At 35.5% G+C, this 62,911-nt stretch overlaps 9 protein-coding genes across 9 annotated transcripts; 3 read left to right on the top strand and 6 right to left on the bottom strand.

Moving 5' to 3' along the window:
* The first annotated feature begins 2,024 nt into the window (after positions 1-2,024).
* Positions 2,025-5,212, top strand: LOC108195918 (uncharacterized). Its single transcript, XM_017362938.2, has 5 exons — positions 2,025-2,716; positions 2,982-3,541; positions 3,630-3,812; positions 3,911-4,112; positions 4,236-5,212. Exons 1-5 carry the CDS (start codon positions 2,182-2,184, stop codon positions 4,952-4,954), a joined length of 2,199 nt encoding a protein of 732 aa, XP_017218427.1. The 5' UTR covers positions 2,025-2,181; the 3' UTR covers positions 4,955-5,212.
* A 187-nt stretch (positions 5,213-5,399) lies between these two features.
* On the bottom strand, positions 5,400-7,594 carry LOC108223348 (probable disease resistance protein RF9). The gene is made up of 2 exons (XM_017397552.2): positions 6,707-7,594; positions 5,400-5,927 (listed from the first exon to the last, which is right to left on the bottom strand). The coding sequence occupies exons 1-2, from the start codon at positions 7,592-7,594 to the stop codon at positions 5,400-5,402; spliced, it is 1,416 nt and encodes a 471-aa protein (XP_017253041.2).
* Positions 7,595-7,968: 374 nt separating this feature from the next.
* LOC135150458 (putative disease resistance RPP13-like protein 3) lies at positions 7,969-9,777 on the bottom strand. Its single transcript, XM_064086769.1, has one exon. It carries the CDS (start codon positions 9,775-9,777, stop codon positions 7,969-7,971), a length of 1,809 nt encoding a protein of 602 aa, XP_063942839.1.
* A 16,105-nt stretch (positions 9,778-25,882) lies between these two features.
* LOC108227980 (disease resistance protein RPP13) lies at positions 25,883-28,939 on the bottom strand. Its single transcript, XM_017403448.2, has 2 exons — positions 28,835-28,939; positions 25,883-28,735 (listed from the first exon to the last, which is right to left on the bottom strand). The coding sequence occupies exon 2, from the start codon at positions 28,711-28,713 to the stop codon at positions 25,993-25,995; it is 2,721 nt and encodes a 906-aa protein (XP_017258937.1). The 5' UTR covers positions 28,714-28,735; positions 28,835-28,939; the 3' UTR covers positions 25,883-25,992.
* An 875-nt stretch (positions 28,940-29,814) lies between these two features.
* On the bottom strand, positions 29,815-31,984 carry LOC108195736 (E3 ubiquitin-protein ligase WAVH1). Its single transcript, XM_017362701.2, has 4 exons — positions 31,812-31,984; positions 31,149-31,720; positions 30,706-31,046; positions 29,815-30,606 (listed from the first exon to the last, which is right to left on the bottom strand). Exons 1-4 carry the CDS (start codon positions 31,861-31,863, stop codon positions 29,991-29,993), a joined length of 1,581 nt encoding a protein of 526 aa, XP_017218190.1. The 5' UTR covers positions 31,864-31,984; the 3' UTR covers positions 29,815-29,990.
* A 1,555-nt stretch (positions 31,985-33,539) lies between these two features.
* On the top strand, positions 33,540-36,618 carry LOC108193065 (uncharacterized). Its single transcript, XM_017359639.2, has 5 exons — positions 33,540-34,198; positions 34,451-35,010; positions 35,113-35,295; positions 35,378-35,579; positions 35,744-36,618. Exons 1-5 carry the CDS (start codon positions 33,673-33,675, stop codon positions 36,466-36,468), a joined length of 2,196 nt encoding a protein of 731 aa, XP_017215128.1. The 5' UTR covers positions 33,540-33,672; the 3' UTR covers positions 36,469-36,618.
* A 564-nt stretch (positions 36,619-37,182) lies between these two features.
* LOC108212736 (codeine O-demethylase) lies at positions 37,183-38,820 on the top strand. The gene is made up of 4 exons (XM_017384456.2): positions 37,183-37,474; positions 37,568-37,815; positions 37,959-38,286; positions 38,366-38,820. Exons 1-4 carry the CDS (start codon positions 37,244-37,246, stop codon positions 38,600-38,602), a joined length of 1,044 nt encoding a protein of 347 aa, XP_017239945.1. The 5' UTR covers positions 37,183-37,243; the 3' UTR covers positions 38,603-38,820.
* A 2,115-nt stretch (positions 38,821-40,935) lies between these two features.
* On the bottom strand, positions 40,936-49,472 carry LOC108204394 (NAD kinase 2, chloroplastic). The gene is made up of 8 exons (XM_017373798.2): positions 49,068-49,472; positions 46,078-48,006; positions 45,162-45,283; positions 44,926-45,067; positions 44,621-44,845; positions 44,443-44,517; positions 41,796-41,897; positions 40,936-41,477 (listed from the first exon to the last, which is right to left on the bottom strand). Exons 1-8 carry the CDS (start codon positions 49,296-49,298, stop codon positions 41,274-41,276), a joined length of 3,030 nt encoding a protein of 1,009 aa, XP_017229287.1. The 5' UTR covers positions 49,299-49,472; the 3' UTR covers positions 40,936-41,273.
* A 1,124-nt stretch (positions 49,473-50,596) lies between these two features.
* On the bottom strand, positions 50,597-60,276 carry LOC108214466 (uncharacterized). Its single transcript, XM_017386476.2, has 17 exons — positions 59,859-60,276; positions 59,708-59,750; positions 59,066-59,187; positions 57,896-58,003; positions 57,128-57,272; positions 56,928-57,019; positions 56,347-56,440; positions 55,733-56,222; positions 55,415-55,557; positions 54,391-54,725; positions 53,391-53,561; positions 52,479-52,769; positions 51,966-52,379; positions 51,843-51,887; positions 51,669-51,754; positions 51,368-51,449; positions 50,597-51,190 (listed from the first exon to the last, which is right to left on the bottom strand). Exons 1-17 carry the CDS (start codon positions 60,033-60,035, stop codon positions 51,116-51,118), a joined length of 2,913 nt encoding a protein of 970 aa, XP_017241965.2. The 5' UTR covers positions 60,036-60,276; the 3' UTR covers positions 50,597-51,115.
* Between the last annotated feature and the right edge of the window lie 2,635 nt (positions 60,277-62,911).

A 62,911-nucleotide genomic window follows, 5' to 3' on the forward strand; every position in this document is an offset into this window, starting at 1 on the left:
TTACGGGAAAAGCGAGTTAGGTAATATTAAATGATCATGGATATAGTATATAACGTAATTTATCATCCGAACCATTATTTTAGTTGAATGATAAGAACTATTGTAATTGACATGGTTGACATTATAAACAAAGCACGACAACTTTTCTTCCATAATGTTTAAAATTTGTACAGTTTTGACTAAAAAGGATTTGTCAATGGTTGGTAGTTTAGCTAATTCTTGATGAAAAAAGATAAATAAAATGTTAGGTACATATATTATTCAAATATATGTGATTTATAAAAGAAAAGGTGACCGAGGAAGAGGATTACTAATTAAAATTATAATCATTTAGATTTCACGTCATTAACTCGGTTATAACAATGTCTCATCTATATGACTCATGAGCAAATGGGAAAAACGTCGATCTCATATAGTGCCGTTTACATAAAAACAATGGACGATGACAGATAAAGCACCCATGGAACAAATTGACACATTCCGGATTTACCATATTCAAAGAATCAAAGAAATTGACAAAACTTGAGTTGTTAGATTGATAAGGGTTTTCCGCCCATGACTTTCTAAAAGCCTAAAATTACATGACATATATGGGAGTAATTTCAATTTTAATGCTTGATTACTTTTATGGGCGACAAATGGAATTTTATAAACAAAGATCTGCTGAATAAATCTGATATTAAAAAAATAATGTGTATATTACATTTGGAGTATATTACAACAGATGCATCTTCTTACGACATAAATGTAGATTTTAATCTGTTTCAAGTTGACGAAATTCCGTCATTTTTACTCAACTAGTAAGTTAAAAATTACGACATAAAACGTCCTAAAATGCTTATTTTAGACTTCTGTTGTATATTTTACGTATCTTAGTTTTATATTTTTTATATTAGTAATAATATATTTTTATAACTAACAACGGAATGTGATATAAATCTCCGTCACAAGTATCTGTTGTACATTGAATTTATATTTTATAGGGACCTGCTATATTTTTTATATTACTGCCAATTTATTATTGTTTATAACTAGCCTGATATAAATTGTTAGTCATTGTGCCTTTTGAGAGTACGAAGAAGTAGCATTTCTCGACATTTGCCAGTACATTGACGAGAGAGTTGACAAATTAATTATGCATCTCATCACTCTCTTCATTAGCGACCTAACATGTGTTATAGTTGGGTATTCAACTTCATAAATCAGATAATATTCAATTTCCTGGTATACAAATTTACCTACCTTCTGTTTTGACATTCATTATGTACTGTTTCATCTACTATACTCTTTCACACTATATACACTAGGACATCATTCAAGAAGTTACACAGAGACTGACGAAACCTATCACTGAGAAAGGTCAATGAAATGAATTAACCCTTTAATGAGATGTTTTAAAACAAAACAAACCAGTCATGTTCGAATTTTAATGGTACTCAGTCGAATTCAAGACCAAAAATACCGACATTGGACTTCAACGTTGTCGGATGGTTTTCATCTGCAAGTCATAAGTTCGTCATTTTTGGTTGTGGGAGCTTCCCTGACAGTATACGAAATTTTAGTTCCTAGTTCCTCTCGCAGAAAACGAGTCTGCATGTCATATAGATTTCGTATAATAAGAGAAGTGGATAGAGAATAAAAGATCAGGTAGAAATCACCTAAGAAAGGATCAGGTTCATACATTATCAAGGGCTGGTAGCGCATTTTATCCGATTATTAGACTAATAAGATCAAAATTTTAATTCATCAGATTTGTATTATGTAAAGAATTAGAAGCTTTAAGAATAGCCTGTTATCTGTTATGTTGGGTGACGACGTTTTGCAAAATTTAGTTTCTAATTATGCTGAGTCAACTTCCAGGCTACGTGCAGCTAGTCGTTTGTGCTAAATGAAAATTAATATAAAGATTGAAAGCCTAACAAAACTAAAAGAAGGAAGCTTCTTCTGAATATCCTGTATAAATCCAAATTGTTGGTTGTTAGGCCTATAATTCACACGATTTCATCAATGGAATGGCATTGTTGACATTGACAAACTATTATAACTGACTTGCCTAAATTTAACTTTAACTTCGGGTTTTCTTACTAGAACTGATCATAAGTTCGATTTCATAGTTAATTTCAGTGCAGCTGAACACTTGAGAATTAGTCTTAGTCGAAGCTAAAAATTAACAGAAAAAAAATGGGAGAGAAGAGAGGTAGCATCGCGTTCTTCACAACCTATCGCCCACCCGTGGCTCTGGACATCTACTCCTGTCCATTGCGGCCCAAGTCACCAAGCGAGGAACTTAAAATGACAGATGGAAAATCCTACAACTACGACGGCCATTACATTCCACCCGCAGCTCTGAAATTTATTATCAACCGTCCTGAATTGATTCCCGAAGGAATCAAGGATGCTGATGTTGAGAGCGGCAATGTTTCAGGAATGGTTTTCGTGTCTGAACGAGACGACCTGGAAACACTGCAAATTGCTATTCAGACAAAATCGTCATCTCATACTGATACAGTCTCTACCAAAGTTTTCAGTGTCGAGGATGTTTATCCTCGATCTGATGGTGTGCGCATGGAGGATAGCCCTTGCATTGCCGGAGTTAAACAAGATACTCTTGTCTATATCTCCACGAAGGAACCAGCTCCCAGACGCCGTCAGCCCTGGACTGCTGTTTACAAAACTAATCTCAAGACCGGGAAAACCGACCGCCTCACTCCATCATGTAAGAATAAACTAATTATGTATACTAATTCTCTTCCATTATTTTCAGTTTGTGCTATAGGTCTAGTGTTACATGTACATAGTTCGATTGTTGCTTTGGTCATATTCAGTGAGAATCAAACAAGTACTTCTCAAAAAAAAGTGTTATCCAGGTTCCAAATTATCAGTTATGTGATAGAAGTAGTTGATTAAGGTATTTTTGTCATAAAAAAGAAATTATCCGAATGGGTAAAGGTTTAAATCTGTTTTAACTCATTAATCTGCAGTGCAAGCTGATCTAAGCCCGTCAGTGTCGCCGTCTGGAAAGAGGATAGCAGTGGCATCGTATCAGAGGAAGGCCGGTTGGGCTGGAGAAATCCAAGATTTGCAAACCTCAATTTTTGTGATGAATGTAGAGAAGCCATTCAACCGCAGATTGGTTGTGGAGAATGGCGGCTGGCCGACTTGGGGAAGTGAAGGTGTCTTATTTTTCCACCGCAAGGTTGATAAATTTTGGGCAGTTTTCCGTGTTGAATTCACTGACACTTTCGTTTCAGAACCCACTCGTATAACCCCAGATAAATCAAATGCCGTGACCCCTGTAGCCATTGATGCCACCACTGTGGCAGTGGCCACTATTCGTAAATTAGCAGATTTTGGTATCGGCCGCAAGAAAGAACACTATCGTCACATTGTAGTGTTTGATTCAGTTATTAAGAAACCGATCATGAATGTCACTCAAGTAACAAAACCTCTGGCTGACCATTTCAACCCCTTTGTGATAATGGATGTTGGGACCAACACGAAGCGCATTGGATATCATCGTGTCAACACTGACCTTATTAAGGTAACTGATTTCACTTTCAAGTTACTTAATTTTACAAGCCACTTGTAATATGGTATAAGAATATAATTTACTTTGATCTTGCTAATAGGTTGGAGAAAATATAGAAAGACAGTTCTGTAAGATCAAGTCTCCGGTTCCAGATATAGGACTGTTTAGGTTGTCTGGAGCATTTCCAACGTTTTCTAGTGATGGCAAGAAGGTTGCATTTGTTGACAATGAGTTCAAGTCTGTCTGGATAGCTGATAGCACAGGCTTGAAGATGGTTTTCGAGGTATAACTCATAGAAGTCCACATATATAGTATGATCATAAGTAGTTATACTTGACATTGATTTAGTTTTAAGATCAATCTATCTGTATGTTAACATAGACGGAAGGCCCCAACAGGATCTTCTCCCCCGTATGGAACCAAAATCCAGGTAAGGATATCCTGTACGTGTGTATGGGGCCGTCTTTTGCAGCTGACAAACCAGTGGATATAGCTCTAATCCCAAATGCTTCGGAAGGAAGACAACATGTTCAACAGCTCACAGATGGTTTCAATAATGCCTTCCCTTCTACTAATCCTGAGGGTACCACTCTACTTGTTCTTTCCGTTTCCTTAACTATATTATTGGATTTTGCTTGCGTCCATCTTGATATATGAAATAAATGCACAGTATTTATGTGGATGGACGGATTGTAAATGGTTTCAGGTACAAAATTAGTTTTTCGATCTACAAGAGATCACCCCGAGGACCCTGAAGCTAAGGTCAAGGACGGATTCAAGAATTTATACATAATGGAGGATGCAGAAGAAGGTGATTTTGGCGAAGGCAGGATAACAAGGCTCACCGAAGGAGATTGGGTCGACACACACTGCCAATGGTCTCCGAGTGGAGAGTGGATCCTATTTTCCTCCAGTCGTGACAAGCCCACGGGTGCACCCCGAAAGGACAATGATCTTGATGCAGGATTTTTTGCACTATACCTTGTGAGCCCAAAGCATCCGGACGTGATTGTAAGAGTTTTCGGAAGTGGAGATGATCTCTCGGGGCATGTAAACCATCCATTCTTCAGTCCAGATGGAAGGACTATAGTTGTTACAGCAGACCTTGCTGGTGTATCTGTTGATCCCATCTCTTTGCCTCTGGTGGAGCAGTCAGGCAGGGCTTATGGAGATATTTTTAGCGTGGAAATCGACAAGGACGACATTAAAAAGAACGAGAATGTGAAGGAATTTAAACGAATCACCCATAGTAGATATGAAAATGCTCTTGCTTCTTGGACCATGTTTTCATCAGACGACCCAAATTCAGCATGGAATCTACAGTTTAAGGGAGAATACGCTCCATCATGCCCTTACGCACCTCCTAACGGAGCTGAAAGTTGGCATATGAGTGGCCATATCTGCATCGCACAACGCAAATGTTAATTAGATTCGTAACTTTCTCAGTTGGGTTTTAACGTATGAGCGCAGTTGAAGCAATGATGAAGGAGAAATAGAGCAGTTCCAGACCATTGTTTGGTCGTTTTAAATTGGAGAGTAAATGTTTTACTCTTGGAAGTAACACTAAAATTAGAGCTTAGTGAAGAAATCGAAATCAAAGTAATTGTAACGTACCAATACTAGCTGAACAATTTGAACCAGAATCAACAAACTGTAATAGAGAAATCGAAGAATTCAACTACAGTAATGATCGGTTCCTGTTTCGAACTCAGAAAATAATTTATTCATATTTCCTAGTGTTCTGTTTGTTATAACGATGTTTGATTATGAGATTTGTTCCAAAGTAGCTGACATTTTACATGTATTGCAAACCAATAATTTATCATATGATCGATTATTTACTTCATATATATAAAGACATACATCTTTACTAATGCTCGTCTGTCATTGCAAGAATCTCTACGAAGCAGCCTGGAACAAATAAACAGCCCGCATAACTTGAGCCTGTGCCTGAATCTTTCGCCCTAGAAGCTCTTTTTCCTTTTTTTTCCTTTATAGAGATCAGCTTAGTAAAATCGGGTGTAGGAGGAACACAATTTAGTCGTTCGGGAATCATCAAATTATCACAATCATCTATATAAATACCTTTGAGACAAGACATTGCTTCGTCCTCAACGTGCCACTCTTTCATATCAGGATGCCCTATTAGTTTCAAAAACTGAAGACATGGAAACGTATTATTACTGCAGACCATTTTCTCCCCTGTGTACATCCCCTCGCCTAAGTCAAGGGCAGTAAGATTTGACAAACTTGCCAAAGTGGGCATCGGGTCTTGTGTGAGCTTGGTCTCTGATAGTGATAAATTTGTGACAGACTCCGGTAAAAATCTCAACTCTGTGGATCTTTTATCAGACCTGCCAAGCAGAGACTCTGGAGATTTTCGCAATATGAAAGTGGTCTAATATGATAGTGAATAAACTTTAGATCATTTTCCAATCCTGACATCTTCAATTATCGATCAACTTCAGATAATGATGAATCAGCGAGTCCTGATCATTTTCCAGATCCTGACAAGTGCATGTAGAATACTGATAACGTCATTAAGCCAGGTCCTGATCAACTTCCTCAAATCCTGATTATCATTGAATCAGTATTTGTAAGAGGTATATGCATTTAGTATAATACAGTGTAAATGAGGAAATACCAATATTTTCCTCAAGAATATTTATTTATTACAGTTTGGTATGTACTATCTTTAAATCCGTTAGTCATTTTAACGTCCAACCACTAAAATATCGTTTGAAATGAAAGAATAGTCATCGATATGTAAAATGAGAAATGTGGCCACTTTTTTATTAAACAGACGTAAGTATGGCCAACGAAATGCAATTAGCTCTATTATTTATCATCTTGATTCTCTGTAGCGAGTTGATGATACTACTATATAAAAAAAAAAAATAGCGAAAGTAAGCAAGTTAGATTAAAGTATCAATGCAAAAAGAGAGAGAAAGTAAACAAATTAGATTAAAGTATCAATGCTGAGAGCATCTCGCTTGTCACTCATTATCTATAAGTACACACTCCCAAATATTGAGAGTTAAAAAGGGCATTTAGCCTCTTATGAAATATAAGTGAATTTTTAGAACACAAAACATATAATGTTTACTAATGCTTCTCTGTCATCGCAAGACTAACTCGAAAACACGGTCTAATAGATCATTGTATCGAGTAAATGACTTCTCCGGTGGGAGAACGCATCAAATATCCCTCGAGCAGCTCTCGAGCATGTTGAGCCACAATCTCTCTTTTCTTCTTTTCGTAGATCAGCTCAGTGAAATCGGGTGTAGGAGGAACACAATTTAGTCGTTCGGGAATCATCATATTATCACAATCATCTATATAAAGACCTCTGAGAGAAGGCATAGCTCCATCTTCGACATGCCACTCTTTCAGATTAGGATGCCCTACTAGTTTCAAAAATTGAAGACATGGAAATGTATTATCACTGCAGACCATTTTCTCCCCTGTGTACGTCCCCTCGCCTAAGTCAAGGGCGGTAATATTTGACAAACTTGCCAAAGTGGGCATCGGGTCTTGTGTGAACTTGGTCTTTGATAATGATAAATTTGTGACAGACTCCGGTAAAAATCTCAACTCTGATGGATCTTTTATTGGACCTGACAAGCAGACACTCTGTAGATTTTCGCAATATGACAGCGGTCTAATTGATGGAATCATTAAATAGTGAGAAAAGTAGAAATTGAAAGTTTCTAGACTTGTTAACTTGGCTATGGACTCCCAACTGTAAGCAGTTCCTTCTTCCGATACTTCTTCCCCTTCTACTGATGTTATAGACAGAGCACGGAGGTCCAACAAATTGACGGTATCAATCTGGATCCAATCCGAATATTTTATAGTATCTACAGTCTGGAGCTTTGTTTGGTTGCTTTGAATCTTGAAACCCCCTTTATGAAATCTTATATGTCTCAAATCTTCTAGCTCACAAATTTCTCTAGGAAATTTGTACCTAGAAAAGTCTGCACCCCACAAAGTTTGTAGCTTTTTCAGCTTTTTTATACTTGCTGGAATTGCTACAGGTTCTTCGTGGTAGAACCCACCGCCCATCAAGCCCAAGAACATTAGGCGAACTAAGAGCATCTCCAAGAGCCTCCTTGTTGGCTCCTAAATATAATATAAAAAATGTGGCTCTTAGCAATTTAGGATAAAGTTAAGAGTGTAAACTCCAACAATACACTCTACATCCCTTCTCTATTTCATATTTTATTCATATATTGGGCTCCACTATAACAAAAGAGATGGAAAGATAGAGGTGAATTGGATGGAAGGATTTTTTTATCGTGAAAAAATAAGTTAGGAGCAATGTAGTAGCTCTTAACTTTGAGGAGAGAGGAGAGAGAAACAAGAGGCTCTTAGTGATTTAAGAGCCACTTAAGAGTCTCTTGGAGCAGCAATTTTCTTCTCCCTCCTCAAATCTCAAGTTAGGAGCCTAAATGAAGAGGCTCTTGGAGATGCTCTAAATCCCCTATATTTTCTGGAATCCTTTCTGAATGTTCTACACCGGCCAAGTCAAGCACAATGAGATTCTCAAATCTGGTGTAAATCAACTTCACTTCTTCTATTGTAAGTTCTTCACTTTCGTTCATTACTGATAGTGAACAAACCTTTAGATCATCAGAACAAGACCCGGGTAGTTCTAAATAATCACCGGTTCCATTGTAAATTGCCTGCCTTCTGTGTCCACGAATGGGATTTGGATGCTTTTTACTAGAGTCAAAAACTCCCAAAAACTTGTCCGCAGAGGCCTTTTGTATAGCAAGATCACGTACAACATCATGTACCTGGCACTTGGCAACTTGTCCATCAAATTTAAATGTTGCTATGAGAATCATATTGCGATTAATTAATTCATTCACATATTCCTCAGCCACATCCTCCATCACCAGCCCATCTCCTTTGTCAGTTATGAATTCCTCTGCAATCCATAACAGTTTTAACTTTTCAACACCAAAAGTATAGTCTTCTGGGAACCTTGCAAGGTACAAAAAACAATCTCTCATCTGTGGAGACAACTCATTGTAGCTCAAGCTTAGTATCTCATCAATCTCCGCTGACTCGCCCTTCAACTGTCTCCAAAGATCATTCTTCACCTTTGACCAATCCTGGTAGCTCTTCTTGTGGAATAACAGCCCACCAAGTGCCACGATTGCCAGTGGTAAACCTCGACATCTACTCACCATTTCCCTTCCTAATTTGTCCAGATTTGGTGTTTGTTTCGCCGTCTTGCATAACAACTGCCAGCTCTCTTCTTCATTCAGAAAACGGAGTTTGTGGACAACACATCTGTCATCTACTCTCTCAGCAACTTTCTTATATCGCGTGGTTATAATAACACCACTGCCGTCCCTTTTGTCCGGAAACGCACTTTTAATCTTTTTCCAGACTTTGATATCCCATATATCATCAATCACGGCCAAAAACCCATCTCTCTCTTGCAGCAAATTTAGCAGGTGCTGCAACAAGTCTGCTTCATCCATTTTATCCAAATAAGCCAATTCACCGTCCAGTTTCTGCTTCATGAAAGACTTTATTATCTTCCTCAGAACATCTTCAGTTTTATAATCCTCCGAAACACAAACCCAAGCACGACTCTTAAGATGGCTCAACTCACTACTGTGATACAATTTACCGGCAAGTGTGGTCTTGCCCAAACCCCCCATTCCATGAATGGAAACATACTTCAGCGCAGGATCCTCAGTAAGTTCAGCCAACAAAATCCGAACATCATCCTCAAAACCAACCACATCAACCTTGTTTTCAACAGCAGTTGCTCTCAGCAAAGCTCTCTTTCTTTGTTGCACATTCGCAGTGTCTAAGATATTCCCAATACCATACTCTGCTCGCCTGTTCTTGATCTCATTCACTCTTCCCTTGACCGACTCGATCTCCTTGCCGATATCATAAAGCTCTACTTCTTTCGTGCATATGCAAATAGAGCTCCGCAGACAATCCAGAACACCTTGCCTAGGAGCTGAATGCTTCTTTTGGTGGTCGCTAAACCTCTCCAGGATGATCACAGCCTCCTGCGCAACTTCATTGACGTTATTTATCCAGATGCGGATCAGTTCCTCGTGTTGCCTTGATTCTGCATATCTTGCGGAAGATTGGAGGTAGACTAATTCATCTTTTAGCCAGTGCACACCATCTTTTACTCCTATCCTGATGTTGATTTCTTGGGTAAGAAAATCACTAAGCTTTTCAATTGCCGTGGATACAATTGCATCAACCATTCTTGGATCTGAGGGTATTTGCTAGAAAAATCAACACACCTCGTCTTTCAATTCAAAGAAATTATACAGGTATTACAAGTACAATTGTTATTTTTTTTTCTCTTTTTCAAGCGAGGTTCGTTTTGGTCAACTGAAGGCTTCACATCTGGAATCTCTTCTGACAACAGGATACTCCCTCCATCCCGCGTTTATGTACAACTCTAGTAAAATATAGTTTTATAATGTATTTTTAATTTTTTTTTTCTTAATAAAAATTTAAATTTCAAATTTTTTTTCAGGATTTTATATATATATATATATATATATATATATATATATATATATATATAATGTAAGTATATTTTATAAGAGTGCGTGTCAAAAGATTACTTAAAGAATCTGGTTATTTATGTGCCCTCCATCCCCATATAGTTGACATTGGGGCCGGCATACGTCACAAACTTTAAAGTTCCTGTAAAATTTATATAATTATGTAATTTATTTTTAAAATTTTATATGTTTTATTTTTATTCCAAAAAAAACTAAAAATAAGTAACGGAAGTATGTTTTATAGGAGCATTAAATTATGTGTCGACCAGTTAAAAATAAACATATAGAATTAAAGTAGGAGGTGACGTAACCGGTGTTACGGAAATCCTTTGTTTAATTTAATCAATTAATTTTAATAATAAGATTCATCATTTTGAACTTTGAAATCTGATTAATTCTTATATGTTTTTCTTAATCAAATTATATATAATAATTTTATAAAATTAAAATCTTATATTACTTTATTTGTGAACAATTAAAAAATTTGTGATATAATACATATATATTTGTTAACAAAAAGTTAATATAATAATAACTAAATATTAAATAATATTAAGTATTAACTAATATTAATATTACACTACATCTGATTTCATTCATATTAATTCTTGTGATTAATCTCTGATTTTCAATTAATCATGAATCGAAAATTCAAATGATTTTCAATTTGTGTAACATTGGATGAAACCAGTGTTCTAAAAGTCGGCGATTAATCGGGATTAATCGCCGATTAATCGCTGTTCGGTCGGCCACCGTCTCGATTAAGCGTTAATCGGTGAAAAAATCGTTTTTTCTGAAAATCAGGATTAATCGGTCAAAAGTCGGGATTAATCGGAAAAAGTCGGTCAAAAATCGGTGAATTTAAAAAAATTAAAAATAAAAAGTAAAAAAATCTTAAAATTCTAAAATTTAATTTTAAATAAAACAAAAGGCACGGAAATGACAAAACACATAAATTAAAGTTGTTTTATTACCTTTTACTCTTTCAATATTAACTTTAAACTCTAATTACATAAATTTGCAATATCTTCCCTCGCAGATTCAATCAAATTCAAATTTATACATGAGATGACTGGACTTGTATATGCATATAAAGGCATGTTTTGTGTTATAAAAAATCATTAATCTTTTGATTTTATATGACTATAAATTTATACTATATATAATTATATTAATATATATTATTTAAAAAATAATATTAAATTGATTACGATTAATGATCCGATTAATCACTCCGATTAATCTCCGATTATCCGATTAATCGCTAGACGGTGCTTTCACCGACTAAGTCCGATTCCCGCTTTTTACAACACTGGATGAAACACATAAATAAGTTGGACTCACTTTAGGAATAGGTGTTTAAAAAAATTACTTCATTATTATCTTTTCTCTTATATTTTAAATCAGAATTATTTTAGTATATAACTGTTTAGATTTAAAATTTAACAATAATAATTTTCTTGTTATATAATATATAAATGAATTTTATATAGTGGTCGTAATGTTAATTATCTAATAATCTATAATATCTATAACAAGCTGTATGGTATGATTTGGTTATATTTTTTTATGTCACGTTTTTGGTATCAACTCTAATTTACCTTTACTTAATAAGAAAAAGAAAAAAAATCAATATTAGAAAACTCTCCTTAAAAAAATTAATTATAAATATATGTATAACTTATGAAGACAAACTGAAAATCGAATAAAGAAATTTATATGTGTGTGTCACCTTAACACTAATATTGTATACTTCAAAACAAACACAGATATATTGTAACTAATAAACACATATTATTCTTTTTATTAATTAAAAAATAAAAAATCTGAAAATTTTAATATATAATTACTTAAAATATAAAACTATTATCGACAACATATATTAACAATATAAAAAATACTTATAAATATATATATATACTATTTTTACAATCCATTAAAATATATAATTATATATTAAAAAGGTTAAATCGTAAAGAAAACATTATCAATTTGTCAATAATATTTTATCAAATGTTAATACATTATCATTTGAAAAAGAATATAATTACATTAAAATAAAATTTTGAATATAAAATTTATATCATTTTAAAAATAAATATAAACGATGAAAGATAGACCATGTCTCTTTTCTCCTAAAAACAAACACCAGCCATGTATCCTACTTCATACAAACACCTATCAACTCCATAAAGAAAACAATATATATTTTTTCTTACAAACGAAGATATAATGAATATGAAAAATTTTAAAAATATTAAACCACAAACTCATTACGAAATATTATTATTATAAAAACATATACAAATAAATAATAAAAATATTTATTATTTACTACCGATTTTTGAAATGAAAACTGTTGTAGAAGTTAAATTTTTAAGAAAACATATAATCAACCGATCAATAAAATTTAATCTAAATTTAATTCATTAATTTCTAAAACATTACATGCACTAATAAAATGATGTTAAACTTTAGATTATAAAAAAATAAATTTTAAATTATATACTCCGTGCAAAGTATGAGCGTAAAACTAGTATTCATAACTTTCCTAAAAAAAGAAGAAAAACTAGTATCAATAATTTATTAACATTAATAAATAATATCATTGATAATGGTTCAAATTTACATTACCTACTTGATATTTTTGACCATATAATAAAAATAAGTTTTAATAATGAGATAAAATAATTTCTCCGATCATTATCCATATCTAATCATTATCCATATTTTATAGAAAAAATAAAGTCTGAATTTGACTATTTGCTTAAAAATCATTTTTAAATTCGATTACTCACGAACTCCATATGAAAGAACTATGATCTGATGGGCTGAGAAATTGGATCCAGCCGAGTTCTCGGCGAGTTATAAGATTTAGATCAAGTCCAACGCCGGCACTATTTAGTGTCCTAAGTCATAATATAGGGTATTTAGTGAAAAAAACTTGATCTAACAATGTGATGCCCTATATCACTAGGACAACCCATTCAAGCTCTATTTTTGAGACACTCTCTCTCCTTACCCTATCCCATATTTTATAATAAATTCTTATCAATACTCTTTTCTCTCTCTATTTTATATTATGTTTTAATGATGAAAGTGAACTTTTAATAATCTATTAAACATATAGTGAAAATAAGGCATCCCATATTTTATAATAAATTCTTACCAATACTCTCTTTCTCTCTCTATTTTATATTATGTTTTAATTAGGGCTGTAAATGAGTTGATACGCTCGATAACGGCTCGGTGTTCGGTTCGAAAAAAGCTCGGTTCGATTCATAAACGAGTCGATCTTGAGCATAATTTTAAGGTTCGTTTTATAAATAAGCTGAACTTGAGCACAGTAGAGTTCGACTCGATAGTTCGCGAGCAAGTTCAAATTATGAGTTCGTGAACATGGTTCGTGAACTTGGCTCGTGAGTGTAGTTCGTGAACATGGTTCGTGTACTTGGCTCGTGGATGTGGAAATTTTATTAATGAATGATTTATTATGAATTTAAGATTCCCTAGAGCATAAATTAAAATATAGTTAGAATTTTAATTTATTTTTTTTAATTAAACTAAATAACAAACAAACTCGTAAATAAATTTATGAGTATAAGCTAGCTCGTTAGCAAAGTTTATTAAACAAGTTCGTGAACAAAATTAATGAGCAGTTGGTGAGCAAAAATTCATGAGACATGTTCATGAGCGTGAGTTAATGAGCAGTTCGTGAGCAAAAGCTCGTGAGACATGTTCATGAGCTGTTCGTGAACAGAGTTATTCCTTAATGAGTCGATCCTCAAACAATATTTTTGGCTCGATCCAATCTCGAGCTCGAGTTCGAGTTCACTAATTTTTTAACAAACGATACACGAGCGCTCTAGAGTTCGGCTCGGATCGACTCATTTTGTAATATCCGTATTTATTTATTATTAGTAATAAAATCTGAATTAGAATAGAATTAATAATATTAGTTTAGTAAATAGATTAGAAAAAGAATTAGTAAGTGGAGTTAATAACAATAATAAAAAGGGATTAATTGTTTAATTAGGATTAGGTTATTTATTAAAAGTCTATATAAACATATAGAATCAGTGGCTAACCCTACACCTAATATTTAAGACGCGGTGAGGAGCTTATAGAACAGAGGCGAAGGGTTGCAGAACAGAGGAGGCGCGGTACCGATATTCTCACCACTTCGAGTCAGATCATTAAAGTAAGGTACATGTATGGTTAAATAGATTTATGTGGTTAATGGTTAGGTGTGGTAATGGTAAAGCAAGCATGATCCAAGTTCACGTGTTAGTATTCATCTAAGTTGCATGTGTCGTATCTGGGGTGTGTGCCATGTGATTGGTTTTTGTATAATCTGGTTAATATATAGCACTTACAAATCATGTTGGTGACTGTCGCAACTAAACCAGACGCGATCATTGAGTATATAATCCAGTAGGTTAATGGATACACCTTCGAGGTTATAGTTTATATTAATAAATTGTTAGCGTTAATAAATATATAAATAAGTATATATTTTAATAAATTATAATCTTATATTTAGGTTCGGAGTCGGGAGTTTAGCGGATTATTTACGGCTTCTCGTGAGTGTTTGGTGTGCTAGTTTCGAGGTACGGATTTCGTTCTCTTTTATTCAGCACTACTTCTATTAGTGTTAAGTAAATTTGATTACTCTGTTTTGATCCTTTCTGTTCGGTGTGTTTGTACGGATTCTATTCTTTTTATTCAGCGTTACTCCCTTCGATATTAAATGATTTTGATCTGTCCTATTTTAATCAGTCCGATTTGATAAGTTTCTTTTGTGCTATTCATTGACTGTTTTGATTTCCGAAAAATATTTTAAAAATCTGTTTTGAAAGATTGAAATATTTGTTATGCGGTTTTCAAAGATTTTACAAAATATGATATGTTCAGTTTATTTGAAATATATGTACCATGTGATTTTAAAGTTGTGAAAATTGTTTTGTTTGAACCCTTAGAGAGATATAGGGTATACCGAGTTTCCCAGCTGTAGGGGTACTACAGCCATGTCTTTGCGGCACCATTGACATGACACTTCCGTGACAGTGTGATTGGTCACGGCGTATCCTTCTGTTAGCTCTTGGGAGGAGCTTTGGCCATTTTGATTATTTGTTCAGGATACGTGGGTGCACCCAGAGTTCAGTTTTGATATGATTTGTGATTTGACGGTGACGTTGTATATGCCGTACACGTTATCCGATTTGTTGCACACATTAGGTACCCTATGATGTGTGTATCTGTATATGTTCTGATATGATCTCGGTATGAAATATCCTAACCCCTTGTTGCTTCAGCCTGTTATTTTCAAATAACTGATTTATTTTACCGTCAAAAATATTTTAAATGTTTCTTGTTTTGTAAATGCTTCCAATCCGTACTGGGCATTTGGCTCATGCCGTATTCTTCTTCTGGCAGGTACTTAGGGGGATTCGGGACTGTGTGATGGAGAGCAGCCCTTTCTTTTCATTGATTAGGATTTATGGACTTCTAGCATTTATTCGGATTTTATTGTTTAGAGATTCTATTTATTCGCATTATTCGGATTAAATTATTTTCGAGGATTTATATCATTCGAGTACTTATTAGAACTGTTTATCATCGTTTGGAATATATAGTAGTGCTCTGTTCGCAGGTTTTGGATTTGTAGGTAACCTCTCGTCTTAATTTAAGATGGGGGTGTTACAAAGTTGGCATCAGAGCTAGGTTCTTTCCTGTAGAAAACCTATTTAGGTTGACCTGTGAGAATGGGTAGACGTTAGGATGGGTATTATGTTTAAATTCATTTCAACTGCTCACTTCATCTGTGCAATTCATTTGATATCTGCTTGTACTATTTTCTTATCCAATCGCGTTTTCTTATTCGCTTCGTTTCTTATATTGTAGATGCCTCCTAGACGTGAGAATCCTAGGCGCGATAACGTTAACATTGGTGCAGCTGAGTTAGCTCAGTTGATAGCTCAAGCAGTGACTCAGGCTTTGCAACAAGCTGGGCAAAATCAGGGAAACCCAGGAAATAATGAGGAGCAACAAAATCAGCCTGATGCACTAGCTTGGTTCGATAGGTTTGTTAAGCAGAAACCGGATTCTTTTCATTCAGCACCACAGCCTATTGATGCTGAAAATTGGATTGTTCATCTTGAGAAGATTTTTGATGCATTGGGATGTGATGACGCTACAAAGGTGAGGTTGGCTGTGTATAAGTTAGAGGGGGATGCTCAGAGGTGGTGGAGAGGAGTGAAGACCATTAGGGGTGATGCATTTGTTGAGGCATTGACTTGGCAGGGGTTCACAGATTTGTTTTATGAGCAGTACTTCTCAAAGGCAGAGAAGGATGGTTATATGAGAGAGTTTAATTCTATTGAGCAGAAGCACGATGAGAGTATAACTGAGTATCTTGCGAGATTTATCAGGTTGGCGGGATTTGCTGGGACTTCTGCAGGGACTGCAGCACAGCAGGCAGAGAAATTTAAATGGGGGCTGAAGTCGTCTCTTAGGATGTCTATCATTTCTTCCAGATTTCAGAATGTAGCAGAGGTGGCTGATGCAGCCAAGGATGTTGAGAAGGAGCGTATAGACTTCCGGACTAACAGATCTGACAGTGGTCGTAAGAGGGGTAGAGATGATCAGCTAGTCACAGCACAGGGTAGACAGGGGTATGGTGGTCAGAACAGTCGGTATGGACAGTGGCGTGGACAGAACCAGAATAGGGGAGGTCATACAGCTCATGGTCAGAGACAGAATCAGTATAGTGGTCAGGGGCAGGCTCAGCAGGGGCAGACTCAGCAGTTTCAGCAGCAGCCTAGACAGTGGCAGAATCGTCAAAGGGGACAGGGACGTTATCCAGCGTATGGGGGTAACCCCAATATGATTCCGGTGGCTCCTTGTGCTACATGTGGTAGACACCATCCGGGCAGAGCTTGTTATAAACAGACTGGGGCATGTTTCTCGTGTGGTTCGATGGATCATAGGTTAAAGGACTGTCCACGTAATAATGGTGATGGAGGTAGTGGCAGTGGAGGTCAGCCGAATCAGCAGAATCAGCAGAATCCTACAGGCAGAGTCTTCGCATTGACTTCTTCTCAGGCAGCAACTAATCCAGGTACTGTTTCCGGAACGGTCTTTGTGGGTACACGTGATGCTTATGTGTTATTTGATACTGGTTCGACTCATTCTGTGGTATCCCTATCATATGTTCGTTATCTTGGTGTCTTACCTTCATTATTATCTCCGCATATGTCTATTGCTACCCCTATGGGGACTTCTGTTAGTATTTCTGATGTGTACCGAGAGTGTTTGATAGTTGTGGGGGATAGAAATTATAAGGTCAACTTGCTTCCGATGATGATGCATGACTTTGACATTATTTTGGGTATGGATTGGTTGAGTGAGTATAGGGCGACGATTAATTGTGAGGAGAAACGGGTTATCTTTGGGGATGTGAATAAACCAGAGTATGTATACCAGGGGTCTCAACCAAAAGGGGAGGTTAAGTTGATTTCAGCTCTAAAGGCGAAGAAGCTCATGTCTAAGGGTTGTGATGGTTATCTTGCTTTTGTAAAGGATACATCCAAGGTTGAGTCTCGTATAGAGGATTATGCAGTTGTGAGTGAATATGCAGATGTGTTTCCCGATGAGTTACCAGGTTTGCCACCGCATCGAGAAGTGGAGTTTAGTATTGAACTTGTTCCAGGTGCAGAACCTATTTCTAAGACGCCGTACAGGATGGCACCACTAGAGTTGCATGAGTTGAAAGAGCAGTTGCAAGAGTTGTTGGATAGGGGATTTATCAGGCCTAGTGTGTCTCCATGGGGTGCTCCGGTGTTGTTTGTGAAGAAGAAGGACGGGTCTATGAGATTATGTATTGACTACAGGGAGTTGAATAAGGTGACTATCAGGAACAGGTATCCGTTGCCACGTATTGACGATTTGTTCGATCAGTTGCAAGGGGCAAAATACTTTTCAAAGATTGATTTGAGATCGGGCTACCACCAGTTACGAGTAAGAGATGAGGATATTCCTAAAACAGCTTTTCGCACTCGATATGGTCACTATGAGTTTCTTGTGATGTCTTTTGGGTTGACGAATGCACCAGCCGTGTTTATGGACTTGATGAACCGGATCTTCCATGATTACCTTGATAAGTTTGTTGTGGTCTTCATTGATGATATTTTGATATACTCTAGGAGTAAGGAGGAGCATGAGGAGCATTTGGGCATCGTGTTGGGAATTTTGAGAGAGAAGAAATTGTTTGCCAAATTTTCAAAGTGTGAGTTTTGGTTGGAGCAGGTTGCATTTTTGGGGCATATTGTGTCTGGTAAGGGGATTGAGTTGGATCCTGCGAAAGTCGAGGCTATCACTAATTGGCCGAGACCTAGCAACGTTACAGAGGTGAGGAGTTTCTTGGGTTTGGCAGGCTACTACAGGCGGTTTGTTGAGGGGTTTTCGTCCATAGCCTTGCCAATGACTCAACTAATGAGGAAGGGTGCTAAGTTCGAGTGGAATGATGATCGTGAGAAGAGTTTCCAAGAGCTAAAGAAGAGGTTGGTGTCAGCTCCTATACTTGTTTTACCATCAGGCAGTGGGGGATATCAGGTTTACAGTGATGCTTCTAAGAGAGGTTTGGGGTGTGTTCTTATGCAGCATGGGAAGGTGATTTCTTACGCCTCTAGACAGCTTAAGCCCTATGAGGTGAATTATCCGACCCATGACTTGGAGTTAGCAGCAGTGGTATTTGCATTGAAGATTTGGAGACATTATCTATATGGAGAGACTTGTGATATCTTCACTGATCACAAGAGTCTTAAGTACATTTTTACGCAGAAGGAGTTGAACATGAGGCAGAGGAGGTGGCTTGAACTTCTTAAGGATTATGATGCTAAGATTCAGTACCATCCGGGGAAAGCTAATGTGGTGGCGGATGCTCTTAGTAGGAAGAACTTCGGGAGTGTGGCATCTCTTGTTACTCAGCCGCACCTTATTTCAGATTTAGAGCGCTTAGATGTGGAGTTGTATGTGAGAGGGTCAGATGGCAGTGTAGCAAGCTTAAAGGTGGAACCTAATCTTATTTCGAAGATTAAGGATGCTCAAAAGAATGATTCGGAGTTGGATGCTATTAGATTGGAGTTGGCGAATGGGAAGCAAACCGATTTTCGTGTTGATGATGAGGGTGTGATATGGTTGGGTAGTAAACTTTGTGTTCCTTCAGATTCGGCAATTCGTGAGGCAATTTTGACCGAGGCTCATAGTTCTTCATTTTCTATTCATCCGGGTTCTACTAAGATGTATAGGGATTTGAAGACACATTTTTGGTGGAATGGAATGAAGCGAGATATAGCGGAGTTTGTGGGGAAGTGTCTTACATGTCAGCAGGTGAAGATAGAACATCAGAGGCCTAGTGGATTGTTACAGCAGTTAGATATTCCGATTTGGAAGTGGGAAAACATAACCATGGATTTTGTGACCGGTTTACCAAGGACTTTTAGGAAGAATGATGTCATATGGGTGGTAGTTGATAGACTTACTAAATCTGCTCATTTCTTGCCTATTCGAGAGACTACTCCTGTTCATGAGTTGGCGGAGATTTTTCAGAGGGATATTGTTAGACTTCATGGGATGCCTGTGTCTATAGTTTCTGACAGAGATACGAGGTTCACATCACATTTTTGGAAGGGATTTCAGCGAGCTTGGGGAACAAAGCTTAACTTTAGTACGGCCTTTCATCCGCAGACAGATGGACAGTCAGAGAGGACGATTCAGACACTGGAGGACATGTTGAGAGCTTGTGCCTTAGAGTGGACAGGCGATTGGGATAAGTATTTGTATCTTGTTGAGTTTGCATATAATAACAGCTGGCACGCAAGTATTGGCATGCCACCTTTTGAGGCTTTGTATGGTAGGAAGTGTAGGGCACCGACTTGTTGGGATGAGGTTGGAGAGAGAGATATTGAAGGGCCGGAGTTGGTTAGAGTGACAAATGAGAAGGTGGCGCAGGCTAGAGAAAATTTACAGAAGGCTCAATCACGTCAGAAGATTTATGCAGATCAGAAGAGAAAGTTTGGTGGATTTGAACCTGGTGATCATGTGTTCTTGAAGGTGTCTCCTTGGAAGGGTGTTAAGCGTTTTGGTATGAAGGGGAAGCTTAGTCCGAGATATGTGGGTCCTTTTGATGTTATAGAGAGAGTGGGAGAGGTTGCATATAGAGTTGCTTTGCCACCACAGTTATCTCATGTGCATAATGTGTTTCACGTGTCTGTTCTGAAGGGCTACAAGTATCATCCGTTCCATGTGGTTCAGTATCCGTTACATAAGATTAGGGAGGATCTTTCTTGTGAAGAAGAAGCGGAAGCTATTTTAGATCGAGAGGAGCGAGTAATGAGGAAGAAAAATATTATGTTTGTCAAAGTTTTGTGGAAAAATCATTCGGAGCGAGAGGCTACTTGGGAATTAGAGGATTCTATTCGTGAGAGATATCCGCATTTATTCGATTCAGGTACGAGTTTTAGTTTCGTTAGATTCCGGGGACGGAATCCTTTTTAAGGGGGTATATATGTAATATCCGTATTTATTTATTATTAGTAATAAAATCTGAATTAGAATAGAATTAATAATATTAGTTTAGTAAATAGATTAGAAAAAGAATTAGTAAGTGGAGTTAATAACAATAATAAAAAGGGATTAATTGTTTAATTAGGATTAGGTTATTTATTAAAAGTCTATATAAACATATAGAATCAGTGGCTAACCCTACACCTAATATTTAAGACGCGGTGAGGAGCTTATAGAACAGAGGCGAAGGGTTGCAGAACAGAGGAGGCGCGGTACCGATATTCTCACCACTTCGAGTCAGATCATTAAAGTAAGGTACATGTATGGTTAAATAGATTTATGTGGTTAATGGTTAGGTGTGGTAATGGTAAAGCAAGCATGATCCAAGTTCACGTGTTAGTATTCATCTAAGTTGCATGTGTCGTATCTGGGGTGTGTGCCATGTGATTGGTTTTTGTATAATCTGGTTAATATATAGCACTTACAAATCATGTTGGTGACTGTCGCAACTAAACCAGACGCGATCATTGAGTATATAATCCAGTAGGTTAATGGATACACCTTCGAGGTTATAGTTTATATTAATAAATTGTTAGCGTTAATAAATATATAAATAAGTATATATTTTAATAAATTATAATCTTATATTTAGGTTCGGAGTCGGGAGTTTAGCGGATTATTTACGGCTTCTCGTGAGTGTTTGGTGTGCTAGTTTCGAGGTACGGATTTCGTTCTCTTTTATTCAGCACTACTTCTATTAGTGTTAAGTAAATTTGATTACTCTGTTTTGATCCTTTCTGTTCGGTGTGTTTGTACGGATTCTATTCTTTTTATTCAGCGTTACTCCCTTCGATATTAAATGATTTTGATCTGTCCTATTTTAATCAGTCCGATTTGATAAGTTTCTTTTGTGCTATTCATTGACTGTTTTGATTTCCGAAAAATATTTTAAAAATCTGTTTTGAAAGATTGAAATATTTGTTATGCGGTTTTCAAAGATTTTACAAAATATGATATGTTCAGTTTATTTGAAATATATGTACCATGTGATTTTAAAGTTGTGAAAATTGTTTTGTTTGAACCCTTAGAGAGATATAGGGTATACCGAGTTTCCCAGCTGTAGGGGTACTACAGCCATGTCTTTGCGGCACCATTGACATGACACTTCCGTGACAGTGTGATTGGTCACGGCGTATCCTTCTGTTATTGGGAGGAGCTTTGGCCATTTTGATTATTTGTTCAGGATACGTGGGTGCACCCAGAGTTCAGTTTTGATATGATTTGTGATTTGACGGTGACGTTGTATATGCCGTACACGTTATCCGATTTGTTGCACACATTAGGTACCCTATGATGTGTGTATCTGTATATGTTCTGATATGATCTCGGTATGAAATATCCTAACCCCTTGTTGCTTCAGCCTGTTATTTTCAAATAACTGATTTATTTTACCGTCAAAAATATTTTAAATGTTTCTTGTTTTGTAAATGCTTCCAATCCGTACTGGGCATTTGGCTCATGCCGTATTCTTCTTCTGGCAGGTACTTAGGGGGATTCGGGACTGTGTGATGGAGAGCAGCCCTTTCTTTTCATTGATTAGGATTTATGGACTTCTAGCATTTATTCGGATTTTATTGTTTAGAGATTCTATTTATTCGCATTATTCGGATTAAATTATTTTCGAGGATTTATATCATTCGAGTACTTATTAGAACTGTTTATCATCGTTTGGAATATATAGTAGTGCTCTGTTCGCAGGTTTTGGATTTGTAGGTAACCTCTCGTCTTAATTTAAGATGGGGGTGTTACACATTTACACCCCTAGTTTTAATGATGAAAGTGAACTTTTAATAATAAGATATTAAACATATAGTGAAAATAAGGCACATTGTTGGAGTTGAAGTTAGTAGAATGTATCCTAAACTACTAGGACATAATTTTTTATATTATATTTAGGGCTCCGACTAGAACCCGTTGGACTTGTTCTTAATTAAAATTGTGCATGTGGATGTGAGTAATAGCATGAGCATGTGACTAATAGTAAGAGTAAAAAAGGTACATACAAATCAATAAATCTCAGCGTACATACATATCCACTACTAATTCACTACCTGGTTTTTAGGGTAAAACATGTATCCACTTTCTCACTTGTTTTCATTATTTGTTATCAGTTCCCGTGTACCTTAACAAATTCTTTTTTTATAGATCAAATTCTTTTTTTTAACTTAACTAAATTTTCACTTTCAACTTCATCCCAAAAAAAATCTCTTATACAATTTTGATTTAACAAAATATATACCGACCATAATATAATTATATTTTAGTATATATAATATGTGATCTATATAAAATTATATTACGTCTTTCATGATTAAATATCAAATTTATCTTGTATCATGTGCCAAAAATTATTTTTAAAATTTAATATTATTTATCTGTATTTTTTAATTAATAGCAAAATTCTGATAAATACATTACTTAAATAGTAAAAGAAGGAAAAATAACTAGCACACAATAAATTTATATAGCTCCTGGACTTTTTTTCATCGACAACTTTCACATAATTTTTAAATAAAATCTTAATATACATATATTAATAAAATTATATATATATATATATATATATATATATATTAATATAAATTATAATATTATATGTATAATTATTAATATTATATAATTTTTATTTAAAAAGTATAGTCGGTAAATGTTAAGCCATATTAAATATATGTATTAAATATATGATTTTATATATATTAAATATAAAACCTCACATGATGATGCCTCCTCTATAATTTTTTAAATATATATATATGATATACTATAATTATAATTATATAAACTCATGATATAATTTTATATAAATTACACATTATATACTAAAATATAATTATATTATGGTCGGTACATTCTGCAAAATCAAAATTATAGAGGAATGTTTTTTTTGGGATGAAGTTAAAAGTTAAAAATGAAAATTTAACTAAGTTAAAAATAAAAATTTGTTAAAACAAACTGAAACTGATAATAAATAGGAAAACAAGTAAGAGAGTGGGTTACATCATATTTGCCCTAAAAATCAGGTAGTGTATTAGTAGTGAATAAGGATGTACGCTAAGATTTATTCCATACAAATTAACTGTGATAGTGGCGACATGATGCGGTTTTTTTAAAATCGCAAATCAAAATGCACATGTGATTTTACAAAACGTCTTATTATTTTATTCGAAATATAAAAAATAGGAGACATACTCTGTTTACAAAACTACTTTTTTTATTTAAAATATCGATGGTATAAATTTTGTTTTATATTTAACTCTTTTTAATTTTCATGTAATCAGTTGTTTATCAAAAATTAAGATTTTAACTGTTCGTATTTATCTTAGGGATTGTACCAAATAACGAAATTGCTCACCTACATAATCATCTTCTATTTAAGTACTTAAATATTATTTTTAATATAATGGATAAATGGGAATATCATTCCAGTAAACTAATTTTTTTGATTACTTATATTTAAATAATCACTTTTGTTATATTTTAGAGATTTAAAAAAGTGATCACTTCTCGATATGCTACTTTCGGGGTAGCATATTTTTGTTATATTTTAAATGCTAAACCATTTGAAGCAGTTTTGCAGGTAGCCAAAGTATAGGTCACCCAGCCATGGGCGACCCTTGTGTGATTTTTTGCAGCATGAGTCGCGTGTGTATAGGGCGACCCTCACTGCTGGGTTATTAAAAACTAAAAACAGGGAGGCACATGGAATGGTAAAACCTGCATATTACGTTTTTTGATTTTTTTTTTTATGTAATTTTTGAATGAATTTGAGAATAAGCACATATTTGTAAAATAATAACAATAATATTATAGTAATATTATTTATAAATATTATAATAATAATAATATATATAAATTCCGAATATAACCGTAATATTTTTAAATTCCGATTATAATAATATCATCTTACGAATATTTTTTTAAAAAAATATTTTCGATTTCGTTTATTATGTTAACCCTATTTGTAAATATAATTCGAATAGTTAATATTTTTAAATATTAAACAATAATATTTGTAAAAAAATTCGAATAATATTTGTAAAATAATATTGTTATAATCAGAATTTATAAATATTATTTTTATAACCGGGATTTTCAAATATTATTGTTATAATCGGAATTTACAAATATTTGAATTCTTTTTTTACAAATATTATTGTTTAATATTTACAAATATTAACTATTCGAATTATATTTACAAATAGGGAAAACATAATAAACAAAATCGAAAAAAAGGAAAACATTTGTAAAAAAGAAAATATTTGTAAAATAATATTGTTATAATCAAAATTTACAAATATTATTGTTATAATAGGAATTTTCAAATATTATTGTTATAATCGGAATTTTCAAATATTCGAATTCTTTTTTTACAAATATTATTATTTAATATTTAAAAATTTTAACTATTCGAATTATATTTGCAAATACGGTTAACATAATAAACAAAATCGAAAAAAAAAATATTTTTTTAAAAAAATATTCGTAAAATGATATTTTTATAATCAGAATTTACAAACATTATAGTTATAATCGGAATTTACAAATATTATTATTATAATATTTATAAATAATATTGCTATAATATTATTAATATTATTTTATAAATACGTGGGTATTCTTAAACTCATTCAAAAATTACACAAAAATAAAAAAAATAAAAAAACGTAAACATAAGGGCAGACATTTGATCACTACTAGTTTGTTTGATTTAGTCTGGGTCGCCCGAGTTTGGGCGCACACGGTCGCCCGAGTTTGGGCGCACACAGGAGTGGCCCATGGCTTGGGCGACCTATATTTTGGGTAATATTTAGTTTGGATCGTCCGAATTTAAATAAATTAAGCTGGTTAGTTTTGTTTGGCTAACATAGTTTGGATCGCCCGAGTTTAAATAAATTAGATTAAAAAATTGTGTTTGGGTTAGTTTTGAAAATTTTATATTTAAACTGGTTATAAATATATGGGAGCCCTGTTTTGCAAGTTGTATGATAATTTTCGGTTAACGATAACACTTGATTTATCTTGAAACACTACTACATGAGAGTTGCTAACACATTCTAATCGAAAACATAGCATAAATGCCATCGCACTTAAAAATTCAAATTTTTGTTGTTGGTCGTATTTTGTATAAGTGATGATAACGATCGAATGTATTAATAAAACTCGAAGAAAATTTGGAAAGAGAAAAATGGATTCTTATTATCTCAAGCAAAATACATACAACGGAAATGAAAGATTAAAATTCATCTGATATCATCTTTTAGAACACAAAACTTATAATCATCACTTAGCTCGTTTATATGCAAGAGTGTCTCCTCTTCCAGCATCCTGGAACAAACGAGCAGCCCGAATAACCTGAGCATGTGCCTCAATCTTTGCCTCCATTTTTAGTTTTTCCTTTCTAGAAATGAGCTCAGTGAAATCCGGTGTAGGAGGAACACGAATTAGTCGTTCGGGAATCATCAAATTATCACAATCATCTATATAAAGACCTTTGAGACAAGGCATAGCTCCGTCTTCAACATGCCAATCTATCAGATCAGGATGCCCTATTAGTTTCAAAAATTGAAGACATGGAAACATATTATCACTGCAGACCATTTTCTCCCCTGTGTACGTCCCCTCGCCTAAGTCAAGGGCGGTAAGATTTGACAATTTTGCCAAAGTGGGCATCGGATCTTGAGTGAACTTGGTCTTTGATAGTGATAAATTTGTGACAGACTCCGGTAAAAATCTCAACTCTGATGGATCTTTTATCCGACCTGACAAGCAGACACTCTGGAGATTTTCGCAATATGAAAGCGGTCTAATTGATGGAATCATTGGATAGTGAGAAAAGTCGAGACTGAAAGTTTCTAGACTTGTTAACTTGGCTATGGACTCCAAACTGTAAGCAGTTCCTCCCGGTACTTGTTCCCCTTTTACTGATGTTATAGACAGAGCACGGAGGTCCAACAAATTGACAGTATCAACCTGGATCCAATCTGAATAGTGTATAGTACATATAGTCTGGAGCTTTGTTTGGTTGCTTTGAATCTTGAAACCCCCCTTAAAGAATCTTATATGTCTCAAATCTTCTAGCTCACAAGTTTCTCTAGGAAATTTGTACCTAGAAAAGTCTGCACCCCACAAAGTTTGTAGCTTTTTCAGCTTGCTTATACTTGCTGGAATTGCTACAGGTTCTTCGTGATATAACCCACTGCCCATCAAGCCCAAGAACTTCAGGCGAACTAAATCCCCTATATTTTTTGGAATCCTTTCTGAATGTTCCACACCCGCCAAGTCGAGCACAATGAGATTCTCAAATCTGGAAAAAATTAACTTCATTTCTTTAATTGTAAGTTCATCACTTTCTTTCATTACTGATAGTGAACAGACCTTTAGATCATCAGAACAAGACCCGGGTAGTTCTAAATAATCACCGGTTCCATTGTAAATGGCCTGCCTTCGGTGTCCACGAATGGAATTTGGATGCTTTTTACTAGAGTCAAAAACTCCCAAAAACTTGTCCGCGGAGGCCTTTTGGATAGCAAGATCACGCACAACATCATGTACCCGGCACTTGGCAACTTGTCCATCAAATTTAAATGTTGCTATGAGAATCATATTGCGATTAATTAACTCATTCACATATTCCTCAGCCACATCCTCCGTCACTAGCCCATCTCCTTTGTCAGTTATGAATTCCTCTGCAATCCATAACAGTTTTAACTTTTCAACACCAAAAGTATAGTCTTCTGGGAACCTTGCAAGGTACAAAAAACAATCTCTCATCTGTGGAGACAACTCATTGTAGCTCAAGCTTAGTATCTCATCAATCTCCGCTGACTCGCCCTTCAACTGTCTCCAAAGATCGTTCTTCACCTTTGACCAATCCTGGTAGCTCTTCTTGTGGAATAACAGCCCACCAAGTGCCGCAATTGCCAGTGGTAAACCTCGACATCTACCCACCATTTCCCTTCCTAATTTGTCCAGATTTGGTGTTTGTTTTGCTGTCTTACAGAACAACTGCCAGCTCTCATCTTCATTCAGAAAACGGAGTTTGTGGACAACACATCTGTCATCTACTCTCTCAGCAACTTTCTTATATCGCGTGGTTATAATAACAACACTACCATCGCTTTTGTCTAGAAAAGCACTTTTAATCTTTTTCCAGACTTTGATATCCCATATATCATCAATCACGGCCAAAAACCCATCTCCCTCTTGCAGCAAATTTAGTAGGTGCTGCAACAAGTCTGCCTCATCCATTTTATCCAAATAAACCAATCCATCTAGTGTGTGCTTCATGAAAGACTTTATTATCTTCCTCAAAACATCTTCAGTTTTATAATCCTCCGAAACACAAACCCAAGCACGACTCTTAAAATGGCTCAACTCACTACTGTGATACAATTTACTGGCAAGTGTTGTCTTGCCCAAACCCCCCATCCCATGAATGGAAACATACTTCAGCGCGGGATCCTTTCTAGTAAGTTCAGCCAACAAACTCCGAACATCATCCTCAAAACCAACCACATCAACCTTGTTTTCAACAGCAGTTGCTCTCAGCAAAGCTCTCTTTCTTTGTCGCACATTCGCAGTGTCTAAGATATTCCCTATACCATACTCTGCTCGCCTGTTCTTGATCTCACTGACTCTTTGCTTCACTGACTCGATCTCCTTGCCGATATCATAAAGCTGAGCTTCTTTCGTGCAGATGCAAGTAGACCTCCGCAGACAATCCAGAACACCTTGCCTAGGAGCTGAATGCTTCTTTTGGTGGTCGCTAAACCTCTCCAAGATTATCACAGCATCCTGCGCAACTTCTTTGACGTTATTTATCCAGATGCGGATCAGTTCCTCGTGTTGCCTTGATTCTGCATATCTTGCAGAAGATTGGAGGTAAACTAATTCATCTTTTAGCCACTGCACACCATCTTTTACTCCTACCCTGATGTTGATTTCTTGGGTCAGAAAATCACCAAGTTTTTCAATTGCAGTGGATACAATTGCATCAACCATTCTTCGATCTAAGAGGTATTTGCTAAGTAAAATCAACACAACAACAGATGCTATTTTATTTTTTTTTCAACTGAGTCTGATAAATTGATAAAGGTATGAAAAGGAATAAAGAAAACCTTACCAATCAAAGGCAAAGAATACCCCTTTTTTCAAGCGAGTGTTTTGATCAACTAAGGCTCCACATCTGTATTATTTTCTTGCAGTAGTATACTTTCATAGAGTTACTTCATTCTTTCAAATGGCCCGAGACAGATTTACAGGTCAGTGAGCGGTAAAAACACAAGGGTCCACATCCTTGCCCACATAGTTCTTGACCGTCTGATAATCATTATAACAAAAGTTTAATACATCGCATGTTTCTTTCAACATTTTAAATTCTATTCAATTAATTTTAGTATAGAACCTTTAAATTGAAATTTAACGATAATAAAACTTTTTGTTATATAATATATATAAAAATATTATATAATAATGACAATTATATACTAATCACTATATATTAGAATAATCAAATTCTCTCAATTACCTTTCTAAAAATGAAAAATTTAACATTAACAAGTTCTTCCTTTAAAACTACAGGTTAACAACACGTGCATGTCTCTTATGTGTTGCATCATTAAATAATTTCAAATATAACATCATGTGATTTCACATATTAATTAATTATTTTAATATTATTTTTTTGTTAGTTAGAAGTATAAAATTTATGAGTATTATTTGACGGTAGTAGTGAACTTGTTCAAAAATTCGAAGAAGATAATCTTGAAAAAATTTTAAATGGAGGATTCTAAAAATGTGAGTACTCTATGGGTCAAAAGGTGAAACTTTTTAAAGATGACAGAAAAAAGGTGCATGAGTCGCATTATAAAAGCCAGATGGGGTCTCAAATGTTTGTTAGACCAACAAGGCCGGATATCTTATATGAAATGTTTGGTTCGATTTAAAAAAAAAAAAACTGTATTTCAATTTTCGGTTTTTTCTGAAACCGAACCGACCCAATACTTTTATGCCTAATTGACAGTATGTCCGAAAGTCCTACGCGGCAACAGATAAACCACAAACGTTCAGTGTATGTTAATTAAAATTAACATGCAAATAATATTAGTCGGCAAACATATATGACTGGAAGTAAGAAATTACAAACATAAAACACATGATTAGCTATTCACATCGCACCACAAGGCTCCGATGGATTATTTTAATGCAAATACAAAACGAGAATCGCAGGTGCAAGATGGTGCCGAAGACATCATTCTGGGAAATCTAGTAATATATGCTCAATAGGGCGCTGCTGAATCGATTATGTTCTGAATGGTCATGAGAGCCTGAATGGCAATCTGAATCTGGAGACTAAGTGCTCCAGAGATGGGGCCGATTGGATCCGCGAGAGCCTCCTCCCTGGCGTCCTCAGCTGCCGTGGGCACTGGCTTGCCTTGCTCATATGATTCCGATTGTTTCTTGTATTCTTCCATACGTCGAGTTGCGTACATTGGCGGTGTCGTGGTTAACGCATCACCCTTAGCAGCATGACGTTGACGTTCGTGGGAGAGCTCGGCAGCTAGTGCATAAGCGCGACCTCTCTTTTTGTAGGTTTCGGGTGACTGCAAGAATATCAAGAACTGTAGGAGCTCTGCTTTTAGAGCTTCGATCAAGGTGTTCACTCCGTCGATCTCGACATCCTCGAGCATGTTCTGGGCTTCGACAATCTTGTTTTTGGCAGCGTCGTAGAGTTCTTTATCAGCCAAGATTCTGGCTTCCTTCATCATCTGTGCAGTCTCGATACGGCTGGCTTCAACTGTTACCTCCTCCTTTTGAACTGGAGTGGATTTTCCTATACGCTTTATGCTTGCGAAAATAGGAGGGGATTTTAGTTCTTTCGTCTTGGTACTATTCCTACACACATAAACATCGATATGAAGTAATATCAGAACAATTGAGGAATTCATATAACATATAAAACTTTAGATTTTCTAGCAAATTATGAAATCTTACAGGTACTTGTAACTGATTTGTAGAACTTGTGAGGACACCTCCTTGTCCACCTTAGGGAGAACAAGGTCGACAATAATTTTTCGCGTTTCTTTGTCGTACAAATTACCAAAATCAACGGTTACAGCAGGCTCGACAGTGGTGTTCCCGGATTGTGCATAGTCACCTGCAGACACACTCTCGACTTTGGATTTGTTTTCGGGCGAGATGACTAGTTTCAAATCCTCGACAGCCAAAGTCAGAAGCCCGGCCAAACACTGAGCAAATGCAACACCCAAACCATCTGTCTTCGGAACATCAGAAAATGTTCCTCCCTTGCTGTTTTTCGCGATACCATTTAGCACCTATTCAACAAATTAAATCATGCACCAAAGTCAGTACACAAAAGTTAACAAGTTGATCATAACTTCAATAAAAGATAAATGATATAATTAGCGGCTACTTACATCGGCCATTTTCTTAGGATCTCCTTTAGTATTGGTCGCGGTGCCAAAACCAAATGTGTACACGGGCACACTCCCAATTTCAACCTCCCTAGGATCTCCTCCTTCGTTCTGCTCACCATCCGACATAAGCATTATGCCGACTGAACGCCCATCCTTGTGTCTGCGTCCCTCGAGCACTTCTAAGGCCATCCGAAGGCCATCCGTGATGTTTGTCCCCCTCTCTGTTCTCAACTGCGTTACAAGATCTATGATTTCCTCTTGAGAAGTCTCGTTCACCACTCGCAATCCGCATAGCTTGTGGGCTTCACCGCAGAATGTGACAATGGACAAACGATCAATAGGGCTAAGTTTCTTGATCAGGAATTGCATTGCTTTTTTCAGCTTCTCCAACCTATCTCCCTTCATGCTGCGACTGACATCCAAGACGGTGACAAGATCGAGGCCGAGTCTCTCTTTGCTGTTCCCTAGCCCAGTCAGCTCCAGCAGAACCCTCAAATTGTTCTCGTCCACTGGCGCTGTTGCTGAGTTAATGATCTTCAACTTTGCTTTTCCCACTGTAAACTCATCTTCTCCTATAATTTACATACACAATATTTATTTAAATGCTGATAAAGTTGATGACAGAAAGATAACTAAAAAAATTCTAAAATTGCAAAACTGAACCTGCGGGGACATTGAGGGTTCCGGGGATTTTTTCATCATCATTGAAAGACATCTTGACAAGGAAATTTAAAATGCACTGATAGAAATCACTCAAGTTTTAAGTACTGAAGATGATTGTATCTCTGCTCTTTCAGTATTGCACTATATATAGGCCTATAATAGTACACACAAACTCAGGATAGCTAGGTAATGTATATATATTGACTTACTAAAAAATGGTCTTTATATGACCTCCGGATTAAAACCAATATTTGGTAGATTTAAACAAATATGTAAAATTTGATTAATGAAGACAGAACCTTAGTTGTTACTTTCAATTTACTCGCATGCTTTCTATCGGAATTATTTTGACGTACGAGTTAAAAAGAAGCTAACGGACAACATTTGAGTTGTTGAGCTTCTTGTTTACATCTTGCACATGATAAATTAGAGCATCTCCAAGAGACTCTTCATTTAGGCTCTTAACTTGAGATTTGAGGAGGGGGAACCAAAATGTTGCTCCAAGAGACTCTTAAGTGGCTCTTAAATCTTAAGAGCCTCTTGTTTCTCTCTCCTCTCTCCTCAAAGTTAAGAGCCACCACATGGCTCCTAACTTATTTTTTCACAATAAAAAAATCCTTCCCTCCAATCAACCTCCATCTTTCTCTCTCTTTTGTTATAGTGGAGCCCAATATATGAATAAAATATGAAATAGAGAAGAGATGTAGAGAGTATTGTTGGAGTTTACACTCTTAATTTTGTCTTAAATTACTAAGAGCTACATTTTTTATATCATATTTAGGAGCCAACAAGGAGGCTCTTGGAGATGCTCTTAGTTCCCTTCTTTCTTCTCCGTAGACGTGGAAATCTAATAGCTTAAACAAATCTAATGGTTTCACTGCGTGTGGAGACGAATGTAAATGACATCATTATTTGGGCTTCTTGTAAGATAAACCAGTTCTCTTTTTCTCTTCTCATCTAATCTTGGGTTCATTTGGATGAAATCAAAGAAAATGTAATGAATTTTATACTCTATTTTGAGATTAATAAGTAAATATCTATAATTGTCATTCTTTTGATAATTCTATTATAACTGGTTGAACGATAATTCTAGTCCACGTATTTTGAAAGCAATGATTATTCAACTTCTGCGTCATGTTAGCTAACATGGATGTCATAAAAAATTTTGACTCACACATATTTAGTCATTATTGTCTCATATCTTCTTCTTTCTCTATAAAAATTTTATATAATTTTCATTTCATTCTACCATCATTCCATTTTGTCCAAGTAAAAACATCTAATAGTTTAATGCCTACCTGCAGGTTGAGTGGCTTATTTAGCTAGGTTTATTAGGAAAATAAATACAATTATATTATATATTAATTTTGCAGGCACCTGCATTATTGTTAGATGATACACCTGCAACCATTAATACAAATTGCACTGTTACAGGAATAGTCTTTTGCGTCGCTTCTGTTACATCTCTTATATAACAAAATGACGCGTATAACTAATATCATTGTGTTTGTCAATTGGTTGTCGTTGCGTATTCTTTATGATAAACATCAGTTTGCTAGTCTGCACATGAAAACTAGTATCTCATTAAATAAGAAGTTAAACATAGAATGACAAAAATTAAGTTGTTAGAATGATAAGATTGATTATGCATGATGAGACAGAACTTGGGTTGTTATATTCACAACGTCACATAGAAACTATTCAGCGTCACCCCAGATGTATCAGATGAGAAAAACTGAGCTAAGCACCCAGCAAGCCTTTATAAGATGATGAGTTCTCCTGGTTCAGCTCCTGCAACTTCACTTCTGAGAGTCTCTCCTACTTATAATTATATCAAACAGAAAAAACAAAAACCAAAAAAATGGGAGAGAAGAGAGGGAGCATTGCCTTCTTCACAACCTATCGCCCACCCGTGGCTCTGGACATCTATTCCTGTCCTTTGCCTCCCAAGTCACCGCACGAAGAACTTAGCATGACCGACGGAGATTCTTTCAATTACGATGGTCATTCCATTCCACCCGCGGCTCTTAAACTCATTATCAAGCGTCCAAAGCTGATTCCCGAAGGAATCAAGGATGCCGATGTAGACAATGGCAGTGTCTCGGGTATAGTGTTTGTTTCCGAACGAGATGACCTGGAAACTCTTCAAATTGCTATTCGGATTTCTGCATCTCGTAAAGTTACTACGAAGGTGTTCAGTTTCGAGGATGTTTATCCTCGATCAGACGGCGTTCGCATGGAAGACAGCCCTTGCGTAGCTGGTGCTAGACGTGATATTCTCGTCTATATTTCAACCAAGGAGCCTGCTCCCCGTCGTCGTCAACCCTGGACCGTTGTTTACAAAACCAATCTCAGGACCGGAGAAACTGGCCGACTTACACCATCATGTAAGCTTAATTTGATTTGGAAAATTCTTGATACACGAAATTGTATACAAGAACTTCCACAGAATGATTATGTGTTGATTTTTAATTGGAATGAACCGTTGTATATGCATTAATATATAGCACCAATTCAAACATTTTACCTCAATTGTCATGTCATTTGTGTAAAATTTGTATTCAATTTCGTGCATATAATCGAGATTTTAGGCGCAATAAAATTTTGAAGCACAACTCTGAATTCTCACTAATTTGCAGTGCAAGCTGATTTAAGTCCGTCGGTGTCACCGTCTGGAAAGAGGATAGCCGTAGCGTCGTACCAGAGGAAGGCCGGTTGGGCTGGGGAGATCCAAGATTTGCAAACCTCTATTTTTGTGATGAATGTAGAGAAGCCCTTTAAACGAAGATTAATTGTGGAGATTGGTGGCTGGCCGACATGGGGAAGTGAAAGTGTCCTATTTTTTCACCGGAAGGTTGATAATTTTTGGGCAGTTTTCCGTGTTGAATTTGGTGACTCATACATTTCAGAACCCATTCGTGTAACTCCAGACGAATCAAATGCCATGACCCCTCTAGCCATCGATTCTACCACTGTGGCTGTGTCCATGATTCGTGATTTGGCAAAATTCGGTATTGACCGCACACCAGACCACTACCGTCACATTATAGTATTTGATTCGAAAACTAAGAAACCAGTGATGGATGTCACTCAAGTAACGAAACCTCTAGCAGATCATTTCAACCCCTTCTTGATAATGGATGCTAAAACTAATACCAAGCGCATCGGATATCATCGTGTCAACACTGGCCTTGTTAAGGTACAAATATGAATACAACCTCTCGTATAAGTTATTAGTTATTTGTCTAAGCCATTCTTTATTTGGTATACGAAAATAATACTTGTTACATCTGAACAACAGCCTGGAGAAAATATAGAAAGACAGTTCCGTAAGATCGAGTCCCCGGTTCCTGATGTAGGACTGTTCAGGTTGTCCGGAGCATTTCCAACATTTTCCAACGATGGCCAGAAGGTTGCATTCGTAGACAATGAGTTCAAGTCTGTCTGGGTCGCTGATGACAAAGGCTTGCGGATGGTTTTTGAGGTACACATATTGTAGCTCTATGGATTATTAACGTCTCTAAATTGCAATTTAATCATATCTCTATGGCTTTTTCTCTGTGTAGATGGATTCAGCGGACAAAATCTTTTCTCCCGTGTGGAACCAGAACAAGGATTTGGACATCCTGTACGTATGTGTCGGACCGGCTTTTTCTGCTGACAAATTGTTAGAAATACATCGTATCCCAAACGCTTCAAAAGCAAGACAACATACTCAATGCCTCACAGATGGTTTCAATAATGCTTTCCCTTCCTCTAATCCTGAGGGTACCACCCGAATTCTTGCTTTTATCATTCGTTACATAATTTTCATAGGCATTACTGTATTTATAACTCTGTATTGTTAAAAAATATAGTAGTGTAGTAGTAATAACAAAACTTTTTGAAGTCTACCAAGTTTATATGGATCGATCTGTTGAAATTGGCTGCAGGTACCAAATTGGTTTTTCGATCAACAAGAGATCATCCTATTGATTCTAGTCTTCCTGCCACAGAAAGGAATGATTTCAAGAATCTATACATAATGGAGGATGCAGAGGAAGGAGATTTTGGTGAAGGGAAAATTACGAGGCTGACAGAAGGGGATTGGGTTGACACGCATTGCCAATGGTCCCCGAGTGGAGAGTGGATTGTATTTTCTTCCACTCGCGACAAGCCCAAAACTGCGCCACTCAAGGACAATAAGCTTGATTCAGGGTATTTTGCGGTGTATCTAGTGAACCCCAAGCATAAGGACGTGGTGGTAAGAGTTTTTGGAAGCGCAGATGATCTTGCAGGGCATGTGAATCACCCATTCTTCAGTCCAGATGGAAGGAGCATTGTTGTCACCGCGGATCTTGCTGGTATTTCTGTCGATCCCATCTCATTGCCTCTTGTGGAGCACTCAGCGAGGGCCTATGGAGATATTTTCAGTGTGGACATCGACAAGGATGACATTAAGAAGAACGAGAATGTGAAGGCTTTTAAACGCATCACACACACTAGATATGAGAATTCGACGGCTACTTGGACAATGTTCTCAAAGGATGACCCGAATGCTTCATGGAATCTGCAATTCAGCGAAGAATACACTCCAGCTTGTCCTCATGCACCGGCTAGTGGAGCTGAAAGTTGGCACATGAGTGGCCACCTCTGCATCCCAAAACGTTGTTGCTGATTGCGCGCATGCCTTTTTTCTCAATCTCCTGCAGTTTCATCCAGTACTTGAATAATTTTCCAGTTTCATGTTTAACTAATTCGAATAATATGTAATGCAATCTCGATGTAATAGCTACCTCTAACCTCTATACATGTTTCATTTCTGTAATTTGGAGTTTGTTACAATATCATGTATGCAATATTAATTACACTTTGTTATTATCAGGAAATACCTCAGTGCTGGTGAATCTGCTGTAAGGAAATTAAATACAACACAGTATTTGAGATTAGAGTGAGTAAAAACTTGTATTCATCTTTTCAGACGCGCAGGAGAAACATTTTGGGTATCAGCCTTCTTACTTTTACAGCGGAGGTGCTCAAGGGGCCAACCGCCGGTCTAGCATTTGTCTTTTTACACGTAATTTTCCTTTATCCTGAAAATAATTGTCGGTTTGTCTTTTTACACATAATTTGATATGAAAAAACATATTTCTATACATTATTTTTCAAATTTTCCTTTTCTGAATAAATATTAATATTAAAATTTTACTCAGAGAAAAGAAATTTGAAAAATAATATGTAGAAATATGTTTTTTCACCTCATATTATGTAAAAAATCGAAACCACTATTATTTTGAAATAAAGAGAGTAAAATGGGATTTCGAAGAATCTCATATTTTGACCAAGCAATTATCTGATTAATTATTTAAAGATGATCCATTTAATGATAAGGACCTACAACAAACAGTATTGTCTAAGCTTACAACCATCCCTCAATAGCTACCGACTTCAACATGGCCGAAACTCTTCAATCAGTGTCCAATCCGGTTCAAGAACTAGCTCTGGATTGCGAAACGCTTCCGGAAAGATATATCTACAAACGCAGTGATGAGGCCATCGATGTGGATTATCCGACGATAGATATTCCGGTTATTGATATCAACTCTTTAAAATCTTCCTCACTATCTGCAGAAAAAGAACTTGAGAAACTACGAGCATCTTTAAGTTCTTGCGGTTGCTTTCAGGTTTGTGATGTCTCTTTAAGTCAACTAAAAGGACCTGTGCTCTTGAATTTGTTATATGGTATCATGATTCTGGTGTGGTTGACCTTTTTTCAGGCAATAAATCATGGAATGACAAGTTCATTTCTTGACCAAGTTCGCAGTATTGGCAGAGACTTCTTTCAACTTCCGATGAAGGAGAAGCTCAACTGCGTAAGAGCTGCTGAGGATATGGAAGGATACGGGAATGATCCAGTGTTCTCGGAGCATCAAGTTCTTGACTGGACTGACCGTGTGTACCTTCTCACAAGCCCCGCGGACCAGAGGAAGCTCCATCTTTGGCCTCAAAATCCTGAAAATTTTAGGTAACACGCTTCTCACTAACATATACAGTATTAGGTTTTGGGAGAGTCGGTCATCTAACAGTATTACGACTTTTTAAAAAGTGAAGTATGCAGGTAGCTCAGTTTTAGTGATAATTATGCTAACATATGGTTTTCTACTGCAGGGAAATATTGGAAGAATATACTGAGAGGTTGAAATTCTTAAATGAAGCTGTCTTGAAGGCCCTCTCAAGCTCATTGAACTTGAAAGAAAGCTGCTTTTTGGATCAGTATGGAGAAAACGCAAACATGGTTGCAAGATTCAACTACTACCCTCCTTGCCCGAGGCCTGACCTTACACTGGGACTCAAACCACACGCAGACGGATCAGCTATTACATACCTTCTGCAGGACAAAGAGGTGGAAGGCCTCCAAATCTTGAAAAATGATCAATGGTTCACAGTACCAATTGTTCCCGATGCTCTTCTTGTTAATGTTGGTGATCAAGTCGAGGTAATTCACATAAGGCCTTATTTACAGCATAGTTCTACAAATATGAACAAAAATGACATGTGTGACTTGCATTACACAGATAATGAGTAATGGGATATTCAAGAGTCCAGTGCATAGAGCGGTGACAAATGCAGAAAGAGTGAGGCTGAGTGTGGCTGTGTTCTGTTTTCCGGATTCTGGTAGAGAGATTGAACCAGCAGCAGAGCTGATTACAGAGACAAGGCCAGTATTATACAAGAAGATGAAGGATTATCTTGGTGCTTACTTTGAGAACTATCATCATGGAAAGAGCACTATAGAAGCTGCAAAAATCTAAAATAGACATGCCTGTGGCCTGTGGGCACTACAGAAGTTCCATTTCCTGCTGTATGAAAACTGTTTTTGCTGAATGCTGTTATGTGGTACTTCAAAGTTATGTAGCAAATTGCATATTAATTGTATATGGGAACAATAAGTTTCATTTAAGGATTTGTCTAGTGTGTGTTCATTAACACATACTAAGCACTGAAATTTATAAATTTGATGTATTTTGAATGGTGTGGTTACTGTGAATGCATGGGATCCATCATTATTAAAAAATGTGTTAGCCACTCGAAATAAGGTAAACTTTTTGATCGGCATGCAACCCATTGCAATCATATGCAATCATACTTCATACTTGCAACCCTGCGGGCCAATTAACTGAAGTTGCATCTAGTTGCATCTAGTTACAAACCATATTTTTACAAATATTTTCTAAAAAGGTATTTATTTTCAAAAAATAATAAATCGCAAAAAAACTTAGAAAAAACAGTATTTTTGATAAATTCTCTTAACATCTTGTTTACCATAATTCGGAAGACTATTATGGACAATCTGAGATAAGACAATAATAGTATTTTAGAGCAACTATTGGTATTAAAGTAGAGTTAATTGCATTTCGCACCCCTACACTTGGGCTCAAAAGTACTTTGGTATACAAACTTTAGATAATTGCATTTCGTCACCCACTGGTATTTTGTGTGTGGCAATATGCACCCAACCTCCGTTAAATATTCATGTTTAACGTTACTTTAGCGGGGTAAAACGGGAAAATCAACCTTTTAACTATCTTTTTCCCCATTTTACTTTATATAAACCCTAATCTCATGTTCATTAGCCCTAATTTACTGTAATATTACACGCTACAACAATGTGGTTGATGATGAGAGGGAAATGAAGAGGGCATTGGTGATTCAAATGATTCTATAACATTTTTTGTGGGTGATACTACTATTTCCTGAGGTGAATAGTCCTGTGGTTCTGGATTTTCTGAGAATTTCCCGACTCCAATTGAGAATCTTAATCAATAGAAGCTGCAAATTCAAATGGGTTGTAACCTCTCCTCATTGGGTGTCCTGTGGTTTTGTCTTGTTGTGAATTATGCGAGCATTGTGTGTGTGTGTGTTAATTGTTATGAGCATTGAATGTGTTATGTGGAAGAGGGTTGTGATATGATGTGTGTTTGTTGAAACAGAACTTATGAGTAAACAAAAAGAAAGGTGCCCAAGTATTCTTTCGCGGTGTACATGAGATGAATTACAAGTTGCAAGTTGCAGAATGTCCTCACACTAACATGCTACATGTCCATGAAATCATAAACTGTCATTCTATTCTTCCAAAATCTTGTTGACTCAACTCATTAGTAATCATAAACTGTCTAATTAACCCATTAATAATGGGTTTGTATTTTAATTTTTAAATGCCACAATTGCCTTCAATTTATTAACGGAACCGTTAACTTTTGACGGAAGAGGTGCATATTGCCGCGCACAAAATACCAGTGGGCGTCAAAGTACAATTATCTAAAGTTTGTATATCAAAATGCTTTTGAGCCCAAGTGTAGGGGTGTGAAATGCAATTAACTCATTAAAGTACTGTAAACCAGTATCAAGATACTAATTAAGTTAAAAACTTGCTGATTAGTTATTTAAATACCAGCTTTTGGGATAGTGCTATTTGTACTCCATGTAAATGATCTAATAAAAGGTAGGGAAACTAATATATATCAATATAAAATTGAATGAGGCTCCTAGAAATTCGAAGAAGACCAGAAGTATATCGGAGATGTATTTTTTTTCCAACGTTCTCAGATAGGAGCATATCAGCGGTGACAAATATAACACCATTAAACCCAGCAAATGCGAATATTACATGTGTGCAAGTGTGTGTCATACACAAATAATGTGTAATGGGATATTCAAGAGTCCATGGCATAGAGTCGTGACATATTCAGAAAGAGAGAGGATGACTGTGGCTGTGATCAAGAATTATCTTGGTAGTTACTTCAAAAACTACCATCAGGAAAAGCGCTCTGTAGCTGAATACTGGATAGAAGAAAACTGTATTTGGAAACCAACAATTTAATTTAAATACCTTCTGCATCGATACTTGTATATTACTCATAAATCACTTAATGAGCTGGAAGTCGTTATTTACAGAATATAGTTAAACACCGCTGGATTAGAGCTCGTTGAGGGAATATTATGCTCAAATTCTCTAGTTTCTCACGAGGAAGCTAGCATTCCGTCATATATAAATAGAAATTACTGTCAGCATTTCTAGAAATTACTAGGAGACTAGTGAGAGTGTACAAATAATCAGTATAAATTTAGACGCAAGTTTCAAAAATGACATAAAATCAACTAACTTCCATGTTTCGTGTTAGAATTGTTTATTTCATTTTACACTTGTGTGCCACAAGTAGACCAACCAGAAGTAGTATATTCATATAAGCTATACTATCGTATGATGAACAGTACAGAACTATCACATTCTTTTGTTGATACTGGATAAATGGGAAAAGGTATGGAAAGGAAATGCAGTTCTTTCCTTAATATGAGGGAACCTATGTGGGGGAATGACAGTATATATCATATTTCTAAACTGGATGACCTAGGTTTTATCTATATTCTGTACAGTAATATACAAGTACCTCAACCCATGGTTGTAATAGACTACCGAGTCCCCTAAAGAGCCTTCTGATCTAGCCTTTCATTCCAATTTAAGCAACGAATCAAGCTACGAAACCAGTCACCAGTTTGGTCACACTTGTTGACAGTTGGAAGTGGATGCTGACTCATATTTATCCGAACAGAATCTCCTCTTGAGAGTTGTTGTCTTCTCTTTCCATCAAATGAGACCCAAGCATTACTTCTTGCATCCTTGGGTATCTAACCAAGTCAGAATTTCAAATGATTAGTGATGCCTACTCTGAAATTGAATTTGTGAGAACAGTCACTACTGACTACCATAAACACAACAATCAGCCAACGAAACTTTCTATTTTTAATTATTATTCGAAATCTGATTTCCACTTGAGCTAAATCCTGGAAATTAACTTTGAAAACATTGTACAAGATGTAATAGATGAGTTTAAATGAGCAAGAAGCGAGTGCAATGTCCACGCAGAAATTCAGACTTCCAAGCTTTTACTATCTTAATTCTCAAGTATAGTAAAAACTAATTAGGAATGAGAAAATAAAATAAACCTTCAATTCGAGACGGGCAGAGTCTGGAAGTATAACAGGTCTGAAGGAGAGGGAGTGTGGGCAGATGGGTGTAAAAAGCATACAGGGAACATTAGGATGCACCTGCATACAAAACAATCAGTAGATTTCTTAGAGCAAGTCCAATGCAATGCTTAAAGAGTTAAAGTGGTACCATTGCCCTGATTTGGCATCAAATGCACAAAAACAACAAACTCCAAAGGAGTTGTAAATTTGGATGCAAATATGGATAAATGCATAATTGGTGCCAAATTTTCATCAAGATGCATTTATGCAAATTTGCCACCTCACCATTTAACTAGAATTGGAGGGAAACATTTAATACATCTAGAACTGGAGTGAAAGTTAAAAATTAGCTAAAAGATAAAAACTTAGCTAAAAGTTAAAAATTAAAAGGGTACTTAAATTTGGAACTAGTTTATGCATCTAGCATTGGAGTGCAAGTTTTATTTTGACACCAAAAAGCACTTTTTGATGCCATATTATAGCAATAACTATAGCTATTTCGCATCTAGCATCAGACTTACTCTTAAGCATAGTTTAGTCAACATCGTCTACAACAAAAACCTGAAAAACAGTCCAAGGCTTCTAAAAGATAATCCGCTTAAATTCTAGTTTATATTGTAAAGAACTAAATCCGCTATGTACATTTAGGCCGCTTAACTTCTTGTTCATTTTGTATGGAACTAAACATGCTATGTCGAATTAGGCTGATGGGTAACAAACTTTGATCTATTAGAGCATAGGCACCCGTTTGAACCTTTAATTCATCAATTTCTGTACTAGACTGATGGCATTCAGTATAACAAAGCAGATTTTTTTTATGCAATGGTTGAACTCTGTCAGTTCATCAATTACTGCTTGTTATTATATAATAACTGTATTTAATATTATATTTGTGACCAAAATCTATCACCTGAGTACAATATATACAATATTATTATCTTCAGTATGAATCACAAAGTCAAATAATTATATGAAAAGTAATTTTACAAAATGCTATTGATGAGGTCCGCTAATTGAATTCCATCAGCAACTCACGTTGAAAATTGATGGAGAGAGTCCATTATTGATGGACTTAAATATAATGTAAGGCTCAATGACCACTTCAATACAAAATATGAAAATTTAGTTCATTCATCTCATGAATTGATGTTCTGACCCATGGTTGCATATACTGTTAGACTACAGGACTTGGGGACCCTGAGCCCCTTCTAATCCCAAAACAAAAAGTGGAGAAGTAAAATGTGGATAGAGTTATAATCATATATCCATTTATATGGCTACAATATCTTAAAAGATTTATTTTTTTTTGATGTCCACCATTGGAACATGAGATGGAGGCCTTTATAATGGCAAAGAGAAAGGTAGTTCATCACTTCATCCCCAGAGCAAAGGACTAGAGATTTTCATCAAGAGGTGTTACTGCTCTTTAATGGTAACAGACTAACAGGAATATTTCCAGTTTCTGGTACAATGTTACAAATATAATGTATTGCAATTGTAAGGTATACAAATTTTTTTTGAGAATCCATCTCCATAATTAAAGTGCAGACATGAGATAAATTCCGATGGATCAGTTGTATGCCTTACAATTACACAACCCATAAAAACTATATACTCCCTCTGTCTCAATCATTTCTCTACACTTTCCTTTTTTTGGATGTCCCGTCTAATTCTTTACATTTCAAAACTTACTGAATATAGTAAAATTTTATAACATAAAAATCCACTAACCCCGCTACTTCTCTCCACTATACTTACTTTATACATTAAGTATCAATTGGTCCCACCACTATCCTCACTTTTCTTACCTTTTCACATAAATTTACTAATTTTCTTAACCTCCGTCCCCAACCCAACTGTAAACATTTGGTTGGGACGGAGGGAGTATAGTGTAATCAGATAAGCTAGTCCTTTCTTCAATCGAATCACATAAACTACGATAACCACAACTTTGTATCAATAGTTACACATTAGCATAATTCTCTGCACCCATGGCTTGCGCAAAAAATTTTACTAGCTTATTGTTAGAGGATGATTCATAAAACAGATCATTCTTCGAACTCTTGTAGTCAAATTGTTCTCAAACTGTCATCAATCACAAAAAAGATTTAAGTATAAAGTGATCCTTGCAATTAGGCAAACACAAAAAATTGAATGCAACATGAGAACAGATAACTAGAGAGTTGAGCTCTATGAACTTCAAAGATTGCAGTTTTTTTTTTAAAAAGGTTATCGGAAGATGAAAGACGGTGTTTGGAAGGACAGCCAAAAGTTGGGGAGTAACTAACGAGGGTTTGATGGAAAACAAAGAGCATAACTTCAATATCAGTATTTAAAAATCATGGAAATTAATTCTCTCTCAAACCACGAAATATTATTTCCCCAAATGAGTTAAAGATTATTATGTTCCCATGTTAGATTCAGGACCACAAGAGAACTTGGCATGGTTCACGGTTTGGTGTGTCTAATTACATCGCTTGGAGTTGTACTTCAATGATATATATAAATATATATATGTACATATTTATAAATATATATATATATATATATATATAGAGAGAGAGAGAGAGAGAGACAGATATATTAATATATATGTATATATATATAAGCAAACCCTTCTTACCATAGAGCCTCCTGCAGCTGTAGAGTAGGCTGTACTCCCGGTTGGCGTGGCTATTATTACCCCGTCACCTTGGACCTATATAAGAATTTTCAACGTAAGAAAAACTTCCACTCTTTCAGGAACATGTGCTAGTACTAATTTCAAAATCAGATTTATTAAAAAAATGTAAAGGCATCACCTTGGTTATTAACCGGTCATGTTCGTAACATTCAATTTTAGAAAGATATGGGTTCGAACCACGATCAACCACGATCTCATTGAGGACGTCAAATACTTTTCCAGGCACTGATTTTCCATTTCGAAATATCTCACAGCGAAGACGCATCCTAAGAGTAATATAAACACCATCCATCGTGTTGTTCCCATGAATAACTTGTTTCAAATCCTGCTTATAATCTGCAAACTGTATGTAAAAGAATATTTAAAAAGTAGGAGTGGTAGTAAACAACAAATTTATATAACAAATTAGTGTGAGAAGCTTACAATATGCGAAGTGAGAAATCCGAGGGAGCCAAGATTAAACGAAACAAAAGGAGGAACAGCACCCCTAAACAGATTCGATCCATGAAGTATAACCCCATCTCCTCCTAAGCAAGCTACGAAATCAACTCTCTCATGAAGATCGCTACATTTGGAAAAACAGCGACAATCAGAATCTTACACAATATCACACTAGAGAATTATGTTCTTCCTTTGTATAACTATACACAGTACAGTACCTAGTATCTTGGCTATAGAAGGTCTGAACAAATCCAAAACCAGGAATTCTGGCAAAAATGTCATGTAGCTCGGGCTCAACAAGGACATTCATTTTCTGTTGGTGATAGAGGAAAGAGGCAACCTGCAATTGTATAATATGTTGTTAAATTGGATAAGGCTGACAACTTAAACAATCAATAATACAAACAAACTTTACAAGTGAAGTATATAACATCAAAAATGATCATTAACTGAAGATATCTTGACAACAGGAAAGATAATATATTATATTTGACACGGGACTTATATCAAAATGGCCAATCATTGCACGCAAATGTCTCATTTGACTTGCATTCTCGACAGGAGCTCATTCAAACCACTTAAATCACAATATACATCACTCCATCAAATTTCTCCCAAGAAATAATAGAAAACATGATAATATGGAGGTCATTTGCTGATGTGGCACTAGGAGGATAACTATTTGACAGAAAAAACATCTAAAAAATTATTAATTTAAAGCACAAAATATTAATTTTGCCATTTTTCCCACTACTGTTTTTAAGAAAACTAACAGTGATGTGTGTGTGTGTGTGTGTGTTCGAGCGCTGATTTAATTGGTTTAAGCCCATTGAGAATGGTGATTTAAGTGAGACATCTCAGTGCAATCTGCAATCAGTAGCAAATTTAATATAAACCCCTATTTGACACTACCTTGTGCAGAATCTGCACTAGCAACTAATATCATTACGCCCCCCTTCCCCAGGACAAATTAAAAAAAAAAGGGGGGGGGGGGACTGAGAAAGATTGGAGATAGCAGAGGGGTGGAGCTCAACTAAAATGCAAAAGTAGTATAAACACAGTATACAAACCTTGGTCACACCAAACAAAAAAGACAATTTCCTATTAAGTATTTCCATGATATTGGTGTAATACCTCTTTGGCTTCTTCCATGAGCTCTTCACCCAATTTCTTCAGTAATAATACGGTCTTTGGAGTAGATTTCCACATCAGCATCTGTTGCTGGGTGCTAGGATGGGTAAAGGCTAAGGAAGATTCAGTTACCTTTTCTCTAGAGCACGAGACTCCATCTGTACGCACCAAGAACATCTCTGCTTTCTTTCTTGACTGAACCCTCACAACACCTGTTGCTGAAGCACACATATTTCCTTCAATCAGTCCCAGTTCATCATTTTGGGAAGACACAGTGGCTGTTGTCTTATTCCTTTGATCAGAAGACATGGTAGAGGAAATAGCACTTTTATCTAAACCATTGGTTGCACTAATACGATCATCACTTTTCCTCGTGGTATACATTTTGTCACTAGGTGCAGTTGAAATGGGGTCAGAGGACTGATATGTATAACTGCCACCTTCCTTGTAAGTCCCATTAGTACCGGGATTCACATAACTAATAGCTGACCCATTTGAAGTTTCCCTTTGCTGGTCTACTAATTTAACATTGGTCTGACTGCTTTTGGAACTCAGAATTGTCCCGTTATAGTTCCCTCTTGAACCACACAATTCCATCCATCTTTTGTGGTTATTATTGAAGTATCTGCCAGGTGAGATCTTTTTGTTTTTGAAAAACCGAACCATTGACTTTCTGGAAAAAACATTTGAAGGAGGTAGCTGTGAGTCGAAAGGTTTTACAGCACTCCAATCATCGATCAGAGACTCATTTTTGTAAACATCAACTTCAGGTGTAATTGACATGGTATCAAGAGAACCAGATATTCCATTATCAGATTGGTTGCTTTCGTCAGGAGCTTGAGAGTCTTTCTTAGGAAGTTTTCCGATGGAACTGTACCTTGTCTTTGGTCCAACTTCCATGGACCCATTTTTATCATCAAGTGCATCTTCCTTCAATTTTACTGACATCTGCATATTTTTCATGTCAGTAGTACCACCTAACATGATGCCATTTGGTAAGACTGCCTTGTTGGAGGGAGATGGGGACCTGTAGTGAGTCATATATTGCCTCCATCTAGAAACCATAGCAGAAGTTCTCCAAACTCCTTCCTTGCTGTGGAGATATATGGGCTTTTTTCTTGAATCGGACACCAATGATGAAAACTTTTCAACTTGTTCCATCGTTGGAGCCGTACCAACTTCAACTGGAAGTTTAACCAATTCCACTTTCTGAGTAAAAACTGCTTCATCTAACATGGCTTGATAGAAATGATCCTTTACAGCCTCTGCCCTGAGATCTACAATTGTTTTAAATCCATTGACTAAGAGCCACTTCAGACTTTCTTCCGTTAATTGGCTACCTCGATAAAAAGCAATCTCAGAACTTTCAGATTCTATATCTTCTTTTAAAGTGGACATGTAAACTGGAGTCCAGTTCGCAAACAATGCATGACATGGGGAACCATCCTGTCGAGGATAACCAGAATCATAGCAAACATTTTTTAGTCTCTGTAGCTTCCTCCATATACCCACTCTTTCAATGTCATCAGGTGTAAGATAGTCTTCAAGAGCAACATGTAAGCTCTCACAATACCTTTTCATCTCAGTTCTAAAACTGGCAAGTGGTGGAAGCTTGTCTTCTGATATATTTACGTCAGACATGCTAAATGATGCAGTCAGAGATGATCTTCCAGAAAGAAGATCCTCCCTTCCTTTGTTCAGAAGACATATCATACAACCAAGAACAGACACAATTTTTTCTTCCAATAACGGTTTATCTTCTGAGGGAAAACCATATGACACGCTACATTCTCCAGTTACTGGATTGCACAATGTTTTCATTAATGCATTATGAAGACGCTCTGAAGCTCTAAAGATTCTACAGTAAGCCTCAACTTCAGCTATATCTCCGGGCAGTGGACCAATCCATGGCAAGTGTGATATATCACTGGACTGATAATAGGAATATAAAATTTAATTTAGCAGTGATTTTACAAGTTAGATTTAAAATTTGCTAAAGCAGTTTTAAACGGACAAATCACCAAAGCAAAGGTAAATATGATATCAAAAATTCCTGGTCTTGAGGTCAAATCAAGCTTCCGATTAAAAGATTTAGCCAAGTAAAGCCACACACAATAAAAAAAACATATTCCAGGACCAAAACACGATATAATACAAGCCTGTTGCACAAGTTGGTTCAAGTCAATTTGGGTCGTTCAAATCCAAAAAGCAAGTAAAAACAATAAGCATCCCATATCAACAATGAGTTATATAAGATGTGTATTCACGAGCAAAGATATGTGACAATTTGCTAGGCAACAGTCAACATTTTCCACTTGTTTATTTTTGATTGAGCTTAGACTTTATCAAGGATTTGCATATCATCCAGTCTCTCTTTGCAGTATTTTCGGATGTAATCTCTATAAGGATGGTCTGTAAGAATGTCCCGTTGCATATGCTTTTTGCAATGACATTAAGACATTCATCTGGAAGAAGTGTATTGCTTTTGGAGCCGCGGAACCACTTTATCGCATGAGGCCCTTGGCAAGCGGCACATCCACCTCAAATGCAACTCACAGAGCATCTCCGTCAAGTCTAATAGATGAAGAGGAAGAACGAGAATTTGAGGGGTCGGAGATTGAGCTAGATGACACCGCAACTCTCGATTAGAGAACCTTATTGATTAAGGCTTTATTATTAGCACTATATCATGTTATTTAATGTTGATACTATGTTTGGTACTTATTTGTTAAATCTGTGAGTAATTTTATTTTTTTTGCAAAAAGCTGTGCGATTAATCTAAATCCTAATCATCTTTGCCTATATACACTCCAAAATCCAATTCTTGAAATTATTTCATTACCATCAAACTATATGCATCAAACTCTTTTTCATTAATTACTAAAAACCAGAGCGATACATACAGTGATACAGAAAAGTAACAATACTGTTGACATAGAATACGAATATATATAGCAAAAATTAGAGTAAAATAAACAAGAAGAAAAACCCACCTTGGAATCTAAGTCAGTAGCTGAATGAAAGTGACTGGTGAGCTGAGCAGCGACAACAAACCCAAAACGACGCCGTTGGAATGACCGATTCTCTCTGCTCCGCCGCAGCTGAAACCCAGATGGGATGCTTGTATTTTTAAGAAAAAGATTAAAAGATGGTGTTGGAATAGAAAGAGAGGGAGCTGTGGTGATTATAAGTAAGTGGCATGTCCAAGAACAACTAGCTGCCATGCCACCATATCAAAACTCTAAAACTCTCTCTCTCTCTCGCTGTGTTAAATAGAAATAGATGAAGATAATTGGTTAGTATTATTAAGGGGTGGGTTCATCTTGCCTTTTGGCATTTGGATTTTGATGGTGTGCTCGATGATGTGATGTTTCCAATTGTCTTCTCATTCTGAATGTGTGGCGACCAAGGATCAATTCACCTATTAGTAGTATTTTCCTTGCATTTATTTCCATTTTGATTCTAACCTTTTCGAGTAAAGTCGATCATAAATATAAGAGTGAGCTAAAATTTTAAATTAGTTTCAAATCGTCAGAAGCAATCCAGTACAATTGATTTTAAATTATTATGACCTTGAAATTATCGTTAGCATAATACTATCCAGGTTATTTTCTAGATAAAAAAACTGTGAATCACTAAAAAATTTAGATAGCATAGCTGGATTTGACTTTATTGTATGAACTCTCCCTTGCTTGTTTGACGGGGTGTATTCGATTGGGATTTTAATACATTGTTTTTTAGTATATGGATTTTAATGGATTGTATGAGATTTTGATTTGTGCGGATTCTTGATGAAATGTCGCAGAGTTGATAGGATTTAGGTACAATGCTTCAAAATCCCATTGAATTTGGTGGGATTTCAAAAAACTTAAAATACACTGAAGAATGCCACAAAATCCATCATTTTATGAAATGAAAAAAAATCCATCAGCATTTGAATACCATCAGATTTTAATGGATTTTAAACAATCCCAATTGAATACCATCGGATTTTAATGCATAATTTAAAATCCCAATTGAATACCACCAGATTTTGTAGCATAATTTAAAATCCCAATTGAATACCTCAAGATTTTAATGGATTTCAAACAATCCCAATCGAATACCCTCGGATTTCATGAATGCAAAAAAATGCTTTAAAATCTCAATCCAATACACCCCTGTGAATTTGTTTAGAAAGAAATTTTAGTTTGATATTTGATGGTATCCGCAGCTCTCCACGACTGAGTCTAGATTTATACTTGACCCAAAATATCATATATAACTTGGATAAAAATAAGGAAATTGCTAGAGACCCCAAAAAATCATCCCAAATTTTTTTCCCAAATGATGTGTCATAGTGTGATTGGTTGTTTTCACTCCCATAATAATGAGACCCCCTGCAGATTCATCAATAACCCAATCATAATATTTCACGTGTTCGCCACGTCATTCGGTAAAAAAAATTGGGAATTTTTTTTGGGGTCTCTAGCATCACCCTAAAAATAAACGATTGGTATAGAACTTGAATAGTTGTCAGTATACACGTCAGATAAATGCGTGATTTCTGCACAAAATTGTTTCGCATTTCTTGAAGAAACTACCATGTGTGTCACTCATACGTACCTATGTTTAATAATTTCCGAATGAAAAAGTAGTATTTGCTGTCAGAAATTTGAAGCTCATACTAAAGAACACTTATAAAATCAAATGGAATAAGCGAAACCAAACTTTGGTGTTTGGTAAAACAAAAAAATTGTTTCTGTTTGCCTGGTGCTTCTTTTACCATCTCAGATAGCACTGGGAGAACTCATGTCATGTGAAGCAATAGAAAAACGTAACACTAGTCTGCCGAGGGCCCGAGGCAAATATCTATCTGCCCCTTCCCTTACTATATTGAAGCTTTGAGCTTGTCACTTTCAGAAGCCCGTGTTCGCTGCCGTCTACAATTTACATTCCTATCTTATGTTACTGGGCAGTAATGGAAAATTCAAGGCGACTTGCTCGTGCCATTATCAGCTTCTTGTTCTGTGAGATATGTACCAGGAAGTCAAGTCAATTATCACATGGAACTACGTGTTCGGATTCTGTCTATAATCATTTGTCTTCCAGATAAATCTTCTTCATACCCGACCACCTGCAATCAATTACACGCAAAAATGAGACTTGGCAGCATTTTGCCTTTCATTTCACATTTTTCTAACTGTGTAAGTGTAACTTTAGTGTTGAATCTAGAACATGTTTATGCTGGGTTGTGCTCATCTTGTCATCATTAATAAATTAATTCATAATAAGTATTAGTAGCAAAGAAAACCTGAGACTCTGTTTGAGTTTCACTGAAACCATCATAAATGCTTCTGTCTTGCAAAGCATAGCCATTATCCTCCTTGTCCGTCCTGAAGCAAATTAATAGAAATTCATTAAAAGACAAACACGACATAACAGAAGAGCTTTCATCATTGACTTAAATAGCTATAATTATTAGATTTTCTCGTCTCTAACAAAGAATTGAGCTTGAGCTTGTACAAGAATGCGCAGATTCTGCCAAATCTACACTAAAGTATGAGAGAGTAAATAATTGTTGACAAGAGTAAAAGCAAAAACCAGGAATTGACCTGTTTATCCAGTGCTTAGACAAAGCAAAACCAGATTGCAGATCAGCATGGTCTTGACCCAGGACTGGGCGATCAGATGAGAAAAGCTGTTTCTACAATTAAGAAATGACATCGGTGCAAACATCAACCACATAAGAAAACAGGTAACTAATTACCAAGTAAATGAAAGGATACACTTTTGACGCATCCAGTTTTCCCAGGTGACTTCTGATCAGGAATCTATAACCAAAAGTCAAAAAAAATGAGAAGTATTACAGTCAACCACTGTCTTAGGGCAACAATAGATTTTGTTATTACCTTGCTCGTCTCCTCGAGCAAATCCTCGATAGCTGCAGCAACATCAGGAACTGCAAAAGAAACTTCAACAGGTTTTTCATTTTGGCAGATCTTCTTGGTATTTATCTCACATGTAGGATTAATCGGGCTTTTGATAGAAGGCAGTGTACTTTTACAAACGTCAGTATCGGAGAGCTTTGCCCTTTTATTGACAGGGCATGTGTGGTTTGCCTCTGCCCTGTCACTTATTCCACCAGTAAGTTCAGTCCGTAAGCAATTCAGGTCTTGTGACTGACATGTCATCTGGGAAGCACCATCTCCAGATGCCATTTTAACTGCCTGAGTAGGATACTGGCTCACGGTGCACAGCCCTGCCTCTCGATCTTCGAATGTAACTTCATTTGGGCAAAATGAATCCAGGGCAACAACTTTATCCTGTCCATAGATATGTTTGCGTGCTGGTAACTGAATCAAATACTAGGACACGCAGGAGGGCAGGAATATTAAACAACTACTGAAACATGAAGAACTAACCTGTTTGATACACTCATAAACCCACTCGCACTTAACTGGAAGTATCCCCCATTTGCAAGCAGCCTCATACTTTGGGCCACTGGTGAACTTACAAAGTAAATGAGTAACCCTTTTAGTCAATTTCTCAGCAAATTTGGCTCCAAGAACGAAACATAAATTTCTTAAAAGCAATCTGTCTTTCTCATCATACTGTGAGACGCAGAAGCGAAACTTTTGGAATCCAGGAAATGGAATCTGGCAGGTCAGTGGAGAATAGAGAATGTGACTTCCAACATCAAGCAGCTGCCCTTCCTTCAATAACAGTATAACAATCATGTATTCAGCATACCACGAGAGAGAAGGAGATTCAAAGAGATGGTAAAGATACAAAAATGCATGTTCCCACTACCTATCTTTTTCTCTCTGGTTAAAATATAGATATGCAAGTTTGCAACACCTTCCAAGTTTAACATATAAACAAAATATATTCAATACATTTAGCGACAACATTTCTTTAAATTTACTTCACTGAACTTATCATTTATGCTGTATAAGATATTTCCTGGTGCAGAGTTATCAAGGCAACCTAGAATGGAAAGGCCTACCACTTTGCATCCAGTAAGCTTCACGAGCACCCAGGAGAGATGGGTAGGTGAGAGTTAAGACGTTACCTTGGTACATAACATATTCGACCACAGTCAACACAACCTTTACTAAAACCCATGTTGCTTGCTACCATAAACCCCTAAAGGGCATTCAAACTTTCATTTCTCTTACAATATATTATAGTAGGGAACTACAACATTCTTTTATAATATTAATAATAGAAAAAGGCTATATAATACTAACATGTCCCACAGAGATATTTCTTAATAATGTAAGTGAACATTACAATTGATTGACACGAAAAAATAAAACTAAATTTTGCAATACCTCTAAGCAAGACTTTATCCAGTGGCTAGATACAGTAGTGCTCGCTGTGTCATTTATTTTATAGTTATGGGCCATTGCACCATGGCACTCAACAATGAAGTGCGCATAATCATCCTGGCAGCTCACCACCTCTCCACCCCCTTGAATGATCCACTGAACTATTTCAGATTTCTGGACACATGAAACGATTCCAATCTCTTAATAAGAGACAAAAAGATAACCACAAAAAGGAAAAAGATCATGAACAACATTTACCTACGAAAACAAATATAACTAGTAAAGTAGTAATATCAGAATTCTTAATCTACCTCAGGAACATTCATTATATGGTTTTCAATTGAAAAACCCAGTCCACCAAAGCCTAGCTGCTATTATACATATTCTTACTGATTATATTGATGCATCTATCATACTACTCAAGCCTAACCTAAATATGTACTCTATCTTAACTAAATATAAATATAACTCTAAATTTCAGATAAGCCTTTAGCTTAAAGCCTTAACAGGTTACTTTTTTTATATTCCTCATTATCTTGGTAAGACATAGCAAGCCACAAGTCGAATAGGAGTTTAAGATGTAAATCTATGAATGACATTTCTTTCGCTCCGTTTTAATGCTCTTTAAGCTAATCAATGCGTGATCAGCCCCCAAACAAATTGACTAAAACATTATTCAGAATTTTATGGTTTCCACTGAAAAACTACCTAGCTCATGTATGTGCTCAGGGTTATGAAAGCCACACTTAAGCACACTCACATAGTAGAATACATATTTGATATTCCAATAAACCTTTTGAGTGTAGTGCACATGTTTTTTTTATAAAGTGATACTGATATGATGATCTGCTTGTGTTTAAAAGTTATGGTTTTATCATTTGCTCGGAAAATATTAATTCCTTTACTTGTAGAATAGGGGGAGTATACTTCATTTACGTTCTAAACAATCTATTACCAGACGAAAGCAATGGTACTTCATAACAAACTACTAACTAAAGCTTACCCTCTCTTCAGGAAAGGAGCTTGAGAATTGAAATAGCTTCGACTTAAAAACAATTGCTGAATTTGCATCTTGACTTTGATGGCTAGGTCCACACTGTATTTTGCCATAGCCCTTTTCAATTCTATTACAAGAAGAATTTCGGGACTCGTTGTATCTGCAATTGGCACCAAGAGAAGTATCCCTGTTCATGATAACCTCTGCTGCTCTACTCTTGTCAGATGATGCCGCAGGTCCAGGATTCAAATGTTGTTGAACTTGATCATCAGGGAAGAATGACTTTCCTTCTTTCAGCGCCGTTTCGGTCCTCGCAGATTGCTTATTGGATGATAAAAGATCTATAATAATTGATGCAGTTGATGACATATCAGAGAGTTTCATATGTTAGATTGAGAAGCTAAAAGGTATACTAATTACAGCTACCAAAGAAACTTAGATTATAAATATAACAATGATATTAATAACAGAATAATGATTTTATATGTAGAGGGAGAGTTGGAATGTATATCCTATTTTTTCCATCTTTTCTCAAGCATTTTTGATTTTCAATTCCAGGATCAAATTAGTAACATTGTATACTACATGGTTAAATGTGGGGGCTAATGGTAGCTTTTCACGGAGGATGAGAGTTTGAAATTCTCTTAATTGAAATCAAAATTATTTTTAAGCACTGTGATGATTGACCATTAAATGCTAGGCTAATGTATTGAGGTGTACTTGATGGTTGGAAAAATGGCACATTTCAGTACATTTAGCTTGAATAACCAACTGTATGTAAAAGTAACAGCTGTAGGTGAGTAGGTCCACAAGAAATAATAGGTGAGTTTTCAGGTCAATAAAAAAAATCATGAATCTGAGTAATACAGGGATCAAGAGGGGTTGTACACTGGCCTGCCATTGGATATTTGGAACTTTTTATTCCCTACTATAATATACTTATCATCCATATTCTTTTGTTTTTGGAAAAGATGTGCCCAGATACATGGAAAATAGCCATATATTGAAGTTCTGGAAATGGTCAATATACCTTTTGGAATAAGCAAATCATAACCAGTGTGCCTCCGTAGTACAGGAACTTCTTTCTTCTCACGATCACATTCTTCAAGCCATATGGTTTTCACAACAGATATAACACCAGCAGCTGCATGGCCTCTTGCTTCCTTTTTCTCACTGTAAAATTTCATGATCTTGTAAGACTAAAATGGTACTAATAATACCCTGATCACTGATCACGTGGAATGGAGCCATAAACTATAAGCAACTTAATGAAGAAAACTAATCATAGATACAAAATGAGCCAAAAATGCATTTTTAAGGATTTAATAGCATAAGTGCAAGAACTGACATCTCTGAGGGATTTCCAACAACTATATGCGTCAAATTTTCATTTAATGATATATGGCGAGAACCTCCACCTCTGCGGATCATGGTGACTAGCTTACGCGTTTGTGAAGCTTCGAAACCAACAAGTGAGATCCTGCAATTTGATAAGTACAAATCATTGTCATCAGTTTGAGAATCATCGGCAACACATCCGTCGAAATTTGTATCACCATCTGGGAGCATAGCAGTTGCGCTAGTATCCTCCGTTTTATTACTGACAGCATCATCAGGAAATTTTGAAGACATGTTCTCTGAGAGAGTAGCTTCGACATCTGAACCCACCAGGCCATCATGTGTAGCAGTTCTGAAGTTTGCATCCGTGTCAAGGGAAGACAAGCTGCATATAGAATGTTTACCAAGCTTGCCTTGGCTATGCTGTACCTTCAGAGAAGCCTTTGCAGTACTGGTAGAAGATATGGCCTGAACAGCATATGCTTCCTCATTAAGACATGCTAATGGCCAAAGAAAGATATACTGTCAGAAAGTATGCTAATATTCTTCCAGTAGGATTAAAAAATATTGATATCTTGACATCTATACACCAGAAATTAGAGCTAGGTATTATTCTTACAGTACCTCTTCTAGAAACAGACTGGTCAAACCATTTTCTGGTAACAATATGAACGTGACCCCATTTCTTGGCAACTTTGAATTTGTCACCTTCAGGAGCGTATTAATAGTCAAGGAAATTAAGTGTGGCTGTTTCAGTTTTTGAAAAAGAAAATTGGAATTTCAAGGATGACTGCAACAAAATGAGATGGTGATTTCAAAATGGAAAAAAAAAAAACCCTCATTATTGCATGCATACATCACACAGCATTTAAGACAAACAAAATTAGTTAATAAAACCATTAAGAATATATTGGGCAAAATGTAATAACCTGCAATAAGGACATCGACTATGTTTTCATATAAACATAAGCTGAAAGCATTAGAAAAAAGCAAACATGACGTTAGTTTGTGGTAAGCTTTAATTATTTTCATGTCAGCCATTGTTTTTTAGCATACGGAGTATTAGCCAACACGTTGAACATATAGGATAACACTTAGGTGAACCTAATAACTAACGAGAGAATTACACATGCTGTAACTGTGTGCAAGATAAAAAAAAGTAAAATGTAGTCTTATTATCTTTAAGCAAATCACTTTTAGGATATATCGCACACTAGGTGTGTACACTTCTTATTTAGTTCAGGAGAATATGTGCCGCCATTTTGATTGACTAACTTCTCCATCTCCTTCCGCTCATCTGAGGAAAACGCACACATTAGTCTAATAATTATGGGCATGCTCATCATGCAGAGACAACAGATTGCTGGCATAATTCATGATTTACTTCAATTGGCTAATTGTCAACCTGCAGGAACTTTAGTGACGCAAATTATCAATCCTGAGAAAGGAAGCACCCTGAATGAATCCTGTGGAACAATACGATGCTGTTTCCAACATTGATATAGCCAACTTATATTAACGATCGGCTTTTTGAGAATGTTTACAGCCCACTGCAACACTCAGGACAACAAAAAAGAATTCATCACAAGCCGTACTTCGATAGACATATATACATTTTGAATAAAAAAATAGTATCAAGACAAAAATTAAAAGAGCCACAAGACCAGCACATTTATATCGACTCTCAGAATCATATGTGATACCAAATACAAACATTACAGGTATGGCGATTGGAAACAGGTAATGATGGTCACATTAAGGTTAAAGATCATAAGGTTTTTTCATAATACCATGATTTCAGGACATTGATGATATCAATATATAAACTCAAGAATTCATTTAGAAGGGAGGGAATAAAGACAAGAAACTTAATGAACAGAATGACACGAGAAACTTTATGAACTGAATATAGAAGGAAACGCAATTAATTATATAGTGATTATAATGAACAATGTAATGAAGTGACTACAATCAAAGCATCTCATGTAAAACATGAAATAGGCACACCACAGCCGCAGTTATTTATAATGAGAAATGAGAATAGAGTAGGTAACTGCACAGGTACACTGTACACTCAAGAGAATAGAGTAGGCAACTGCATAGGTGATTTATATAGGGTATGGAAATCATAAAGGGAAATTTGTCACTTTGCTGCAAGAGAGAAATTTAAAACCTTGTATTTGGCAGCTAGGACACTCTTTACAATAACAAAGCTAACATCTAATGATGCTTTCATGTGCAGGACGCCTCCCATAGCTGTCACCAACTTACTAATCTCATTCTGCAAGGATTAATAATATGACAAATTACAAAGCGATATATTGAATAGAATAGAAGGTGGTAGAAACTGAATAATACATAGTTTGGGAGACGACAGACAAGAAAAACCAAAGTATCATAAACAATATATTGATATTGTATAACGTGTCAAGCATCTAAGTGAAACACCAAATATTTGGTTATGTGATATATCAATGATGGTCCCTCAAATATGCAAAAAGAGCACTAGATCACGAAACAAATACACTATGTGACATCGTGACTCCCTAAAAGTCGACCGATCAATTTTGCACAACTTGCGAGTTTTAGTTATTAATTTTACTTGACATGTAGAATTTGGTATATTTTCAATTTTACAATGAGGTAATTGTTAACTTACTGTCGATCAGTTTTTCCTTGGAGTAAAAAATTACAGACGTTATTATACATTGATCTCTGGCTATACTTCAGAGTGGTAAATAAAACGAATCTCGAATATCTATTGTTGAGAAACAAGAATGAATCTCGAACTGTTACGCTTCTTTAAGCACATTTAAAAATTAATTTCCTGACTACATAACAGCAGAGGACCATATACATGAACCTGTAGCTTTGGCAGTGTTAACTAACTGATAAACAGTAGACAACTTTAAGTTGGGTGATTTCCTTTACACACCAAGAGTTTGACCTCAGTATTTAGGGCTTTTTGCCTCAAGAGATACGCTATTCTAGAATTACACCTTTATGTAGAGAAAATATTAATTTACTTAAAGAAAGATGGCACCACTGCACCAGATTGGAACATCAGTCATGAGAGTATATAGTTGTCGAGCATTAATTAAGTAACCGATATAAGTGCAGTACAAATGGAAACATAAAAAAATTGAGAGATACATAATTATTATTCCGTACAACAAGCATGTAATTAGCAAAAGGCATAAATTTGGAAATCAATCGATCAGTAACCTATTGGCCTTTGTTTATGAGAAGAGTTTAAAAACACAAGAATATAGCTTAACCAAATTCTTGTATGTGAAGATAGAGCTGAGAAATATTTCACGGCAATGTAATACAAGCACAGTACCTTCTCATCCATGTCAAAACCAGATGCCAGTACTTTGACCCCGTCTAATGCAAGACAACAAGTGTACCCTTGTTTAGGCAGTAGCCGGTGTTCTTTTGCACATGAAAGTACACATTGAGGACCTAGTCGAAGGGAAAAAACTCAATAATATGCAATCAATATATTGACTTTCTCTAACTGGAATTACTAAACCATCAGATAATAGAAATATATATATATATATATATATATATATATATATATATATATATATATATATATATATATATATATATATACACACACACATACAAGAAAACGAGATATTTCAAACACTTTATAAAAATACACATTAACAAAACAATTTGATGCTATGTTTTTAATAAACAGACAGGTATACGCTCAACAATTAGCAATCAAGTCATGGCGCCGCCTTTCCTTCAATGTTATAATGTTCCATCAGTATCTCAGAATCTCTAATACACACACACTAAATAAGTACACTAAATAAGTTGCCTTATTTTGTGTATAATTTAGAAGGAAAAACTTTATATACATAATTATGTATACGCAAACATTCAAGTACACTATCTATATGCGGAAACAGGAAACCAGAGACAAGAAAATTAACGCAACCTCAAAAGAAGGGACGAGCATTTATACCTAACAAATTGCATCCCTTACTTCGGAGATCATCAAACTTCTCCTACGGATCATAAAAATCAGCATCATATTCAGCTCAACACAAAAACAACAATTAAACACAAATAAATAATCGCAATTAATATATATGAGCATTAAAATGAGTATATACATGATCCATAGATGCAATAACATGATAATCACTCGGTCCATTGCGCAACGGATCGCAACAAAGGAATATATCGGCTCCGTTTTGCTTGAGAGCGTCGTGGAGCGTGTCGAAGAGCTCGGGCGGAACTAAGTTCCGCGACATGAACACGTTGGTTCCCTTAAATGTTTTGGTCATCATTTTGAACTGATTTTTGTGCGGTGGAGCTGGATTAAGTGCGCGTCGAAGCGTAGGTGATGTGAATTGGTGGAGTGTTTTTGTGTGTGGAGTGAATTGTAGATTGAATTGGGGTTGATTGGTTTGGTTAATTGAATTTGGGGGAGTGTGGGAATTTGTGTGAATTAGGTTTTTTTGGGTTCGGTGAATATCAAAAATTAAAGGCGGGAAATTCCTGATGCTGCTAAAATAGTGATAGCCAAGTGTGGACGAATTCTGTATGGGGTTTAATTGATGCGGGCCGGAGTGGTGGGTCGGGTAAAATGTATTAGAATAATTTGGTCGGGTAACTAAGAAAAAGTGAAACCGATAAAAAAACTTACGCATTCGATTAAAATTTTAATGAATTGTATATGATTTTGATTTTGTGCGAATTCTTAATAAAATATCACAGCGTTGATATAAATACTTTAAGATTTAAGCATAATACTTCAAAATCTCATGTATTTTGATGGGATTTCTGAAATTTAAAATACACTGAAAAATCCCACAATCCATCTTTTATGAAATCCAAAAAATCCATCAGCATTTGATACCGTCACAATTTAATAAATTTTAAACAATCTTAATTGAATACCATCAGATTTTAAAATATAATTTAAGTACCTAACTGAATATCACCAGATTTTGTAGCATAATTTAAAATCTCAATTGAATATCTCAATATTTTAATGGATTTCAAACAATCTCAATCGAATACCTTCGGATTTGATGACGGGAGAAAATGTTTTAAAATCTCAGTCGAATACACCCATTTTGATGTTTGTTTCACTGAAGTTATACTTGAAGTTATGGTTCTCTTTCGTAATTTTTTAGATTTATCTAAAATTATTTCTTATCCATTCTCCTCCTTATATGTTTTTGTTTTTCCTTTCACGACCTGTTTTTCATTTAATTGATGTATAAAGTCATAAAAAACCATATATATACATCATATTTTTTATTATCACAGTAAATAATTTAGTTTTTACAAAATAAAAAATGATATAGCCTATATTTTAATTTATTAAAAATTTATTGACATTTCAAACAAATATATTATAATTTAAAAATATAAATAAATTATATTATAAAAAACATAATATATTTGACCTTTATACAATATCAAAAAATCAGATACAAATCTAATCATCTGATTTTTCATATTGTTTCCGATCAAAACCGAGCTAGTAAAATAATTCAAGATCATTGTTTTGTTTTACTTTTTACATATTTTCTTTTCTGGATCATGTTAAAATTAAAAGATACATATCTTCAATCATTTATTAGAAAATAAGTAACAAATTAACAATGAAGTGTTAATATGTGAGTTAATCATTGAAGGTGTTTGGGATAATAATAATAGGAATGATGTTTAAGATGGCGGAGGGGTGGTATTTGAAACATGGAAGGGGGTGTTTTGGATAAATGCAGAAATGGTGTTTGAGACATAGACACCGAGACAAAGAATTGAAAAAGAAATGACCCATGTTTGAACAAAGAAATGGGTGGTGCATTAGATTTATCTGAAATCATTGTTAATTTAGAGGATTGCAATATTAAGCGATGTACATGATGTTCATGAGTACAATCAAAGTTTAAGATATATAAGCAAAAAAAAACATATACATGCGCCGGATTACTACGTTAAATTCATTACATTCATCTTGATTTTGTGAGTTTGCAATGATCAATAACCTAATTTATATCATGTTAGTTAGTCTCCGTGTATAGAATTTTGTTATCTATATGCAAGTTACACAATTTTTATCTCATTTTTAAGAATTTTGTTTCCTTTTTTTTTCTTCTACACTAACCTAAATTACCTGAAACTTTAACAAGCAATAAAGATGTTCATATCTAATGTTGTATGCATGCATACGTTAAAGTTTTTGATAAAATTTTATTAGAAAATTTTCCAGGTTGCCACAAAGAGTAGTATAAAACATGAATTTTCATGCTTTATGAATATGAAAAAAATTTGAATTTTCTAATGACTTACATAAATTTTCATACTTTATGAATATGGTAAAAATAAATGAAATTTTTTATGACTAGTTTAATGAATAACGTCCCTAATTATCGAAGTAATGAGCATTTTTTTCGAGTTGCATTGCAAAATGTGTAAATGTTAAACATAATTGTAGGAAGTATTCGATGGAAGTATAACAAATCGTAGGGAGAAATGATTATTCGATAGAAGTATAACAAATCATAGGAAAAAATCGCCTCCTGGATCAGAGTCTGTCGCGCTTAAGTGCGGTTAGAATTTGTGATTATGCCTCCTGGATATGAGCCTGTCGCGCTTAGGTGCGGTTTACCGGGTTCCTACGTTAAAAAAAAAAATCATAGGAAAAAATCGATAACAAAGGTGTTAGAGGATATCAGGCGTGTACTACTTTATTAAATTAGTCAAAAAATATTTTAAAAGTTAAAAAAATCTATCATCAAAACTTGTTTGTGTAGTTTCTTTGAGATTTCATGTGCACGTCTTATTAGCATGTTCATAATAATCTTGATATTTTTTTCAGACTTAATTTACATGAAAAAAACTTACAAGATAACATTCGAAAATACTTATAACGAAATAGGGGATGAAAATCAGACTAATAAATAAACATGCTTTTGTTGTCCCACCACCAATGATAGGAGAATGCAGATCAAACACAACGAGGATATTTTTTTTTTATATTTTTATAAAAATAAAAAAATGTTAATATATGATTAACCAGACTTCATAGTCAACTAAATTAAATTTAACTCAAGTCAATATCAAGTATAAATTTTTTTACGGTTTATGAAAATTAATTAAATTGTGTTTGATGACATGTAATTTATTTCGAATGTTGAATTTTAAATAT

The sequence above is a fragment of the Daucus carota genome, chromosome 1, assembly GCF_001625215.2.
Source record: "Daucus carota subsp. sativus chromosome 1, DH1 v3.0, whole genome shotgun sequence".
NCBI classification, from domain to species: Eukaryota; Viridiplantae; Streptophyta; class Magnoliopsida; order Apiales; family Apiaceae; genus Daucus; species Daucus carota.

Bases quoted from the DNA above. Each gene is read 5' to 3' on its own strand.
- LOC108195736 (XM_017362701.2), bottom strand. From the start codon at position 31,863: ATGTCTTTCAATGATGATGAAAAAATCCCCGGAACCCTCAATGTCCCC. The intron at 31,721-31,811 runs GTTCAGTTTTGC...TGTAAATTATAG, and splicing joins AACCCTCAATGTCCCCGCAG to GAGAAGATGAGTTTACAGTG. The intron at 31,047-31,148 runs GTAAGTAGCCGC...TTTGTTGAATAG, and splicing joins ATCCTAAGAAAATGGCCGAT to GTGCTAAATGGTATCGCGAA.
- LOC108214466 (XM_017386476.2), bottom strand. From the start codon at position 60,035: ATGATGACCAAAACATTTAAGGGAACCAACGTGTTCATGTCGCGGAAC. The intron at 57,273-57,895 runs GTTTTAAATTTC...TGAGTGTTGCAG, and splicing joins TCCTAGCTGCCAAATACAAG to TGGGCTGTAAACATTCTCAA. The intron at 56,223-56,346 runs GTACTGTAAGAA...TTTGGCCATTAG, and splicing joins CCAGTCTGTTTCTAGAAGAG to CATGTCTTAATGAGGAAGCA.
- LOC108204394 (XM_017373798.2), bottom strand. From the start codon at position 49,298: ATGGCAGCTAGTTGTTCTTGGACATGCCACTTACTTATAATCACCACA. The intron at 45,284-46,077 runs GTATTACACCAA...ATACAATTGCAG, and splicing joins TCATGGAAGAAGCCAAAGAG to GTTGCCTCTTTCCTCTATCA. The intron at 44,518-44,620 runs GTGATGCCTTTA...ATTCTTATATAG, and splicing joins ATGACCGGTTAATAACCAAG to GTCCAAGGTGACGGGGTAAT.
- LOC108212736 (XM_017384456.2), top strand. From the start codon at position 37,244: ATGGCCGAAACTCTTCAATCAGTGTCCAATCCGGTTCAAGAACTAGCT. The intron at 37,475-37,567 runs GTTTGTGATGTC...ACCTTTTTTCAG, and splicing joins GTTCTTGCGGTTGCTTTCAG to GCAATAAATCATGGAATGAC. The intron at 37,816-37,958 runs GTAACACGCTTC...TTTCTACTGCAG, and splicing joins CAAAATCCTGAAAATTTTAG to GGAAATATTGGAAGAATATA.
- LOC108227980 (XM_017403448.2), bottom strand. From the start codon at position 28,713: ATGGTTGATGCAATTGTATCCACTGCAATTGAAAAACTTGGTGATTTT.
- LOC108193065 (XM_017359639.2), top strand. From the start codon at position 33,673: ATGGGAGAGAAGAGAGGGAGCATTGCCTTCTTCACAACCTATCGCCCA. The intron at 34,199-34,450 runs GTAAGCTTAATT...ACTAATTTGCAG, and splicing joins TGGCCGACTTACACCATCAT to TGCAAGCTGATTTAAGTCCG. The intron at 35,296-35,377 runs GTACACATATTG...TTCTCTGTGTAG, and splicing joins GCTTGCGGATGGTTTTTGAG to ATGGATTCAGCGGACAAAAT.
- LOC135150458 (XM_064086769.1), bottom strand. From the start codon at position 9,777: ATGGTTGATGCAATTGTATCCACGGCAATTGAAAAGCTTAGTGATTTT.
- LOC108195918 (XM_017362938.2), top strand. From the start codon at position 2,182: ATGGGAGAGAAGAGAGGTAGCATCGCGTTCTTCACAACCTATCGCCCA. The intron at 2,717-2,981 runs GTAAGAATAAAC...ATTAATCTGCAG, and splicing joins CGACCGCCTCACTCCATCAT to TGCAAGCTGATCTAAGCCCG. The intron at 4,113-4,235 runs GTACCACTCTAC...AAATGGTTTCAG, and splicing joins CCCTTCTACTAATCCTGAGG to GTACAAAATTAGTTTTTCGA.
- LOC108223348 (XM_017397552.2), bottom strand. From the start codon at position 7,594: ATGGGCGGTGGGTTCTACCACGAAGAACCTGTAGCAATTCCAGCAAGT. The intron at 5,928-6,706 runs GTCATTTACTCG...CTATCATATTAG, and splicing joins TGCGTTCTCCCACCGGAGAA to ACCACTTTCATATTGCGAAA.